Source organism: Oncorhynchus keta, unplaced genomic scaffold (genome assembly GCF_023373465.1).
Source record: "Oncorhynchus keta strain PuntledgeMale-10-30-2019 unplaced genomic scaffold, Oket_V2 Un_contig_16812_pilon_pilon, whole genome shotgun sequence".
Lineage (NCBI taxonomy): Eukaryota > Metazoa > Chordata > Actinopteri > Salmoniformes > Salmonidae > Oncorhynchus > Oncorhynchus keta.
The window spans coordinates 43220-115308 of record NW_026280131.1 but is presented as its reverse complement, the minus strand read 5'-3'; the positions used below and the strand labels follow the sequence as shown (position 1 = coordinate 115308).

Below are 72089 nucleotides of genomic sequence, written 5' to 3'. Positions count from 1 at the left end.
CTATAGTGCCCGGTGGTTGGTTTATATACATGACTTTCTATAGTGCCCGGTGGTTGGTTTATATACATGACTTTCTATAGTGTCTGGTGGTTTATATACATGACTTTCTATAGTGTCTGGTGGTTTATATACATGACTTTCTATAGTGCCCGGTGGTTGGTTTATATACATGACTTTCTATAGTGTCTGGTGGTTTATATACATGACTTTCTATAGTGTCTGGTGGTTTATATACATGACTTTCTATAGTGTCTGGTGGTTTATATACATGACTTTCTATAGTGTCTGGTGGTTTATATACATGACTTTCTATAGTGTCTGGTGGTTTATATACATGACTTTCTATAGTGTCTGGTGGTTTATATTCATGACTTTCTATAGTGTCTGGTGGTTTATATACATGACTTTCTATAGTGTCTGGTGGTTTATATACATGACTTTCTATAGTGCCTGGTGGTTTATATACATGACTTTCTATAGTGTCTGGTGGTTTATATACATGACTTTCTATAGTGCCCAGTGGTTTATATACATGACTTTCTATAGTGTCTGGTGGTTTATATACATGACTTTCTATAGTGCTGGTGGTTTATATACATGACTTTCTATAGTGCCCAGTGGTTTATATACATGACTTTCTATAGTGCCCAGTGGTTTATATATATTACTGTCTATAGTGTCTGGTGGTTTATATACATGACTTTCTATAGTGCCCGGTGGTTTATATACATGACTTTCTATAGTGTCTGGTGGTTTATATACATGACTTTCTATAGTGTCTGGTGGTTTATATACATTACTTTCTATAGTGTCTGGTGGTTTATATACATGACTTTCTATAGTGTCCGGTGGTTTATATACATGACTTTCTATAGTGCCCGGTGGTTTATATACATGACTTTCTATAGTGCCCAGTGGTTTATATACATGACTTTCTATAGTGCCCAGTGGTTTATATACATGACTTTCTATAGTGCCCAGTTTTATATACATGACTTTCTATAGTGTCTGGTGGTTTATATACATGACTTTCTATAGTGCCCAGTGGTTTATATACATGACTTTCTATAGTGCCCAGTGGTTTATATACATGACTTTCTATAGTGCCCAGTGGTTTATATACATGACTTTTTATAGTGTCTGGTGGTTTATATACATGACTTTCTATAGTGTCTGGTGGTTTATATACATGACTTTCTATAGTGCCTAGTGGTTTATATACATGACTTTCTATAGTGCCCAGTGGTTTATATACATGACTTTCTATAGTGCCCTGTGGTTTATATACATTACTTTTTATAGTGTCTGGTGGTTTATATACATGACTTTCTATAGTGCCTAGTGGTTTATATACATGACTTTCTATAGAGCCCAGTGGTTTATATACATGACTTTCTATAGTGCCCAGTGGTTTATATACATGACTTTCTATAGTGTCCGGTGGTTTATATACATGACTTTCTATAGTGCCCGGTGGTTTATATACATGACTTTCTATAGTGCCCGGTGGTTTATATACATGACTTTCTATAGTGCCTGGTGGTTTATATACATGACTTTCTATAGTGCCCAGTGGTTTATATACATGACTTTCTATAGTGTCCGGTGGTTTATATACATGACTTTCTATAGTGCCCAGTGGTTTATATACATGACTTTCTATAGTGTCTGGTGGTTTATATACATGACTTTCTATAGTGCCCAGTGGTTTATATACATGACTTTCTATAGTGTCTGGTGGTTTATATACATGACTTTCTATAGTGTCTATATACATGACTTTCTATAGTGCCCAGTGGTTTATATACATGACTTTCTATAGTGTCTGGTGGTTTATATACATGACTTTCTATAGTGCCTGGTGGTTTATATACATGACTTTCTATAGTGTCTGGTGGTTTATATACATGACTTTCTATAGTGCCCAGTGGTTTATATACATGACTTTCTATAGTGCCCAGTGGTTTATATACATGACTTTCTATAGTGCCCGGTGGTTTATATACATGACTTTCTATAGTGCCCAGTGGTTTATATACATGACTTTCTATAGTGCCCAGTGGTTTATATACATGACTTTCTATAGTGCCCAGTGGTTTATATACATGACTTTCTATAGTGCTGTGGTTTATATACATGACTTTCTATAGTGCCCTGGTGGTTTATATACATGACTTTCTATAGTGTCTGGTGGTTTATATACATGACTTTCTATAGTGTCTGGTGGTTTATATACATGACTTTCTATAGTGCCCAGGTGGTTTATATACATGACTTTCTATAGTGTCTGGTGGTTTATATACATGACTTTCTATAGTGTCTGTGGTTTATATACATGACTTTCTATAGTGCCTGGTGGTTTATATACATGACTTTCTATAGTGTCTGGTGGTTTATATACATGACTTTCTATAGTGTCTGGTTTATATACATGACTTTCTATAGTGCCCAGTGGTTTATATACATGACTTTCTATAGTGCCCAGTGGTTTATATACATGACTTTCTATAGTGCTGGTGGTTTATATACATGACTTTCTATAGTGCCTGGTGGTTTATATACATGACTTTCTATAGTGCCCGGTGGTTTATATACATGACTTTCTATAGTGCCCTGTGGTTTATATACATGACTTTCTATAGTGTCTGGTGGTTTATATACATGACTTTCTATAGTGCCTAGTGGTTTATATACATGACTTTCTATAGTGTCTGGTGGTTTATATACATGACTTTCTATAGTGCCCAGTGGTTTATATACATGACTTTCTATAGTGCCCAGTGGTTTATATACATGACTTTCTATAGTGTCCGGTGGTTTATATACATGACTTTCTATAGTGCCCGGTGGTTTATATACATGACTTTCTATAGTGCCCAGTGGTTTATATACATGACTTTCTATAGTTTTTATATACATGACTTTCTATAGTGCCTGGTGGTTTATATACATGACTTTCTATAGTGCCCATGGTTTACTGACTTCTATAGTGCCCAGTGGTTTATATACATGACTTTCTATAGTGCCCAGTGGTTTATATACATGACTTTCTATAGTGCCCAGTGGTTTATATACATGACTTTCTATAGTGCCCAGTGGTTTATATACATGACTTTCTATAGTGCCCAGTGGTTTATATACATGACTTTCTATAGTGCCCAGTGGTTTATATACATGACTTTCTATAGTGCCCAGTGGTTTATATACATGACTTTCTATAGTGCCCGGTGGTTTATATACATGACTTTCTATAGTGCCCAGTGGTTTATATACATGACTTTCTATAGTGCCCAGTGGTTTATATACATGACTTTCTATAGTGCCCAGTGGTTTATATACATGACTTTCTATAGTGCCCGGTGGTTTATATACATGACTTTCTATAGTGCCCAGTGGTTTATATACATGACTTTCTATAGTGTCTGGTGGTTTATATACATGACTTTCTATAGTGTCTGGTGGTTTATATACATGACTTTCTATAGTGTCCGGTGGTTTATATACATGACTTTCTATAGTGCCCGGTGGTTTATATACATGACTTTCTATAGTGCCCAGTGGTTTATATACATGACTTTCTATAGTGCCCAGTGGTTTATATACATGACTTTCTATAGTGCCCAGTGGTTTATATACATGACTTTCTATAGTGCCCAGTGGTTTATATACATGACTTTCTATAGTGCCCAGTGGTTTATATACATGACTTTCTATAGTGCCCAGTGGTTTATATACATGACTTTCTATAGTGCCCAGTGGTTTATATACATGACTTTCTATAGTGCCCAGTGGTTTATATACATGACTTTTTATAGTGTCTGGTGGTTTATATACATGACTTTCTATAGTGTCTGGTGGTTTATATACATGACTTTCTATAGTGCCTAGTGGTTTATATACATGACTTTCTATAGTGCCCAGTGGTTTATATACATGACTTTCTATAGTGCCCTGTGGTTTATATACATTACTTTTTATAGTGTCTGGTGGTTTATATACATGACTTTCTATAGTGCCTAGTGGTTTATATACATGACTTTCTATAGAGCCCAGTGGTTTATATACATGACTTTCTATAGTGCCCAGTGGTTTATATACATGACTTTCTATAGTGTCCGGTGGTTTATATACATGACTTTCTATAGTGCCCGGTGGTTTATATACATGACTTTCTATAGTGCCCAGTGGTTTATATATATTACTGTCTATAGTGCCTGGTGGTTTATATACATGACTTTCTATAGTGCCCAGTGGTTTATATATATTACTGTCTATAGTGCCCTGTGGTTTATATACATGACTTTCTATAGTGCCCAGTGGTTTATATACATGACTTTCTATAGTGTCTGGTGGTTTATATACATGACTTTCTATAGTGCCCAGTGGTTTATATACATGACTTTCTATAGTGCCCAGTGGTTTATATACATGACTTTCTATAGTGCCCGGTGGTTTATATACATGACTTTCTATAGTGCCCAGTGGTTTATATACATGACTTTCTATAGTGCCCAGTGGTTTATATACATGACTTTCTATAGTGCCCAGTGGTTTATATACATGACTTTCTATAGTGCCCAGTGGTTTATATACATGACTTTCTATAGTGCCCAGTGGTTTATATACATGACTTTCTATAGTGTCCGGTGGTTTATATACATGACTTTCTATAGTGCCCGGTGGTTTATATACATGACTTTCTATAGTGCCCAGTGGTTTATATACATGACTTTCTATAGTGCCCAGTGGTTTATATACATGACTTTCTATAGTGCCCAGTGGTTTATATACATGACTTTCTATAGTGCCCAGTGGTTTATATACATGACTTTCTATAGTGTCTGGTGGTTTATATACATGACTTTCTATAGTGTCTGGTGGTTTATATACATGACTTTCTATAGTGTCTGGTGGTTTATATACATGACTTTCTATAGTGCCCAGTGGTTTATATACATGACTTTCTATAGTGTCTGGTGGTTTATATACATGACTTTCTATAGTGTCTGGTGGTTTATATACATGACTTTCTATAGTGCCCAGTGGTTTATATACATGACTTTCTATAGTGTCTGGTGGTTTATGTACATGACTTTCTATAGTGTCTGGTGGTTTATGTACATGACTTTCTATAGTGCCCAGTGGTTTATATACATGACTTTCTATAGTGCCCAGTGGTTTATATACATGACTTTCTATAGTTCCCAGTGGTTTATATACATGACTTTCTATAGTGCCCAGTGGTTTATATATATTACTGTCTATAGTGCCTGGTGGTTTATATACATGACTTTCTATAGTGCCCAGTGGTTTATATACATGACTTTCTATAGTGCCCGGTGGTTTATATACATGACTTTCTATAGTGCCCAGTGGTTTATATACATGACTTTCTATAGTGTCTGGTGGTTTATATACATGACTTTCTATAGTGCCCGGTGGTTTATATACATGACTTTCTATAGTGCCCAGTGGTTTATATACATGACTTTCTATAGTGCCCGGTGGTTTATATACATGACTTTCTATAGTGCCCAGTGGTTTATATACATGACTTTCTATAGTGCCCAGTGGTTTATATACATGACTTTCTATAGTGCCCAGTGGTTTATATACATGACTTTCTATAGTGCCCGGTGGTTTATATACATGACTTTCTATAGTGCCCAGTGGTTTATATACATGACTTTCTATAGTGCCCAGTGGTTTATATACATGACTTTCTATAGTGCCCAGTGGTTTATATACATGACTTTCTATAGTGCCCAGTGGTTTATATACATGACTTTCTATAGTGCCCAGTGGTTTATATACATGACTTTCTATAGTGCCCAGTGGTTTATATACATGACTTTCTATAGTGCCCAGTGGTTTATATACATGACTTTCTATAGTGCCCAGTGGTTTATATATATTACTGTCTATAGTGCCTGGTGGTTTATATACATGACTTTCTATAGTGCCCTGTGGTTTATATACATGACTTTCTATAGTGTCTGGTGGTTTATATACATGACTTTCTATAGTGCCCAGTGGTTTATATACATGACTTTCTATAGTGCCCGGTGGTTTATATTCATGACTTTCTATAGTGTCCGGTGGTTTATATACATGACTTTCTATAGTGCCCAGTGGTTTATATACATGACTTTCTATAGTGCCCAGTGGTTTATATACATGACTTTCTATAGTGCCCAGTGGTTTATATACATGACTTTCTATAGTGCCCAGTGGTTTATATACATGACTTTCTATAGTGCCCAGTGGTTTATATACATGACTTTCTATAGTGCCTAGTGGTTTATATACATGACTTTCTATAGTGCCCAGTGGTTTATATACATGACTTTTTATAGTGTCTGGTGGTTTATATACATGACTTTCTATAGTGTCTGGTGGTTTATATACATGACTTTCTATAGTGTCTGGTGGTTTATATACATGACTTTCTATAGTGCCTAGTGGTTTATATACATGACTTTCTATAGTGCCCAGTGGTTTATATACATGACTTTCTATAGTGCCCTGTGGTTTATATACATGACTTTCTATAGTGTCTGGTGGTTTATATACATGACTTTCTATAGTGCCCAGTGGTTTATATACATGACTTTCTATAGAGCCCAGTGTTTATATACATGACTTTCTATAGTGCCCAGTGGTTTATATACATGACTTTCTATAGTGTCCGGTGGTTTATATACATGACTTTCTATAGTGCCCAGTGGTTTATATACATGACTTTCTATAGTGTCTGGTGGTTTTCGCCCCCCTTTATTTGAGAGGGCCATGCTGACATGTCTGGTCTGAACGTTGTCCAGTCCAACGTCCTCTTATGCCTAGTTTGAACAGCGAGTGGCAGCCCGGGTGGGAAACAGCTGTCAGTTGTCTCTCACTTCCAGCGGTCCTGTGTCTCCCAGCCTGCCTGTGAAAATATTGACCTTCCCCCGCTGCCTGTTTAACCAGGGAGCCTTTAAGCACTGTTTGAGCAAATATCACATGGCCCTGCCGCTTTTCTAAATGACTCCTTTTACTCAAACATTCACTAATGGATGCTTAAATACCCCCCTCTTATCCACTGTGTACGTTGTGTTTGCCTTGGAACATTGTATTGAATTGGTCACCTTTTCATGTCCTGAGGCTCTGGAGTAGAAAGTCTGAGAGATTAGCTACCTATTTGTGCTGTTTGTTCCTTTTATGCCGGGCCTTTCCTTTATGTGGCCGTGTAGCTCAAATATAGATACAGAACAATTATGAGTAGTACAAGGTACACACACCAGGCAAGTCGCACGGCTACCTGCTAGCTACTACTGTTAATCTGACTGTTCTCGTTCTCATAACCCTACTAGCTACTACTGTTAATCTGACTGTTCTCGTTCTCATAACCCTACTAGCTACTACTGTTAATCTGACTGGTCTCGTTCTCATGACCCTACTAGCTACTACTGTTAATCTGACTGTTCTCGTTCTCATGACCCTACTAGCTACTACTGTTAATCTGACTGGTCTCGTTCTCATGACCCTACTAGCTACTACTGTTAATCTGACTGGTCTCGTTCTCATGACCCTGCTAGCTACTACTGTTAATCTGACTGGTCTCGTTCTCATAACCCTACTAGCTACTACTGTTAATCTGACTGGTCTCGTTCTCATAACCCTACTAGCTACTACTGTTAATCTGACTGGTCTCGTTCTCATGACCCTGCTAGCTACTACTGTTAATCTGACTGGTCTCGTTCTCATGACCCTGCTAGCTACTACTCTTAATCTGACTGGTCTTGTTGGTTCTCATGACCCTGCTAGCTACTACTGTTAATCTGACTGGTCTCGTTCTCATGACCCTGCTAGCTACTACTGTTAATCTGACTGGTCTTGTTGGTTCTCGTGACCCTGCTAGCCACTACTGTTAATCTGACTGGTCTTGTTGGTTCTCATGACCCTGCTAGCTACTACTGTTAATCTGACTGGTCTTGTTGGTTCTCATGACCCTGCTAGCCACTACTGTTAATCTGACTGGTCTTGTTGGTTCTCATGACCCTGCTAGCTACTACTGTTAATCTGACTGGTCTTGTTGGTTCTCATGACCCTGCTAGCTACTACTGTTAATCTGACTGGTCTTGTTGGTTCTCATGACCCTGCTAGCTACTACTGTTAATCTGACTGGTCTCGTTCTCATGACCCTACTAGCTACTACTGTTAATCTGACTGGTCTCGTTCTCATGACCCTACTAGCTACTACTGTTAATCTGACTGGTCTCGTTCTCATGACCCTGACTAGCTACTACTGTTAATCTGACTGGTCTCGTTCTCATGACCCTGCTAGCTACTACTGTTAATCTGACTGGTCTTGTTCTCATGACCCTACTAGCTACTACTGTTAATCTGACCCTACTAGCTACTACTGTTAATCTGACTGGTCTCATTCTCATGACCCTGCTAGCTACTACTGTTAATCTGACTGGTCTCGTTCTCATGACCCTGCTAGCTACTACTGTTAATCTGACTGGTCTCGTTCTCATGACCCTGCTAGCTACTACTGTTAATCTGACTGGTCTCGTTCTCATGACCCTGCTAGCTACTACTCTTAATCTGACTGGTCTCGTTCTCATGACCCTGCTAGCTACTACTGTTAATCTGACTGGTCTCGTTCTCATAACCCTGCTAGCTACTACTGTTAATCTGACTGGTCTCGTTCTCATGACCCTGCTAGCTACTACTCTTAATCTGACTGGTCTCGTTCTCATGACCCTGCTAGCTACTACTGTTAATCTGACTGGTCTCGTTCTCATAACCCTACTAGCTACTACTGTTAATCTGACTGGTCTCGTTCTCATGACCCTGCTAGCCACTACTGTTAATCTGACTGGTCTTGTTGGTTCTCATGACCCTGCTAGCTACTACTGTTAATCTGACTGGTCTTGTTGGTTCTCATGACCCTGCTAGCCACTACTGTTAATCTGACTGGTCTTGTTGGTTCTCATGACCCTGCTAGCCACTACTGTTAATCTGACTGGTCTTGTTGGTTCTCATGACCCTGCTAGCTACTACTGTTAATCTGACTGGTCTTGTTGGTTCTCATGACCCTGCTAGCCACTACTGTTAATCTGACTGGTCTTGTTGGTTCTCATGACCCTGCTAGCTACTACTGTTAATCTGACTGGTCTCGTTCTCATGACCCTGCTAGCCACTACTGTTAATCTGACTGGTCTCGTTCTCATGACCCTGCTAGCCACTACTGTTAATCTGACTGGTCTCGTTCTCATGACCCTGCTAGCCACTACTGTTAATCTGACTGGTCTTGTTGGTTCTCATGACCCTGCTAGCCACTACTGTTAATCTGACTGGTCTTGTTGGTTCTCATGACCCTGCTAGCCACTACTGTTAATCTGACTGGTCTTGTTGGTTCTCATGACCCTGCTAGCTACTACTGTTAATCTGACTGGTCTCGTTCTCATGACCCTGCTAGCCACTACTGTTAATCTGACTGGTCTCGTTCTCATGACCCTGCTAGCCACTACTGTTAATCTGACTGGTCTCGTTCTCATGACCCTGCTAGCCACTACTGTTAATCTGACTGGTCTCGTTCTCATGCCCTGCTAGCCACTAATCTGACTGGTCTTAATCTGACTGGTCTTGTTGGTTCTCATGACCCTGCTAGCCACTACTGTTAATCTGACTAGTCTTGTTGGTTCTCATGACCCTGCTAGCTACTACTGTTAATCTGACTGGTCTCGTTCTCATGACCCTGCTAGCCACTACTGTTAATCTGACTGGTCTCGTTCTCATGACCCTGCTAGCCACTACTGTTAATCTGACTGGTCTCGTTCTCATGACCCTGCTAGCCACTACTGTTAATCTGACTGGTCTTGTTGGTTCTCATGACCCTGCTAGCCACTACTGTTAATCTGACTAGTCTTGTTGGTTCTCATGACCCTGCTAGCTACTACTGTTAATCTGACTGGTCTCGTTCTCATGACCCTGCTAGCCACTACTGTTAATCTGACTGGTCTCGTTCTCATGACCCTGCTAGCCACTACTGTTAATCTGACTGGTCTCGTTCTCATGACCCTGCTAGCCACTACTGTTAATCTGACTGGTCTCGTTTTCAACTCCTATACATTTTCATTCAGTTAGGGATGTGTGTGTGTGTGTGTGTGTGTGTGTGTGTGTGTGTGTGTGTGTGTGTGTGTGTGTGTGGACGGTTTGAAGCAGCCAAAGAATACCTGAGCCTTTCACTAACAGAGCAGCATCATGTCACAAAGTACAAGTAGGTCAACTCTATTTCAATTTTAGTGTAAAATCAATGACCCACACTATACATATATTACTGCTGTCTACACCTGTTTTACAGTCAAATTCCATGAGGTTTGTTTACGTTGTTATTTACTTAATTAATGTCAAACGTTGTTTGACTGATGACCACTCTGGGAGGAGATCATCATTGTTGGAACTGCAGAATTGTGTGTGTGTCACTGTGTGTGTTCTTTTGTGTGACTTGTCCCCTTAGCAACGCTCTTTCTCCTTCCTCTATTGTCTTCGGTAAATAATGGCTTCTCTCTAACAAATTGACTTCTCTCTCTCTGTCTCTCTCTCTGTCCTTCTTTTGTTCCCTAGGTCTCTCCCTCCTTGTCGACGCTGTGTAAACTTCCCTAACAGTGCTCAACTACACACAAAGGCACACACTGAATGCCCTTAACCTGTCTGAAAACCCTTTCTACAATGCTACGCCCATAGATGAATCATACTCCTGCAAAACCAACTGCATCCCTTTGTAGTTCTCACTAGTATTGTTGTGGTAGTGCATTATGAAACCATTAATAAGCATTTTTTGAGTATGTCTCTTACAAAGCACCATGAGTCATTAGTTATTGATACTTGTATTTGACACTGGAATACCCTATACATGTATTACAATACACACAGGTGGATCATAAAGTCTAATCAGTGTTGTTTCACAGCACAGAATTTTACAGACCTTATAAAATATGAGATAATCTATATGGGTAAAAGAGACTCGCTCGGTAGTCGTCGTAAACGGCAGGTAACTAATGGAAGGGCAGCTATATCAAAGGCCGTACTTGCCTTGGGACATATTTCAGTTGCAAAGAGCAAGTGCCATGTCATGTAAACAGAGTCCATCTGGGGAAAACGTTAGGTAATATTGGGCCGTATTCATTTGGGGCGCACCGTCGCAAAATGTTTTGCTGCAATGGAAAATGTAGTGTTTCTTATTGGACAAGTTCAGGTAGTTCCTCCCTGTTTCAGTCTTTTCTTCCGTTTGGTGCCTAATGAATACGACCTTGCTATAGCCGATGGCCCTCAAGGTCAATGTTCACTTGCAGGCCGACAGCATGCCAGGTCCTAATGCGAGGCATCAACAGCCAATCCTGTAGGCACTTCCTTATAATCTCCATGATTCGTGTAAATTGCACATCCCTTGTATAACACAGTTACATTTCACAGGTCACTATTGCACGTTCTGACTAGGTGTGTCGGTTGATAACTACTGCATCATATATTACGGATTCCACATATCAATTAGTGATGGGAAAACATCTGTACAGTTACATGTCACAATATTATTTTGGACTATATTATATTGATACTTTAACTTCAAGTGTCTTGTTTTTTGTTGTTGCTAGGTAGCTTTAACAAGCGCCAGACAGCTGTACCAGCGGCAAAACTCTGGTATTTTTCATCCTATAGCTTGTTCTCCATCTTCTTTTTAAATAGTGAGCCAACATGTGTTCTACACTTATTTCCTTGACTGATCAAAAAATATATATATTTTGTGGAATTTAAAAAATAAACATTTTAGTCATTTAGCTGGTGCTAATTCAGAGCGACTTACAGGACCAATTAGGGTTAAGTGCTTTGCTCAATGGCACATCGACAGATTGTTCACGTAGTCGGCTCGAGGATTCAAAACGGCAACCTTTCGGTTACTGGCCCAATGCTCTTAACCACTATGCTGCCTGCAGGAGACCTATACTGAGCAATATGTTTTGGAATTGCAACACCTATAGAATCATGAGAATCGCAATGCATATCTCATCGGCATCTAAGTAATGTGATATCATATCGTGAGGTCCCTGGGAATGTCTGTTCCTTTATTGCTGCTTTAGTGTTTTGCATGTAGGGGTGGCAGGGTAGCCTAGTGGTTAGAGTGGAGGGGTGGCAGGGTAGCCTAGTGGTTAGAGTGGAGGGGCGGCAGGGTAGCCTAGTGGTTAGAGTGGAGGGGCGGCAGGGTAGCCTAGTGGTTAGAGTGGAGGGGCGGCAGGGTAGCCTAGTGGTTAGAGTGGAGGGGTGGCAGGGTAGCCTAGTGGTTAGAGTGTAGGGGCGGCAGGGTAGCCTAGTGGTTAGAGTGGAGGGGTGGCAGGGTAGCCTAGTGGTTAGAGTGGAGGGGTGGCAGGGTAGCCTAGTGGTTAGAGTGGAGGGGTGGCAGGGTAGCCTAGTGGTTAGAGTGGAGGGGCGGCAGGGTAGCCTAGTGGTTAGAGTGGAGGGGCGGCAGGGTAGCCTAGTGGTTAGAGTGGAGGGACGGCAGGGTAGCCTAGTGGTTAGAGTGGAGGGACGGCAGGGTAGCCTAGTGGTTAGAGGGAGGGGCGGCAGGGTAGCCTAGTGGTTAGAGTGGAGGGGTGGCAGGGTAGCCTAGTGGTTAGAGTGGAGGGGTGGCAGGGTAGCCTAGTGGTTAGAGTGGAGGGACGGCAGGGTAGCCTAGTGGTTAGAGTGGAGGGGCGGCAGGGTAGCCTAGTGGTTAGAGTGGAGGGGCGGCAGGGTAGCCTAGTGGTTAGAGTGGAGGGGCGGCAGGGTAGCCTAGTGGTTAGAGTGGAGGGGCGGCAGGGTAGCCTAGTGGTTAGAGTGGAGGGGCGGCAGGGTAGCCTAGTGGTTAGAGTGGAGGGGTGGCAGGGTAGCCTAGTGGTTAGAGTGGAGGGGTGGCAGGGTAGCCTAGTGGTTAGAGTGGAGGGGTGGCAGGGTAGCCTAGTGGTTAGAGTGGAGGGGCGGCAGGGTAGCCTAGTGGTTAGAGTGGAGGGGCGGCAGGGTAGCCTAGTGGTTAGAGTGGAGGGGCGGCAGGGTAGCCTAGTGGTTAGAGTGGAGGGGCGGCAGGGTAGCCTAGTGGTTAGAGTGGAGGGGCGGCAGGGTAGCCTAGTGGTTAGAGTGGAGGGGCGGCAGGGTAGCCTAGTGGTTAGAGGGAGGGGCGGCAGGGTAGCCTAGTGGTTAGAGTGGAGGGGCGGCAGGGTAGCCTAGTGGTTAGAGGGGAGGGGCGGCAGGGTAGCCTAGTGGTTAGAGTGGAGGGGCGGCAGGGTAGCCTAGTGGTTAGAGTGGAGGGGCGGCAGGGTAGCCTAGTGGTTAGAGTGGAGGGGCGGCAGGGTAGCCTAGTGGTTAGAGGGGCGGCAGGGTAGCCTAGTGGTTAGAGTGGAGGGGCGGCAGGGTAGCCTAGTGGTTAGAGGGAGGGGCGGCAGGGTAGCCTAGTGGTTAGAGTGGAGGGGCGGCAGGGTAGCCTAGTGGTTAGAGTGGAGGGGCGGCAGGGTAGCCTAGTGGTTAGAGTGGAGGGGCGGCAGGGTAGCCTAGTGGTTAGAGTGGAGGGGCGGCAGGGTAGCCTAGTGGTTAGAGTGGAGGGGCGGCAGGGTAGCCTAGTGGTTAGAGTGGAGGGGCGGCAGGGTAGCCTAGTGGTTAGAGTGGAGGGGCGGCAGGGTAGCCTAGTGGTTAGAGTGGAGGGGCGGCAGGGTAGCCTAGTGGTTAGAGTGGAGGGGCGGCAGGGTAGCCTAGTGGTTAGAGTGGAGGGGCGGCAGGGTAGCCTAGTGGTTAGAGTGGAGGGGCGGCAGGGTAGCCTAGTGGTTAGAGTGGAGGGGCGGCAGGGTAGCCTAGTGGTTAGAGTGGAGGGGCGGCAGGGTAGCCTAGTGGTTAGAGTGGAGGGGCGGCAGGGTAGCCTAGTGGTTAGAGTGGAGGGGCGGCAGGGTAGCCTAGTGGTTAGAGTGGAGGGGCGGCAGGGTAGCCTAGTGGTTAGAGGGAGGGGCGGCAGGGTAGCCTAGTGGTTAGAGTTCCATCTGGAGGGGCTGTTTGGGTAGCCTAGTGGTTAGAGTGGAGGGTCACAGGTAGCCTGTTGGTTAGACCCTTTTTTTAACGGCAGGGTAACCTAGTGGTTAGAATGGAGGGGCCTACAGGGTAGCCTAGTGGTTAGAGTGGAGGGGCGGCAGGGTAGCCTAGTGGTTAGAGGGAGGGGCGGCAGGGTAGCCTAGTGGTTAGAGTGGAGGGGCGGCAGGGTAGCCTAGTGGTTAGAACTGGAGGGGCGGCAGGGTAGCCCAAGTGGTTAGAGTGGAGGGGCGGCAGGGTAGCCTAGTGGTTAGAGTGGAGGGGCGGCAGGGTAGCCTAGTGGTTAGAACTGGAGGGGGCCAAGGCAGGGTAGCCTAGTGGTTAGTGTTCTGGTTGCATTAAACTGTCAGCCTAGTGGTTCATCTTCTGGTTGCAGTGGAGGTGATGCGGTCAGGGTAGCCTAGTGGTTAAACTGTCAGGGGCCAGGGTTCCTAGTGGTTAGAGTGTAGGGGCGGCAGGGTAGCTTCTAGTGGTTAAACTGGAGGGGCCAGGGTTCCTAGTGGTTAGTGGAGGGGCGGCAGGGTAGCCTCTGTGGTTAACTGTGCGGCAGGGTTCCTTCCAGTGGTTAGAGTGGAGGGGCGGCAGGGTCCTAGTGGTTAGAGTGTTGGACTAGCAACAGAACCCAGGTTGCAAGTTCAAATCCCCCAAGAGCTGACAAGGTACAAATCTTCTGTTCTGCCCCTGAACAAGGCAGTTAACCCACTGTTCCTAGGGCCAAGTGATGACGTCATCTGAAAATAAGAATTTGTTCTCAACTGACTTGCCTGGTTAAATAAAGATCAAATAAAAAAATGTAGATTCCTGTGTGGTGCCAAGTGATGACGTGTGTGTCTTCTGGTGTGTGTGTCAGAACCCAGGTGTGTGTGTGTGTGTGTGTGTGTGAGACATCTGTCTGTGTGTTTACACCTGAGTGTTAAACGTTTCAAACCCAGGGTCTGTTTGTTGTTAGCCACGGGACAGACAACTGACGGTCACAACTAACTCTGTTTACTTTCTTAACCCTTTTTCTAACACACTGAGAAACCACTGTCCTGTAAAATACAACCCATGGCCTCCTTCCAGGGCCAAGTGATCCCGGTCCCCATCTTCTGGTTGCATGATTCAAACAGTGTGTTTGTACAGGGCCAGTGATGACGGTCCGGTTGCATCAGTGTTAAACTGTCAGAACCCAGGCCACTGCATTAAACAATGGGGTTCCTTTGACGCCTCATCTTCTGTTGCATTAAACTGTCAGAACGGGTTCCTTCCAGGGCCAAGTGATGACGGTCCTCATCTTCTGGTTGCATTAAACTGTCAGAACCCAGGGTTCCTTCCAGGGCCAAGTGATGACGGTCCTCATCTTCTGGTTGCATTAAACTGTCAGAACCCAGGGTTCCTTCCAGGGCCATTAAACTGTCAGAACCCTGGGTTCCTTCTTCAGGGCCAAGTTCAGGGCCAAGTGATGACGGTCCTCATCTTCTGGTTGCATTAAACTGTCAGAACCCAGGGTTCCTTCCAGGGCCAAGTGATGACGGTCCTCATCTTCTGGTTGCATTAAACTGTCAGAACCCAGGGTTCCTTCCAGGGCCAAGTGATGACGGTCCTCATCTTCTGGTTGCATTAAACTGTCAGAACCCAGGGTTCCTTCCAGGGCCAAGTGATGACGGTCCTCATCTTCTGGTTGCATTAAACTGTCAGAACCCAGGGTTCCTTCCAGGGCCAAGTGATGACGGTCCTCATCTTCTGGTTGCATTAAACTGTCAGAACCCAGGGTTCCTTCCAGGGCCAAGTGATGACGGTCCTCATCTTCTGGTTGCATTAAACTGTCAGAACCCAGGGTTCCTTCCAGGGCCAAGTGATGACGGTCCTCATCTTCTGGTTGCATTAAACTGTCAGAACCCAGGGTTCCTTCCAGGGCCAAGTGATGACGGTCCTCATCTTCTGGTTGCATTAAACTGTCAGAACCCAGGGTTCCTTCCAGGGCCAAGTGATGACGGTCCTCATCTTCTGGTTGCATTAAACTGTCAGAACCCAGGGTTCCTTCCAGGGCCAAGTGATGACGGTCCTCATCTTCTGGTTGCATTAAACTGTCAGAACCCAGGGTTCCTTCCAGGGCCAAGTGATGACGGTCCTCATCTTCTGGTTGCATTAAACTGTCAGAACCCAGGGTTCCTTCCAGGGCCAAGTGATGACGGTCCTCATCTTCTGGTTGCATTAAACTGTTAGAACCCAGGGTTCCTTCCAGGGCCAAGTGATGACGGTCCTCATCTTCTGGTTGCATTAAACTGTCAGAACCCAGGGTTCCTTCCAGGGCCAAGTGATGACGGTCCTCATCTTCTGGTTGCATTAAACTGTCAGAACCCAGGGTTCCTTCCAGGGCCAAGTGATAACGGTCCTCATCTTCTGGTTGCATTAAACTGTCAGAACCCAGGGTTCCTTCCAGGGCCAAGTGATGCGGTCCCTCATTAAACTGTCCCCAGTTCCTTCAGGACGGTCCTCATCTTCTGGTTGCATTAAACTGTCAGAACCCAGGGTTCCTTCCAGGGCCAAGTGATGACGGTCCTCATCTTCTGGTTGCATTAAACTGTCAGAACCCAGGGTTCCTTCCAGGGCCAAGTGATGACGGTCCTCATCTTCTGGTTGCATTAAACTGTCAGAACCCAGGGTTCCTTCCAGGGCCAAGTGATGACGGTCCTCATCTTCTGGTTCCTTCCAGGGCCAAGTGATGACGGCATTAAACTGTCAGAACCCAGGGTTCCTTCCAGGGCCAAGTGATGACGGTCCTCATCTTCTGGTTGCATTAAACTGTTAGAACCCAGGGTTCCTTCCATGGCCAAGTGATGACGGTCCTCATCTTCTGGTTGCATTAAACTGTCAGAACCCAGGGTTCCTTCCAGGGCCAAGTGATGACAGTCCTCATCTCTCTTTAGGCCTGTTCCCTCGCTGCTTGACTTGTTGCAGTTTCAACGTTATTCAACGTATTTTAGTAGTGATGACGCTGCATCAATGTAACTGGCTGGTTTGAAAATTGCGAAACATTATGAATAAATTGACATTGGTTGACGACTCGATTAGATATCAACCAGAATGAGATGCTGATGTGTCTTGTTTTCCTGGTGGGTTCAACAGAGAAGCGCAGTAGACTTCCAGAAAGATCTTCATTAACTTCTAGATTTGGGTGTTCAGAAACATTCACATATCTGGTGTTCTGAATCCCTTGTGGTCCTCTGTAGCTCAGTTATTAGAGCATAGTGCTTGCAACGCCAGTGTAGTGGGTTCAATTCCTGGGACCAACCGTACCTAAAATGTATTCACTCATGACTCTTAAGTCACTTTGGATAAAAGTGTCTGATAATTGCAAATATTGTTATTTTCCAAAAAAGCTGTCACATAAAAAACCACAATGTGAGGTTGGAGTGGGGGAATCTGTCAGGATTTTCTTATTTAATGCAGTAGGTAAAGAACACACTAAATCCAGCTTAGCATCACTCCAATGCGGTTGGAGCTTTTGGCTCTTCCTACATTCAGAACTGACTGCTGTGTGTTGGATAGGAGCGTTTTGAGTGACTGCATGCATGATTAAGAATGTGTGTGTGTGTGTCTCTCACAGGCTGTTATCATGGTAAAACACATGGGCCTAAACATCCATGAGTCCAGTGTGGTCGTTGGCTACACTTACTGCCACTGTCTCTACCAGATCAATCCAGAGCTGGAATAGGTGAGACGACCCCAGAGGGAAAACAGGAAGACACACACAATTTAGTGGAACACGTTTCTGTGTGAACTGAACATGGTCACATCTCTCTCACTCACTCTCTCACACTCACAAACTCTCTCTCACACACACACACAGAGGCTTGTTGTCATAGTGACCCTGCTGTGTGTCTCTGTCTGTGTATATATTTGTCTGTGTGTGTGCATGGGTGTGAGACGAGGCTCTGTGTGACCTGTGAAAGGCCACCACTATTTGACCCCTGCAATCATCCTTTTCAATGCTGGAGGGTTAAGGAGGGAGATAAATGCTGTGGCTTGTGTGCCAAAGCTGTAACGTCCTACACATGAGACTTGCTCTGTTTTACTAGTGCCGTCTACTGTTGATCTAGCTGAAGGTGTTGGCTAACTTCCCTCTGATACACACACACACACACACACACACACACACACACAACGTCTCTGTGTGTGTTGACCCTATTTAAACCTACATTAATAAAGGCTTTTACATCTCACCGAATAATCTGGCCTTGGGTCACTAGTCAAACAAATCTTTAGTCACACCCCTTCACAACACCTGTCCTCTAGCTCTGAGGGACAAACTCCCACAAGGACAAAGCTGGGACTGTTCCACCTCACATGGAAGTAGCTCAACCATTATAATGCATAACATTACTCTGTCTTTCCATTGCATCTCTGAAATTGTAAAGCCATCAAACTTCAAAAATGTTCTCAAGTCATTTGAAAAAGCGCGTATCCTTTGTACATGGTTGTTTCTCCCCAAGTTAACAGCAAGATTGGATATTTTAGTTCGTTCGACTGGGTGGCTTTGGGGAAAGCTCTTTTTCTTTCTTTTCATATGTGGCAGGCCAGCTTGGAGGCGGTATGTGGACGCTGTACGCAGCACGCAGGGTCTGGCTGTACGCAGGTTCTCGCTGTACGCAGCGTCTGGCTGTACGCAGGGTCTGGCTGTACGCAGGGTCTGGCTGTACGCAGGGTCTGGCTGTACGCAGGGTCTGGCTGTACGCAGGGTCTGGCTGTACGCAGGGTCTGGCTGTACGCAGGGTCTGGCTGTACGCAGGGTCTGGCTGTACGCAGGGTCTGGCTGTACGCAGGGTCTGGCTGTACGCAGGGTCTGGCTGTACGCAGGGTCTGGCTGTACGCAGGGGCTCTGGCTGGCTGTACGCTGGCTGTAGGGTCTGGCTGTACGCAGGGTCTGGCTGTACGCAGGGTCTGGCTGTACGCAGGGTCTGGCTGTACGCAGGGTCTGGCTGTACGCAGGGTCTGGCTGTACGCAGGGTCTGGCTGTACGCAGCGTCTGGCTGTACGCAGGGTCTCGCTGTATGCTCTCTGTGCCTGAGGGGGAAAGAGGGTGAGGAAGGCAGATTTGCATCAGAAGTCTTCAATGGTCCAAAAAGTTGGACCCGTTCTGAAATGGACCTGGGACTTTCTCATTTGGACCCGATATGCATAAATATATATAATTTTAAGATCGAGGCCTGTTCTGAACGGACCCGAGGACAACTAGATCCGTCCCATATAGACCTGGTTGAAATCACACCCAGCTTGATCCTGGTGAGGGAAGCAGCAGAAAAGTCTCTTTTTTAAGCTACTTTATTAACTGTAGCTGATAAAACAATAGAGGCTGTAGCAGGCGGGGGAGGGACTGTACTGTGAGTGACACAGGGGTGCAGCGCTCCCTGTACCTAATTCTCTCTCGCTCTCATTTCTACTTCTGTCGTCATTGTGTATGTTTTTTTTTTTCAGAGTCTTACACACAAACTGAGAAAATAATTTTAAAAACACAAGTCAATCTGTATAATTCACAAAACTATTTTTGTACAAAGGGAACAAGTAAAATAGTATGTCTTTCTGAGGCTGTTCTTATTCTCCTGATCCCTACAGGCCTCCTTGGGGCAACTTGAACCCGATCAAACATCTCTGCACCTGGAAATAGCTGTGCAGGGTGCACCTGGAAATAGCTGTGCAGGGTGCACCTGGAAATAGCTGTGCAGGGTGCACCTGGAAATAGCTGTGCAGGGTGCACCTGGAAATAGCTGTGCAGGATGCACCTGGAAATAGCTGTGCAGGGTGCACCTGGAAATAGCTGTGCAGGATGCACCTGGAAATAGCTAAGCAGGGTGCACCTGGAAATAGCTGTGCAGGATGCACCTGGAAATAGCTGTGCAGGATGAACCTGGAAATAGCAGTGCGGGGTGCACCTGGAAATAGCTGTGCGGGATGCACCTGGAAATAGCTAAGCAGGATGAACCTGGAAATAGCTGTGCAGGATGAACCTGGAAATAGCTGTGCGGGATGAACCTGGAAATAGCTGTGCGGGATGAACCTGGAAATAGCAGTGCGGGGTGCACCTGGAAATAGCAGTGCGGGGTGCACCTGGAAATAGCAGTGCGGGGTGCACCTGGAAATAGCAGTGCGGGGTGCACCTGGAAATAGCAGTGCGGGGTGCACCTGGAAATAGCAGTGCGGGGTGCACCTGGAAATAGCAGTGCGGGGTGCACCTGGAAATAGCAGTGCGGGGTGCACCTGGAAATAGCAGTGCGGGGTGCACCTGGAAATAGCAGTGCGGGGTGCACCTGGAAATAGCAGTGCGGGGTGCACCTGGAAATAGCAGTGCGGGGTGCACCTGGAAATAGCTGTGCGGGGTGCACCTGGAAATAGCTGTGCAGGATGCACCTGAGCTCAACAGCCAAGACAACGCAGAAGTGGCTTTGGGACAACTTGAACCCGATCAAACAGCTGTGCAGCGACACTCTCCTTCCAACCTAACAGAGCTTGAGAGGATCTGCAGAGAAGAATGGGAGAAACTCCCCAATACAAGTGTGCCTAGCTTGTAGCGTCATACCCAAGAAGACTTGAGGCTGTAGTCGCTGCTAAGGATGCTTTTAACAAAGTACTGAGTAAAGGTTCTGAATAATTATGTAAATGTGCTATTTCAGTTTTTTTCTTGTTACATTTGCATAAATGTATAAAAAACGTTTTTGTTTTGTCATTATGGGGTATTGTGTGTAAATTGATGAGGGGGGGAAAAAACTACCATTTTAATCCATTTTAGAATAAGGCTGTAATGTAACAAAATGTAGAAAAAGTCAAGGGGTCTGAATACTTTCTGAATGCAGTGTGTGTGTGTGTGTGTGTGTGTGTGTGTGTGTGTGTATAGAGAAAGAAAGAGTAGACATTTTAATAAATAGAAAAATAATCAAACAAGGAATAAATACACAAAGTAAAGATTGCTTGGCTATATACATGTGTTGCCGAGTCGATGTGCTGGGGTACGAGGTAATTGACTAGGCAGCAGGATAGATAATAAACAGTAACAGCATCATGTGTTGAGTCAAACGATATTTAAATATAGGTAAAGGTATAGTGACTTGGCAGCAGGATAGATAATACACAGTAACAGCATCATGTGTTGATTAAAAAGAGGTAGTGCAAAAAGTGTCAATGCAGATATTCTGGGTAGCTATTGGTTAACTATTTAACTAAACAGATATTCTGGGTAGCTATTGGTTAACTATTTAACTAAACAGATATTCTGGGTAGCTATTGGTTAACTATTTAAATAAACATATATTCTGGGTAGCTATTGGTTAACTATTTAAATAAACAGATATTCTGGGTAGCTATTGGTTAACTATTTAACTAAACAGATATTCTGGGTAGCTATTGGTTAACTATTTAACTAAACAGATATTCTGGGTAGCTATTGGTTAACTATTTAAATAAACAGATATTCTGGGTAGCTATTGGTTAACTATTTAACTAAACAGATATTCTGGGTAGCTATTGGTTAACTATTTAACTAAACAGATATTCTGGGTAGCTATTGGTTAACTATTTAACTAAACAGATATTCTGGGTAGCTATTGGTTAACTATTTAACTAAACAGATATTCTGGGTAGCTATTGGTTAACTATTTAACTAAACAGATATTCTGGGTAGCTATTGGTTAACTATTTAACTAAACAGATATTCTGGGTAGCTATTGGTTAACTATTTAACTAAACAAATATTCTGGGTAGCTATTGGTTAACTATTTAACTAAACAGATATTCTGGGTAGCTATTGGTTAACTATTTAACTAAACAGATATTCTGCGTAGCTATTGGTTAACTATTTAACTAAATAGATATTCTGGGTAGCTATTGGTTAACTATTTAACTAAACCGATATTCTGGGTAGCTATTGGTTAACTATTTAACTAAACAGATATTCTGGGTAGCTATTGGTTAACGATTTAACTAAATCAAATCACATTTTATTGGTCACATACACATTTAGCAGATGTTATTGCAGGTGTAGCGAATTTCTTGTGTTGCCAACTCCAACAGTGCAGTAGTATCTAACAGTGCAGTAGTATCTAGCAATTCACAACAATACACACAAATCTAAAAGTAAAAGAATGGAATTAAGAAATACAGTGCCTTGTGAAAGTATTCGGCCCCCTTGAACTTTGCGACCTTTTGCCACATTTCAGGCTTCAAACATAAAGATATTAAACTGTTTTTTTTTGTGAAGAATCAACAACAAGTGGGACACAATCATGAAGTGGAACGACATTTATTGGATATTTCAAACTTTTTTAACAAATCATAAACTGAAAAATTGTCCGTGCAAAATTATTCAGCCCCTTTACTTTCAGTGCAGCAAACTCTCTCCAGAAGTTCAGTGAGGATCTCTGAATGATCCAATGTTGACCTAAATGACTACTAGTCTTATGGCTTGGGGGTAAAAACTGTTGAGAAGCCTTTTTGTCCTAGACTCGGCACTCCGGTACCGCTTGCCATGCGGTAGTAGAGAGAACAGTCTCTGGCTGGGGTCTTTGACAATTTTTAGGGCCTGGTGTAGAGGTCCTGGATGGCAGGCAGCTTAGCCCCAGTGATGTACTGGGCCATACACACTACCCTCTGTAGTGCCTTGCGGTCAGAGGCCGAGTAATTGACGTACCAGGCATGCTCTCGATGTTGCAGTTGTAGAACCTTTTGAGGATCTCAGGACACATGCCAAATCTTTTTAGTTTCCTGAGGGGGAATAGGCTTTATCGTGTCCTCTTGACCACAGGCATGGTGTGTTTGGACCATTCTAGTTTGTTGTTGATGTGGACACCAAGGAACTTGAAGCTCTCGACCTGGTTGAATGCTCTCTGTCACTCCCTCACTCTCTCTCACACTCTCGGTCTGTCTCTCTCTCTCACACACACACTCTTAGTGCCTGCATGCCTGTGATCTCAGCTGCAGCCATGAGATGTCAGTATGGTCTGCTGATTCCCTGCCTCTCCCCTGCACTTCTAAACTGTTGACTCTCTCTCCAACAGAAAACAGATGGGATATTTGCTGCGGGAAACCACCAAATGGAGCAAATTCTCATTACACTGTCTACAGTTGACCCTGCTTATTTTCATAAAGCCCCCCCTCTAAGGGCAGCCTCTCTGTTCGGTTACCACCACCACCCACTCCGAATAGAATTTATTTGATGTCAGCTTGTCACATGTAATGCCTTGTTTGCTGATTGCAGGACATTTTAGTATTTTTAAGGCTAATGACAACCAGATGTCTCTTTTTAGTTTTTCTTCCAACAGTCAATTATCTTGCCATACAAACCACACCGCTTGTTATTTGAGCTGCTATTGTGTGACTGGTGGTGGTGGGAGCAGTGGGTTGGTAGTGAACCAGAATGTTTGAGGTTTCGGGGGGTGTCGGCCAAAATGGAGCGAGCTACTTAGGAGTGGGAAACAGTCAGTCACGACACCCCTATTATGGTGAGCAGGGAAGTGTATACAAATTATACACAGAAATGGCAAAGTGCTGCAGTATCTATATGCTTGTTAGACTAATGTCAGTCTAATCTTGGTTAACCCAGAACTAAAGTCTCACGTAATTGGTCAGCTGCTTGATTAAGTTCTGGGTCCGTACGTGTTAAGAGAAGGGGATTAAGAGACGCTAGAACGAGGAGCGGAACCGGACTGACAAGCTCCACCCTCTCTCTTATTGCAAGTTACTGTCCTAATGCCCCCTGCCCTTCCGAAAGTCAAAAGACGCTATCACCTGCCAAATCATGTTTTGTCCAAATAACCAGTAACAAAAAACCCAAACATGAAGAACTACTGCTGCTCAGTATCCCACCCACCCCATTCCCGACAGATTCCAGGGTAACAGTTATGTTTACGTAGATCTGTCCAAGAGAGATGAATTTCAGTCAGACAACACCAGGGATTCAAACACCTACTACTGATTTGGACAAATCACGATTTCAGCATCCTTAGCCTTCCTCATCCAGACAAAAACATGGATCAAGTCCAATCAGACGTGTTCACACTGATTTTAGCTGACTGTTTTAATGCTACAGAAGGCACAATAAAACACACTCTGGGCTCTGTGCAATATTTCGTTTTTACTATGTATGTGATGTGTTTACTACTCAAATATTATCTGGTCCAACAGCAGTAGGTGCAATAACTTCTATGTGTAATGTCCTGACCTCTTTTTTTAATGTATGTACATTGTCTGTTTTGTATCTAATGTTTTCATGTTTCTGTGTTCACCTTCCTGGGGACCGTAGATGGAATTGAGCTGAAACACCTCACTTCTTACTTCTGAGACGTATGCTTTGTTATACATGGTCCCTGTTCAAATAAACATAATAAATAAAAATATTAAAATAAATTAGAGTTGTAAATATGTATTTCGAATGTCAATTTCTGTTTCTATTTTTCAGGATTATAGGATCGAGGCACGAAACACACTTTTATTTCCCCACAGAGTCAGCTGAAAGTATTTTTCTAGCCTTGTTGGTGAATGGAATATAAATGACATCATTACGTAATTTTCAATCTGGAGCCGCAGCAATATTCTATTCTGTGGGAGGCTCGGCTCGAGCTCCCCATATGCTGCGGACTCTCCCAGTCCCCCTTTTCACAGAGAATATTAAGGAGTTATTAAATTAATCTGTGCTTGCTGGTGCGTGTTATTGCAGTGCAGAGATTTACAGCGAATGAAGCCGTTAGGCCGCCTTTAAGCCGATTTATTAAGGGGTGCCGGGAATCACCAAATAAACCTGATAACCTGTTTTATTTTGCACAAGTGAACACTTACCGGCCGTCAAATCCGCTTATATTAACGCCCCCCTTTTATATAAGTTTCCTATTTACGGGAAATGAATTGTATACAGAGGAAATAGCAGAAACGAGGGAAGTTTTCTCACCAGACTTCTTTGTTAATGCTACACTGTGTTCAGAATGTATTGTCTACTGTGTTCAGAATGTATTGTCTACTGTGTTCAGAATGTATTGTCTACGGTGTTCAGAATGTATTGTATACTGTGTTCAGAATGTATTGTCTACTGTGTTCAGAATGTATTGTCTACTGTGTTCAGAATGTATTGTCTACTGTGTTCAGAATGTATTGTCTACTGTGTTCAGAATGTATTGTCTACTGTGTTCAGAATGTATTGTATACTGTGTTCAGAATGTATTGTCTACTGTGTTCAGAATGTATTGTATACTGTGTTCAGAATGTATTGTCTACTGTGTTCAGAATGTATTGTCTACTGTGTTCAGAATGTATTGTATACTGTGTTCAGAATGTATTGCCTACAGTGTTCAGAATGTATTGTCTACTGTGTTCAGAATGTATTGTCTAGAAGGAGTGAGTGGCGTAGGTTGATGTGAAAAAGCATTATTTCATCATTGCATGAGGATGTCATCTCCATGTCATTCTGACAAGTCATTGTTATTCACTGTATATTTATTCCTTGTGTCATTATTACTATTTTTTTAAATTTAGTATCTTTTATCTTTAACTCTGCATTGTTGGAAAAGGACCAGACAAGCATTTCACTGATAGTCTACACCTGTTGTTTACCAAGCATGTGACAAATAACATTTGATTTGATTTTGATTTGTATGCTAGCTAAATAGGTTTATGTTCATCTTCTGCGCATCTTATTTTTATGGTCAGTGCTGTCCGGAATCCTTGGGACGTCCCTACCCTAAACCCTTACCTTGCCTTAACCTTAACCCTTACCTTACCATAACCTTAACCATTCCCTTACCCTAACCCTTACCTATCTCTTAACTAACCTTAACCCTTATTTAACCCTAACCTCCCAAGGAACCCAGATAGCACAGACCATGTTTCTATGAAATAGTTTCCTTCTATTTAGATGAATATCACTGGATGTCATAAGTGTATGCACCAATTTGTGTCGCTCTGGATAAGAGCCATTGACTTAAATGTAAATGTAAATGTAAATATCACTTTAAGTTGAGTGGCAGCCATGTGTGTGTGTGTGTGTGTGTGTGTGTGTGTGTGTGTGTGTGTGTGTGTGTGTGTGTGTGTGTGTGTGTGTGTGTGTGTGTGTGTGTGTGTGTGTGTGTGTGTGTGTGACAGTATGCCTACATGGCACATAAAAATAATTAGCTGAGAAAGTAATAGTGTGTATATATCGTGTGTTAAATAAAAACAGTAGGCCGTCTGTAGCTCATCTGTAAATAGCCCATCCAATCTACCTCATCCCCATACTGTATTTATTTATTTATCTTGCTCCTTTGCACCCCAGTATCTCTACTTGCACATTAATCTTCTGCACATTACACCATTCCAGTGTTTAATTGCTATATTGTAATGACTTCGCCACTATGGCCTATTTATTGCCTTACCTCCCTTATCCTTCCTCATTTGCACATGCTGTATATAGACTTTTTCTACTGTATTATTGATTGTATGTTTGTTTATTCCATGTGTAACTCTTTGTTGTTGTTTGTGTCGAACCGCTTTGCTTTATCTTGACCAGGTCGCAGTTGCAAATGAGAAATTGTTCTCAACTAGCCTACCTGGTTAAATAAAGGTTAAATAAAAAAATACAAATATATTCAACCTCATCTCTCCCTATCAGTAGGGATAGAGGGTTCACTGAGTTTCAACACTCATTCCATCTCAGAATCTGTGTCAATACATGGTGTTTATGAGGGAGTGTTGAATGGAGAAATAGCTTAACTAGGGAGTAGGGGACATTGAGGAGTGTTGTGTGTGTTTGTATCACAGGAGGTTGGTGGCACCTTAATTGGGGAGGATAGGCTTGTGGTAATGGCTGGAGAGGAATCGGTGTAATTTGCTCCGTTCCAGCCATTATTATGAGCCGTCCTCCCCTCAAGTGTCTGTCTGTCTGTCTGTCTGTCTGTCTGTCTGTCTGTCTGTCTGTCTGTCTGTCTGTCTGTCTGTCTGTCTGTCTGTCTGTCTGTCTGTCTGTCTGTCTGTCTGTCTGTCTGTCTGTCTGTCTGTCTGTGTCATCCGTATGGTGTCCGTGTGTCCGTGTGTGTGTGTGTGTGTGTGTGTGTGTGTGTGTGTGTGTGTGTGTGTGTGTGTGTGTGTGTGTGTGTGTGTCTGTGTCTGTGTCTGTGTCTGTGTCTGTGTCTGTGTCTGTGTCTGTTTCTTTCTTTCTTTCTGACCAGATCAGCAGGGTTAGCACTCACTGATTCAGGTCCAGAATTGTAACCTCATTTACCAGAGTGTATGCCAGCAGTGTAAACATTTAATCCAGCCTCAGATTTCCGGGCTCCTTTGGGACAACAGTTTATCTGGTGTTTTTTTGGCTTCCAAACAATGTCTGCTTTAAATTACTCTGGCAAAATTGCTTTACAGGGTCCATGCATGATTAAATATTAATTATGTTAAACTAGGCACTTTCTTTGTATATAAATCCATATTAGATTTGGCTGGCAGGCTGCCTGAAGCCACATGAGATGGATTCCTGCTGTAAAAGCCGTTGACTCCTTAGCAGGTTCTTTCTTCTGGCTTTGTTTGTTTTTGTTCTGAGCTAAATGACAACTTGTTGATATTTCACTACCTTTTTTTGTCCAGTCGGCCCCGGCACACACGGGTCCTTTCAGAGAGGGGAAATGTCTGGATTTACGGCATGGGAGAATAAACAAGTCCAGCTGCAGGGGAGAGACACTGATCCCACTCAAAAACGGCCAAAGTGTGTGTGATGCAAGAGAAGAGGGGTGTGTGTGTGTGTGTGTGTGTGTGTGTGTGTGTGTGTGTGTGTGTGTGTGTGTGTGTGTGTGTGTGTGTGTGTGTGTGTGTGTGTGTGTGTGTGTGTGTGTGTGTGTGTGTGTGTGTGTGTGTGTGTGTGTATCTACATGCGTGTGTTAAGGGAGGGGAAGAAGGCAACCATTCCTTTTCAAATAGGGCCAGCTTCCCCAAAAATATTTACCCAATATTTAATTTTTCCCAGCTAAATATACATCTTGATTGAAAAGATGACTTAAAAGACCTCATGGAAAATAAATTCTGAAGTATTTGGAATTCCTGTGTGGATTCACCGGAGCCGCTTAGCGTGAGCCAGTGTCTATTTGTTTTCCGACTGCAGGAGGGATTGGGGTTGTGTTAACACAGTAGGTATGTGGTGTGTTGGGGTTGTGTTAACACAGTAGGTATGTGGTGTGTTGGGGTTGTGTTAACACAGTAGGTATGTGGTGTGTTGGGGTTGTGTTAACACAGTAGGTATGTGGTGTGTTGGGGTTGTGTTAACACAGTAGGTAGGTGGTGTGTTGGGGTTGTGTTAACACAGTAGGTAGGTGGTGTGTTGGGGTTGTGTTAACACAGTAGGTAGGTGGTGTGTTGGGGTTGTGTTAACACAGTAGGGGTGGTGTGTTGGGGTTGTGTTAACACAGTAGGTAGGTGGTGTGTTGGGGTTGTGTTAACACAGTAGGTACAGTAGGTAGGTGGTGTGTTGGGGTTGTGTTAACACAGTAGGTAGGTGGTGTGTTGGGGTTGTGTTAACACAGTAGGTATGTGGTGTGTTGGGGTTGTGTTAACACAGTAGGTATGTGGTGTGTTGGGGTTGTTGTGTTAACACAGTAGGTATGTGGTGTGTTGGGGGTTGTGTTAACACAGTAGGTAGGTGGTGTGTTGGGGTTGTGTTAACACAGTAGGTATGGTGGTGTGTTGGGGTTGTGTTAACACAGTAGGTAGGTGGTGTGTTGGGGTTGTGTTAACACAGTAGGTATGTGGTGTGTTGGGGTTGTGTTAACACAGTAGGTATGTGGTGTGTTGGGGTTGTGTTAACACAGTAGGTAGGTGGTGTGTTGGGGTTGTGTTAACACAGTAGGTAGGTGGTGTGTTGGGGTTGTGTTAACACAGTAGGTATGTGGTGTGTTGGGGTTGTGTTAACACAGTAGGTTGTGTTAACACAGTAGGTGGTGGTGTGTTGGGGTTGTGTTAACACAGTAGGTAGGTGGTGTGTTGGGGTTGTGTTAACACAGTAGGTATGTGGTGTGTTGGGGTTGTGTTAACACAGTAGGTATGTGGTGTGTTGGGGTTGTGTTAACACAGTAGGTAGGTGGTGTGTTGGGGTTGTGTTAACACAGTAGGTATGTGGTGTGTTGGGGTTGTGTTAACACAGTAGGTATGTGGTGTGTTGGGGTTGTGTTAACACAGTAGGTAGGTGGTGTGTTGGGGTTGTGTTAACACAGTAGGTAGGTGGTGTGTTGGGGTTGTGTTAACACAGTAGGTATGTGGTGTGTTGGGGTTGTGTTAACACAGTAGGTAGGTGGTGTGTTGGGGTTGTGTTAACACAGTAGGTAGGTGGTGTGTTGGGGTTGTGTTAACACAGTAGGTATGTGGTGTGTTGGTGTGTTGGGGTTGTTAACACAGTAGGTATGTGGTGTGTTGGGGTTGTGTTAACACAGTAGGTAGGTGGTGTGTTGGGGTTGTGTTAACACAGTAGGTATGTGGTGTGTTGGGGTTGTGTTAACACAGTAGGTAGGTGGTGTGTTGGGGTTGTGTTAACACAGTAGGTATGTGGTGTGTTGGGGTTGTGTTAACACAGTAGGTAGGTGGTGTGTTGGGGTTGTGTTAACACAGTAGGTAGGTGGTGTGTTGGGGTTGTGTTAACACAGTAGGTATGTGGTGTGTTGGGGTTGTGTTAACACAGTAGGTAGGTGGTGTGTTGGGGTTGTGTTAACACAGTAGGTAGGTGGTGTGTTGGGGTTGTGTTAACACAGTAGGTATGTGGTGTGTTGGGGTTGTGTTAACACAGTAGGTAGGTGGTGTGTTGGGGTTGTGTTAACACAGTAGGTATGTGGTGTGTTGGGGTTGTGTTAACACAGTAGGTATGTGGTGTGTTGGGGTTGTGTTAACACAGTAGGTAGGTGGTGTGTTGGGGTTGTGTTAACACAGTAGGTAGGTGGTGTGTTGGGGTTGTGTTAACACAGTAGGTATGTGGTGTGTTGGGGTTGTGTTAACACAGTAGGTAGGTGGTGTGTTGGGGTTGTGTTAACACAGTAGGTAGGTGGTGTGTTGGGGTTGTGTTAACACAGTAGGTAGGTGGTGTGTTGGGGTTGTGTTAACACAGTAGGTATGTGGTGTGTTGGGGTTGTGTTAACACAGTAGGTAGGTGGTGTGTTGGGGTTGTGTTAACACAGTAGGTATGTGGTGTGTTGGGGTTGTGTTAACACAGTAGGTATGTGGTGTGTTGGGGTTGTGTTAACACAGTAGGTATGGTGGTGTGTTGGGGTTGTGTTAACACAGTAGGTATGTGGTGTGTTGGGGTTGTGTTAACACAGTAGGTAGGTGGTGTGTTGGGGTTGTGTTAACACAGTAGGTATGTGGTGTGTTGGGGTTGTGTTAACACAGTAGGTATGTGGTGTGTTGGGGTTGTGTTAACACAGTAGGTATGTGGTGTGTTGGGGTTGTGTTAACACAGTAGGTATGTGGTGTGTTGGGGTTGTGTTAACACAGTAGGTAGGTGGTGTGTTGGGGTTGTGTTAACACAGTAGGTAGGTGGTGTGTTGGGGTTGTGTTAACACAGTAGGTATGTGGTGTGTTGGGGTTGTGTTAACACAGTAGGTATGTGGTGTGTTGGGGTTGTGTTGTGTTAACACAGTAGGTATGTGGTGTGTTGGGGTTGTGTTAACACAGTAGGTATGTGGTGTGTTGGGGTTGTGTTAACACAGTAGGTATGTGGTGTGTTGGGGTTGTGTTGTGTTAACACAGTAGGTATGTGGTGTGTTGGGGTTGTGTTAACACAGTAGGTATGTGGTGTGTTGGGGTTGTGTTAACACAGTAGGTAGGTGGTGTGTTGGGGTTGTGTTAACACAGTAGGTATGTGGTGTGTTGGGGTTGTGTTAACACAGTAGGTATGTGGTGTGTTGGGGTTGTGTTAACACAGTAGGTATGTGGTGTGTTGGGGTTGTGTTAACACAGTAGGTAGGTGGTGTGTTGGGGTTGTGTTGACACAGTAGGTGTGTTGGGGTTGTGTTGACACAGTAGGTGTGTTGGGGTTGTGTTAACACAGTAGATATGTGGTGTGTTGGGGTTGTGTTAACACAGTAGGTAGGTGGTGTGTTGGGGTTGTGTTAACACAGTAGGTATGTGGTGTGTTGGGGTTGTGTTAACACAGTAGGTATGTGGTGTGTTGGGGTTGTGTTGACACAGTAGGTGTGTTGGGGTTGTGTTGACACAGTAGATATGTGGTGTGTTGGGGTTGTGTTAACACAGTAGGTAGGTGGTGTGTTGGGGTTGTGTTGACACAGTAGATATGTGGTGTGTTGGGGTTGTGTTGACACAGTAGGTGTGTTGGGGTTGTGTTAACACAGTAGATATGTGGTGTGTTGGGGTTGTGTTGACACAGTAGATATGTGGTGTGTTGGGGTTGTGTTAACACAGTAGGTATGGTGGTGTGTTGGGGTTGTGTTGACACAGTAGATATGTGGTGTGTTGGGGTTGTGTTGACACAGTAGATATGTGGTGTGTTGGGGTTGTGTTGACACAGTAGATATGTGGTGTGTTGGGGTTGTGTTGACACAGTAGATATGTGGTGTGTTGGGGTTGTATTGACACAGTAGGTGTGTTGGGGTTGTGTTAACACAGTAGATATGTGGTGTGTTGGGGTTGTGTTGACACAGTAGATATGGGGTTGTATTGACACAGTAGATATGTGGTGTGTTGGGGTTGTATTGACACAGTAGATATGTGGTGTGTTGGGGTTGTGTTGTATGGTGTGTTGGGGTTGTGTTGACACAGTAGATATGTGGTGTGTTGGGGTTGTGGTAGTATGTGTGTTGGGGTTGACACAGTAGGTAGTGTGGTAGGTGTGTTGGGGTTGTGTTGACACAGTAGGTATGTGGTGTGTTGGGGTTGTGTTGACACAGTAGGTATGTGGTGTGTTGGGGTTGTGTTGACACAGTAGATATGTGGTGTGTTGGGGTTGTGTTGACACAGTAGATACACAGTGGTGTGTTGGGGTTGTGTTGACACAGTAGATATGTGGTGTGTTGTTGTGTTAACACAGGGTTGTGTGTTGGGGTTGTTTGACACAGTAGGTATGTGGTGTGTTGGGGTTGTGTTGACACAGTAGATATGTGGTGTGTTGTGTTGACACAGGGTTGTGTTAACACAGTAGATATGTGGTGTGATGGGGTTGTGTTGACACAGTAGGTAGGTGGTGTGTTGGGGTTGTGTTGACACAGTAGATATGTGGTGTGTTGGGGTTGTGTTGACACAGTAGATATGTGGTGTGTTGGGGTTGTGTTGACACAGTAGGTATGTGGTGTGTTGGGGTTGTATTGACACAGTAGGTGTGTTGGGGTTGTGTTAACACAGTAGATATGTGGTGTGTTGGGGTTGTGTTAACACAGTAGGTAGGTGGTGTGTTGGGGTTGTGTTGACACAGTAGGTGTGTTGGGGTTGTGTTGACACAGTAGGTGTGTGTTGGGGTTGTGTTGACACAGTAGGTGTGTTGGGGTTGTGTTGACACAGTAGGTGTGTTGGGGTTGTGTTAACACAGTAGATATGTGGTGTGTTGGGGTTGTGTTAACACAGTAGGTAGGTGGTGTGTTGGGGTTGTGTTAACACAGTAGGTATGTGGTGTGTTGGGGTTGTGTTAACACAGTAGGTGTGTTGGGGTTGTGTTGACACAGTAGGTGTGTTGGGGTTGTGTTGACACAGTAGATATGTGGTGTGTTGGGGTTGTGTTAACACAGTAGGTAGGTGGTGTGTTGGGGTTGTGTTGACACAGTAGATATGTGGTGTGTTGGGGTTGTATTGACACAGTAGATATGTGGTGTGTTGGGGTTGTGTTAACACAGTAGATATGTGGTGTGTTGGGGTTGTATTGACACAGTAGATATGTGGTGTGTTGGGGTTGTGTTAACACAGTAGGTAGGTGGTGTGTTGGGGTTGTGTTGACACAGTAGATATGTGGTGTGTTGGGGTTGTATTGACACAGTAGATATGTGGTGTGTTGGGGTTGTGTTGACACAGTAGATATGTGGTGTGTTGGGGTTGTGTTGACACAGTAGATATGTGGTGTGTTGGGGTTGTGTTGACACAGTAGATATGTGGTGTGTTGGGGTTGTGTTGACACAGTAGATATGTGGTGTGTTGGGGTTGTGTTGACACAGTAGATATGTGGTGTGTTGGGGTTGTATTGACACAGTAGATATGTGGTGTGTTGGGGTTGTGTTGACACAGTAGGTAGGTGGTGTGTTGGGGTTGTGTTGACACAGTAGATATGTGGTGTGTTGGGGTTGTGTTGGGGTTGTGTTAACACAGTAGATATGTGGTGTGTTGGGGTTGTGTTGACACAGTAGGTAGGTGGTGTGTTGGGGTTGTGTTGACACAGTAGATATGTGGTGTGTTGGGGTTGTATTGACACAGTAGATATGTGGTGTGTTGGGGTTGTGTTGACACAGTAGGTGTGTTGGGGTTGTGTTGACACAGTAGATATGTGGTGTGTTGGGGTTGTATTGACACAGTAGATATGTGGTGTGTTGGGGTTGTATTGACACAGTAGATATGTGGTGTGTTGGGGTTGTATTGACACAGTAGATATGTGGTGTGTTGGGGTTGTGTTAACACAGTAGATATGTGGTGTGTTGGGGTTGTGTTGACACAGTAGATATGGTGGTGTGTTGGGGTTGTATTGACACAGTAGATATGTGGTGTGTTGGGGTTGTATTGACACAGTAGATATGTGGTGTGTTGGGGTTGTATTGACACAGTAGATATGTGGTGTGTTGGGGTTGTATTAACACAGTAGATGTGTTGGGGTTGTATTAACACAGTAGATATGTGGTGTGTTGGGGTTGTATTGACACAGTAGATATGTGGTGTGTTGGGGTTGTGTTGACACAGTAGGTGTGTTGGGGTTGTGTTGACACAGTAGGTATGTGGTGTTGGGGTTGTGTTGACACAGTACGTGTGTTGGGGTTGTATTGACACAGTAGGTATGTGGTGTTGGGGTTGTGTTGACACAGTACGTGTGTTGGGGTTGTATTGACACAGTAGGTATGTGGTGTTTGGGGTTGTGTTGACACAGTACGTGTGTTGGGGTTGTATTGACACAGTAGATATGTGGTGTGTTGGGGTTGTGTTGACACAGTAGGTGTGTGGGGTTGTGTTGACACAGTAGGTTGGTGTGTTGGGGTTGTGTTGACACAGTAGATATGTGGTGTGTTGGGGTTGTATTGACACAGTAGATATGTGGTGTGTTGGGGTTGTATTGACACAGTAGGTATGTGGTGTGTTGGGGTTGTATTGACACAGTACGTGTGTTGGGGTTGTATTGACACAGTACGTGTGTTGGGGTTGTATTAACACAGTAGATATGTGGTGTGTTGGGGTTGTGGTGACACAGTAGGTGTGTTGGGGTTGTGTTGACACAGTAGGTATGTGGTGTTGGGGTTGTATTGACACAGTATGTGTGTTGGGGTTGTGTTGACACAGTAGGTGTGTTGGGGTTGTATTGACACAGTAGATATGTGGTGTGTTGGGGTTGTATTGACACAGTAGATATGTGGTGTGTTGGGGTTGTGTTGACACAGTAGGTAGGTGGTGTGTTGGGGTTGTATTGACACAGTAGATATGTGGTGTGTTGGGGTTGTGTTGACACAGTAGATATGTGGTGTGTTGGGGTTGTATTGACACAGTAGATATGTGGTGTGTTGGGGTTGTGTTGACACAGTAGATATGTGGTGTGTTGGGGTTGTGTTGGGGTTGTGTTACACAGTAGGTATGTGGTGTGTTGGGTTGTATTAACACAGTAGGTAGGTGGTGTGTTGGGGTTGTGTTGACACAGTAGATAGGTAGGTGGTGTGTTGGGGTTGTATTGACACAGTAGATATGTGGTGTGTTGGGGTGGTGTGTTGGGTTGTGTTGACACAGTAGATATGTGGTGTGTTGGGGTTGTATTGACACAGTAGGTAGGTGGTGTGTTGGGGTTGTATTGACACAGTAGATATGTGGTGTGTTGGGGTTGTGTTAACACAGTAGATATGTGGTGTGTTGGGGTTGTGTTGACACAGTAGATATGTGGTGTGTTGGGGTTGTATTGACACAGTAGGTATGGTGGTGTGTTGGGTTGTATTGACACAGTAGATATGTGGTGTTGGGGTTGTTTGACACAGTATGTGTGTTGGGGTTGTATTGACACAGTAGATATGTAGGGTGTGTTGGGGTGTGGGTTGTATTGACACAGTAGATATGTGGTGTGTTGGGGTTGTATTGACACAGTAGGTAGGTGGTGTGTTGGGGTTGTATTGACACAGTAGGGGGTTGTATTGTGTGGTGTGTTGGGGTTGTATTGACACAGTAGATATGTGGTGTGTTGGGGTTGTATTGACACAGTAGATATGTGGTGTGTTGGGGTTGTGTTGACACAGTAGGTAGGTGGTGTGTTGGGGTTGTATTAACACAGTAGATACGTGGTGTGTTGGGGTTGTGTTAACACAGTAGATATGTGGTGTGTTGGGGTTGTGTTGACACAGTAGGTAGGTGGTGTGTTGGGGTTGTGTTGACACAGTAGATATGTGGTGTGTTGGGGTTGTGTTAACACAGTAGGTGTGTTGGGGTTGTGTTAACACAGTAGGTAGGTGGTGTGTTGGGGTTGTGTTAACACAGTAGGTAGGTGGTGTGTTGGGGTTGTATTGACACAGTAGATATGTGGTGTGTTGGGGTTGTGTTGACACAGTAGATATGTGGTGTGTTGGGGTTGTATTGACACAGTAGGTAGGTGGGGTCCTTTGTTATGGACGTCATGAACCTCTTCTCTGTCTGTACAGATGGTATCTTGACCAACTCAAAGCTGCACCGACATTCTTGATTTGTTGTTGTTGTTGAAACAAAAATAAACTCCATATTTGTGCCTTGGCCAAGCAATATGTTGAATAATTTGCTACTGTGGTTTTGCAAGTCGTTTCTCCAGTGTTTTATTAAACCCCGGGCCAACGGGTGCACTCGTCCTTCTCATACATTCCTACCTTCGGCGCTGCAACCTGCAGCTTGGCCCAGAGCTCTGAGGGCACTCTGATCTGGAGGGCTGCGGCTGGCGGTGAGCGAGAGAGGAATGCATATCGTTCATGATTGGATTGGACATGCCAGACCACGGAAAGAGAGAGCCCAATATTCCATGTAACAACATCTTGAGAAAGGGAAAAGGTAATAGCCAAAAGCCTCAGTGCCACCCTGAAGCTGGACAGAGGCAGGGAGGACAGGAGACTTCTGCCAGGCGTTGAGAAGACTGCTTTACTCTTGACTGTATGGACTGATCTATATGGTTGGACATATGTTGATGTAGAAAGTCCCAGGACCACAGTGAATGTGGGTTGGCTGGCGCTGGTGCAGCACAGAGAGAATGCTGCTTTTGCAGTAACATAACACGTCCCCTGTTTCAGAGTCAGGATTGAAGAGGAAGCCACTTGGCCACACACACACACACACACACGCACACACACACACAGAGCCCAGACCAGAGTCCACTGACTAAGCCACACTGCTGACTTCCATAAGGTCAGTCACCCTCCCTTCCTCCCACTCAGGATATGACTGCTGTGTGCCAACTACCTGTCTAGCTGTCACCAGTGGAACTCTATGGCTGCCACACAGGGCTCATTGACAAGAGGAAGGAAACTCCAGCACATTGGCACTCTTTTTATGCTCCCCAATGCTCCGTGTTAGTAACATATTACAGGGCTACTCATGAATGGGTGAATGGGTTCAGAATTTGTTGCGGTAATAATTGTAATAATTTCATAAACTCTTTAGACTCACGTGTCAGCGAAAATGTGGATTTACCCTGTAGTCTAAGCATTCTGTTTGACCTATACTGTTCCTGTACCAAAACTACAGTTTTCTGGATGAAGACATCACTGTAATATGACATGTAAAGAACCCCCCCACCCACCCCTCACTTCCTCTTCCTCTTCCTCATCCACCTAGTTTCTCTAGAACGACATGTAAAGACCCCCCCACCCCTCACTTCCTCTTCCTCTTCCTCATCCACCTAGTTTCTCTAGAATGACATGTAAAGACCCCCCACCCCTCACTTCCTCTTCCTCATCCACCTAGTTTCTCTAGAACGACATGTAAAGACCCCCCCACCCCTCACTTCCTCTTCCTCATCCACCTAGTTTCTCTAGAACGACATGTAAAGACCCTCCCCCACCCCTCACTTCCTCTTCCTCATCCACCTAGTTTCTCTAGAACGACATGTAAAGACCCCCACCCACCCCTCACTTCCTCATCCACCTAGTTTCTCTAGAACGACATGTAAAGACCCCCCCACCCCTCACTTCCTCTTCCTCATCCACCTAGTTTCTCTAGAACGACATGTAAAGACCCCCCCCACCCCTCACTTCCTCATCCACCTAGTTTCTCTAGAACGACATGTAAAGACCCCCCACCCACCCCTCACTTCCTCTTCCTCATCCACCTAGTTTCTCTAGAACGACATGTAAAGACCCCCCACCCACCCCTCACTTCCTCTTCCTCATCCACCTAGTTTCTCTAGAACGACATGTAAAGACCCCCCACCCACCCCTCACTTCCTCTTCCTCATCCACCTAGTTTCTCTAGAACGACATGTAAAGACCCCCACCCACCCCTCACTTCCTCTTCCTCATCCACCTAGTTTCTCTAGAACGACATGTAAAGACCCCCCACCCACCCCTCACTTCCTCTTCCTCATCCACCTAGTTTCTCTAGAACGACATGTAAAGACCCCCCTCACTTCCTCTTCCTCATCCACCTAGTTTCTCTAGAACAACATGTAAAGACCCCCCACCCCTCACTTCCTCTTCCTCATCCACCTAGTTTCTCTAGAACGACATGTAAAGACCCCCACCCACCCCTCACTTCCTCTTCCTCATCCACCTAGTTTCTCTAGAACGACATGGAAAGACCCCCCCACCCACCCCTCACTTCCTCTTCCTCATCCACCTAGTTTCTCTAGAATGACATGTAAAGACCCCCACCCACCCCTCACTTCCTCTTCCTCATCCACCTAGTTTCTCTAGAACGACATGTAAAGACCCCCACCCACCCCTCACTTCCTCATCCACCTAGTTTCTCTAGAACGACATGTAAAGACCCCCCACCCCTCACTTCCTCTTCCTCATCCACCTAGTTTCTCTAGAACGACATGTAAAGACCCCCCCCACCCCTCACTTCCTCTTCCTCATCCACCTAGTTTCTCTAGAACGACATGTAAAGACCCCCCACCCACCCCTCACTTCCTCTTCCTCATCCACCTAGTTTCTTTAGAACGACATGTAAAGACCCCCCACCCCTCACTTCCTCTTCCTCATCCACCTAGTTTCTCTAGAACGACATGTAAAGACCCCCCCACCCCTCACTTCCTCTTCCTCATCCACCTAGTTTCTCTAGAACGACATGTAAAGACCCCCCACCCCTCACTTCCTCTTCCTCATCCACCTAGTTTCTCTAGAACGACATGTAAAGACCCCCCCACCCACCCCTCACTTCCTCTTCCTCATCCACCTAGTTTCTCTAGACCGACGGGTTCCCAGCTGTCCCAGGTCTGGGTTGTTCTGAGACTACCATCTAACCATCTCCCCAGTCAGTCACCTTGGCTGTCACACGGCTGTCCTTCACCCTGCCTGTCCTATAATACCACCATCCTGTCCACGTCACAGACAGGACAAGGAACCGGCGCCTGAAGCAGCGAGGGGTCCAGCCGTGAAAATGGGTTATAGAGAACAATGGAGGCACAACAGCTTTTCCATTATAGGAATGAATCTAATCGCACCGCACCGCCGGAGAGGAATATGTTAATGAGGCTTGTACAGTCAATTATCTTAATTGCTCCATTTATAGAGAACCTGACGAATGTTTCAGATGCAGGCGCTTGGAATTTAAGGGATGAGTTAAATCAATCCCCATAATTATAATTGTTGATAGATTCGCTAACGAGCGAAGGGGCGGGCGGCTGCGATGGGCGGACGGAGGGGTAACTGCGTATCAGTGGCGGAGAAGTGATGAGGTCGTCGGGGATGTCGAGGTACGGATGAAGAAGGTTCAGGTACAGACATATCAGATAGAAACGGGCAGACACTCCACATTGGCAGGGAAAGGAGTTTGTTCACTGCATTCAGTGATGATAATATGTCATGTGACAAAACAAGGTGATTGCTTGCTATGTGTGTGCTTTCTACAGGCTAGTATTCACGTGGCTACATGGTCTGGTTCATCGTCAGCTCAGCTCCTCCTGTCAACTGACTTGCCGCTAACCACAAAAGCTACATTGTATATTTTTCCATGTGTCTGGGCCTCCTACACTATCTACTACCCTCACTCCTATGACGATTCCTCCACGGCCGTTGTCGCGCCAGAGGAATAGCCTCGATAAATCACAGTAGCGGGTGATGGATTATTCTCACCTGCCGTGCGATGGGACGGTCTGGTGCACTGTCACCGTGTGAGCATCGAAGCCCAATCTACAGCGACACCCGTGTCCCCTGATGTGGAAAAGCCTCATTGCTGGGCTCTCCATGCATGAGGGAGCCTTCAGCCAAGCCCCCGGCAGGGAGGCTGTGTCCCCTGCACCCACAAACACATCTGCCCCAACCAAGTGCACCGTGAACCACTCCCAGAGACAACTCTCTTCTCTCCTATCTCCATGTGGTCTACTGGGCTCCACCAATCCACAGTCAATACGGGGAAGAGGCGAGGGGAGAGAGAGCCAGCCAGCGAAGGGGAGTTAAGAAAGGTAGGTAGATCGTTAGGTAGGGACGGTAGGTAAGTAGGGACGGTAGGTAAGTAGGTAGGGACGGTAGGTAAGTAGGGACGATAGGGACGGTAAGTAGGTACGATAGGGACGGTAAGTAGGTAGGGACGGTCGGTAAGTAGGGACGGTCGGTAAGTAGGGACGGTAGGTAAGTAGGGACGGTAGGTAAGTAGGTAGGGACAGTCGGGGAACAGAACCCCCCCTCCTTCTCTTGCTACTGCGGCTCTGTTTCAATTGTAAATTGCTGGAGAGTGACTAACATGCAGCCCCATGGAGAAGGTCAAGGACTGGCAGCCATTAAACTCACTTGTCTGAGATATCGAGTGCTCTGCTTTTTGACCGTGTAGTGTTTGATGAGCCGCACTACAATATAATCACTTGCTCTCGGCACCAGTGGGGCTCGGCGGATGGGGCCCAGAACATTAGAGGTGTTATAAAACTCCAGATTTAAAAAAGCCTGTCAAAGAGAGATGGATAGGGCTCCATTAGAGAGGGAGAGGGGGAGAGTGTGAGAATGAAAGGGAGTGATGGAGAGGATGAGAGAAAGGCAGACAGGGAGATTGAAATCTAATTTTAGGCTTGCTGTCACATAAAAGCACTCTGTGCATTGGCAATTCAGCCTCCTATGGATCCGAGCAGAATTGACTATTATGTGAAGTTAAAAAAAGTTTGTATTATGGTTGCTTGGTAGTAGAATGACTGATTGTTTAGTTAGAATCCATACGAGGAGGCTGGTGGGAGGAGCTATAGTAGGACAGGCTCATTGTAATGGCTGTATGGAAGAAATGGAACGGAATCAGACATATCAAACATATGGAAACCACGTTTGACTCCGTTCCATGTGTTCCATTCCAGCCATTTAAAAGCAGCCCATCCTCCTATAGCTCCGCCCACAAAATCCACAGACTGCACTTGTACAGTACACATGCTGTTAGGGCTTGGTGTCATGTACAAACTATGGATCTTCTCTGGGAAATGTTGAATGTCTTCCAAACCTATGACATCATTGACATTGCCTTGGATGTATTGATACTGTGGTGAAATAGTGTTGAGGTCGTGTGACCTGATAGTGAACATAACACTTTACAGTCAGGCATCAGTCATATAGTTTATGTTTGTGTCCTTTAGACATTGGTCGGAAGACACTTGGTCTCAATGACCCTTGAACTCAACAGCGTTTCCGTATCACTCAGCACGGTTCGTTCGGCTCCTAGTCAGTCCAGCCAATAATCACATTACCTTTCAGCTGAACAGAAGACATTTCTATAAATAAGCAATCAGCACGGGAGAGAGAATTTAATTTGCTGCTTCATAATTAACCTTGGGGGGTAAACTCATTTAAGTCTATTAAATCATTAAATGAGCTCAGGTAAAACCCAACTTGATTACGCTCAGAGAGAAAAAAGATCTGTTCTGGGTCTGCAAGGGGTGATGGAAATACACCGTCATTTATGGGAGCTGAAGCAGGTCTCTATTTGAGCTGCTAAATTGGGATGTGCACATCAATGCAATTAAACTTGTCTGAGGAATACTGACTTTCTGCTTGATTTCACAATGTTAATTAGCCTGTCGGGATTTTTTGAAATAAATTATTGCTCTGCTTTATCTGCGCTTTGGGTGAGCAACTCGTAGTCCTTCTATCTCTGGCGACGGGGTGGGATGGACTCGCAAAATCATTCCAAGTAAGAGTCTGGCTAATGAGTTCCACAGAGCAGCATTCCACAGAGCACATAATATCTTGCTGTTTAAAATGCAAATTGCTGCATGTTTATACACATTGAAATTCCAACTTGCACGAGCCACCATATTGTTCCTCAACCTATGCTCGGTTGCATAAAATCATTTAGAATAGTCTCACTTTGTCTAGTGTTAAGGGGTGAGAAAACAGGTTCATAACCTTTTGTTGTGTCTATCAAGGATGATGTTATGACTGACTCTTTATGGTGTATGTAGGTTTGCCAACCATCGCAGTTCGGCCTGTAGTATCCCGAAATCACCCTTTAAACTGAGATGTTATTTGAATGAAATTACAGTGCCTTGCGAAAGTATTCTGCCCCCTTGAACTTTGCGACCTTTTGCCACATTTCAGGCTTCAAACATAAAGATATAAAACTGTATTTTTTTGTGAAGAATCAACAACAAGTGGGACACAAACATGAAGTGGAACAACATTTATTGGATATTTCAAACTTTTTTAACGAAAAAATCTCTATCAGTTTCTCTATCAGTTTTGCACATCGAGCGACTGAAATTTTTTCCCATTCCTCCTTGCAAAACAGCACAAGCTCAGTGAGGTTGGATGGAGAGCATTTGTGAACAGCAGTTTTCAGTTCTTTCCACAGATTCTCGATTGGATTCAGGTCTGGACTTTGACTTGGCCATTCTAACACCTGGATATGTTTATTTTTGAACCACTCCATTGTAGATTTTGCTTTATGTTTTGGATCATTGTCTTGTTGGACAAATCTCCGTCCCAGTCTCAGGTCTTTTGCAGACTCTATCAGGTTTTCTTCCAGAATGGTCCTGTATTTGGCTCCATCCATCTTCCCATCAATTTTAACCATCTTCCCTGTCCCTGCTGAAGAAAAGCAGGCCCAAATCATGATAATGCGACCACCATGTTTGACAGTGGGGATGGTGTGTTCAGGGTGATGAGCTGTGTTGCTTTTACGCCAAACATAACGTTTTGCATTGTTGCCAAAAAGTTCAATTTTGGTTTCATCTGACCAGAGCACCTTCTTCCACATGTTTGGTGTGTCTCCCAGGTGGCTTGTGGCAAACTTTAAACGACACTTTTTATTGATATCTTTAAGAAATGGCTTTCTTCTTGCCTCTCTTCCATAAAGGCCAGATTTGTGCAATATACGACTGATTGTTGTCCTATGGACAGAGTCTCCCACCTCAACTGTAGATCTCTGCAGTTCATCCAGAGTGATCATGGGCCTCTTGGCTGCATCTCTGATCAGTCTTCTCCTTGTATGAGCTGAAAGTTTAGAGGGACGGCCAGGTCTTGGTAGATTTGCAGTGGTCTGATACTCCTTCCATTTCAATATTATCGCTTGCACAGTGCTCCCTGGGATGTTTAAAGCTTGGGAAATCTTTTTGTATCCAAATCCGGCTTTAAACTTATTCACAACAGTATTTCGGACCTGCCTGGTGTGTTCCTTGTTCTTCATGATGCTCTCTGCGCTTTTAACGGACCTCTGAGACTATCACAGTGCAGGTGCATTTATACGGAGACTTGATTACACACAGGTGGATTGTATTTATTATCATTAGTCATTTAGGTCAACATTGGATCATTCAGAGATCCTCACTGAACTTCTGGAGAGAGTTTGCTGCACTGAAAGTAAAGGGGCTGAATAATTTTGCACGCCCAAATGTTCAGTTTTTGATTTGTTAAAAAAGTTTGAAATATCCAATAAATGTCGTTCCACTTCATGATTGTGTCCCACTTGTTGTTGATTCTTCACAAAAAAGACAGTTTTATATCTTTATGTTTGAAGCCTGAAATGTGGCAAAAGGTCGCAAAGTTCAAGGGGGCCGAATACTTTCGCAAGGCACTGTAATTACTGAAACACTATCAAGGTAATTTTTATTATTGTGTTTAAAATGTTAATCTAGTTAATCGTTTTCCCATGGCGAACAACTCCAACAATACTGTAGCTCTCAGTATCTCCTGCAGGGGGAGTGCTGTATGTGAAGGAGTAGCATGTCCAGAGGTCTCTTGGCATTGACAATATTCATAAATACTGAGTTCTCTCCAATCCGGTGGACCTCTGGTCACCCATCCCACCGTGTATGATGTCACAGACTCTGAATAACACAGGGGATAGGGGTGGGGAAAAGCAGCCGTGCCTCCTTTAAGAGTAGCCGAGGTCACAGCAGTTCACTCAACGACGCTCTGAAAAACACAGGGGACAGGGGTGGGGGAAAGCAGCCGTGCCTCCTTTAAGAGTAGCCGAGGTCACAGCAGTTCACCTGCCGAAGCTGTGACCTTTGGAGCAGCCACAAGCAGCCGGTGATCATCTATCAGCATCTAGACTTTCCCCTGCTCGGTCAAACGTATGTGAGAGAGCAGTCGCTGACATTAAAACTCAATTAGCGGGGCCACTTTCTAAATAATACATTAGCAAAGTGCATTAGCCACAGCGCCTGGTGCCCAGAGAACAGCTCTTGCACTACATCTCAATATGTCAGGGCTGTGACCGCCTCGGAGCTAATGTGTCGGAACAGAAAGACATTGAAATGCAGATGAGCTTTGGCAATTAGACCATTGTCATTCACGGAGGGGATGTCTCCCGTCAGCGCAATACTCGGCTGGTGTGGTGATGAGCTGCCTCTCTCTGTGCCCTCTCTCACCTCTCACACTCTTATTCCTCCATGCGTATTAATGCGATGAGAAAACAGGAGCGTGACAGCAAATATGAATCCAACAATCTGCTGCCTCTACTGTCCTGTTTAGAGGGTTGATTCTGTGTGATCAACCCTGATTGATTCTGATGATCAGGCCCTACACCCAAACAAGGGCACTGCGTTCATCCACCTCTGGCCTGCTCGCCTCCCTACCACTGAGGAAGTACAGTTCCCGCTCAGCCCAGGCAAAACTGTTCGCTGCTCTGGCCCCCCAATGGTGGAACAAACTCCCTCACGACGCCAGGACAGCGGAGTCAATCACCACCTTCCGGAAACTCCTGAAACCCCACCTCTTTAAGGAATACCTAGGATAGGATAAGTAATCCTTCTCACCCCTCCCCCCTTTAAGATTTAGATGCACTATTGTAAAGTGACTATTCTACTGGATGTCATAAGGTGAATGCACCAATTTGTAAGTCGCTCTGGATAAGAGCGTCTGCTAAATGACTTAAATGTAAATGTAAATGTGTGTGTGTGTAACAGTATAACTTTAGTCCGTTCCATACCCGGGCTCGAACCAGGGACTCTCTGCACACATCGACAACAGTCACTCACGAAGCATCGTTACCCATCGCTCCACAAAAGCCGAGGCCCTTGCAGAGCAAGGGGAACCACTACTTCAAGGTCTCAGAGCAAGTGACATCACCGATTGAAATGCTATTAGCGCGCACCACCGCTAACTAGCTAGCCATTTCACCTCCTTTACATGTGTGCCCTCTGCACCTCTGTCTGTCCTCTGTGTTGGAAGTCTGTTACCTCAAAGGAAGGCCCATTGTGACAACAAACAAGCTCATTAGCCATTTTCCACAAGCATGAATCAGAACCCCTTCAGCTCTAGCCATAATCCTTCCATTACCCTATGTAGAGTAGACTGCACACTACCGGCTTGGTTACAATGCCAAACAGAGCCTGCTCTGGAATGGTGTTGGCCCCTGTGTGGCACGGAGCCTAAGGTATCCATATCCACCATAGAACTCCACAGTGAACAATGCCACTCTACCCCACTATACCGCCGAGTGGGTTAACACGGTCTGTCACAGCACAAACATTGTAAATACTGTAACTAGATTACAGTAGAGGCCTCAGCCTGATCCTCACAAAGACTAGCTCTGTGTGCACACAGTGAGGAAACGTTGTTAATCTGGGCTTTTGTTTTTCGCCAGCGGTCCCCTTGTCATCGCAGCGCCGTGCCGAGCACGAGCGCTCCGCTGGGCCCGTGAAACGCCTCATTGTAACGGGGCAGGTTGCCTGGCTCGCCGCCTGCCTCCCCCATATTAGTGAGTAAACAGCGCAGGAAAGATGGGAGTCATTGTCCTAGTAGTTATCATGGCAGAGTCGCTCCTAATGGCTTCATGGTCCCCGGGTATGACAAAAGGCACCCAGGCGAAAAGCGCAGGGCGATCATGAGCTATAAAAGATAAATACATTTGCAAGCGATTGTCGTTAAGCCGGTTCCTCGTCAACACCAGCGGGGCTGTTTTCTGAAAAGCGCCCGTCCCTGCCAAGAACAATGAATGCTCTGAGTTTTGGTTCCACAGAAAATATTGGAAGGCATTGTGGAGGGATAACAGTTACAGCCAAAGTGGGTTGGATGTTTTCCTCGTGTTCCTGGCAAGCGCCCGGACTATCTGCAGCTGTCAGTGGTGTGGTTTTGCTAGGCCTCGTGAATCCCGCTTCTCATTTTTTAACTGGCCGTGGTGTCTTTGTGTTGACAGAGTACTGGGATTGATCTCAGCCCACAACAGGCTCATTAGGAGCCAGGCATGGTCCTCTAAAGTCTTAAAGCCCAGTCTCCCTCTTCTCCTCTAGTCTGGCTATAACTAACCTTAAAGCCCAGTCTCCCTCTTCTCCTCTGGCTGTAACTTTGCAATGCAACAGGCTGTTTAAAGCTCTCATATACCACAATAATAACTACTCCAGGGTATTATGGATGGATGAATATCCACTATGGATGGATGAATATCCACTATGGATGGATGAATATCCACTATGGATGGATGAATATCCACTATGGATGGATGAATATCCACTATGGATGGATGAATATCCACTATGGATGGATGAATATCCACTATGGATGGATGAATATCCACTATGGATGAATGAATATCCACTATGGATGGATGAATATCCACTATGGATGGATGAATATCCACTATGGATGGATGAATATCCACTATGGATGGAATGAATATCCACTATGGATGGATGAATATCCACTATGGATGGATGAATATCCACTATGGATGGATGAATATCCACTATGGATGAATGAATATCCACTATGGATGGATGAATATCCACTATGGATGGATGAATATCCACTATGGATGGATGAATATCCACTATGGATGGATGAATATCCACTATGGATGGATGAATATCCACTATGGATGAATGAATATCCACTACGGATGGATGAATATCCACTATGGATACAGATACATCTTCAATGGTGTATCTCCTACCATTATCACTACATATATCACCCATACCCACTACTATTCCTACCACTACTGCTGCAGCCAATTCTGCAGCAAAACTACAACTGTCACTACCACAACAATGACTACTACAGCTGGTACTGCTGATTGTCACTACCACAACAACGACTACTACAGCTGGTACTGCTGACTGTCACTACCACAACAACGACTACTACAGCTGGTACTGACTGTCACTACCACAACAACGACTACTACAGCTGGTACTACCACAACAATGACTACTACAGCTCACTACCACAACAATGACTACTACAGCTGGTACGGCTGACTGTCACTACCACAACAATGACTACTACAGCTGGTACTGCTGACTGTCACTACCACAACAACGACTACTACAGCTGGTACTGCTGACTGTCACTACCACAACAATGACTACTACAGCTGGTACTGCTGACTGTCACTACCACAACAATGACTACTACAGCTGGTACTGCTGACTGTCACTACCACAACAATGACTACTACAGCTGGTACTGCTGACTGTCACTACCACAACAATGACTACTACAGCTGGTACTGCTGACTGTCACTACCACAACAATGACTACTACAGCTGGTACTGCTGACTGTCACTACCACAACAATGACTACTACAGCTGGTACTGCTGACTGTCACTACCACAACAATGACTACTACAGCTGGTACTGCTGACTGTCACTACCACAACAATGACTACTACAGCTGGTACTGCTGACTGTCACTACCACAACAATGACTACTACAGCTGGTACTGCTGACTGTCACTACCACAACAATGACTACTACAGCTGGTACTGCTGACTGTCACTACCACAACAATGACTACTACAGCTGGTACTGCTGACTGTCACTACCACAACAATGACTACTACAGCTGGTACTGCTGACTGTCACTACCACAACAATGACTACTACAGCTGGTACTGCTGACTGTCACTACCACAACAATGACTACTACAGCTGGTACTGCTGACTGTCACTACCACAACAATGACTACTACAGCTGGTACTGCTGACTGTCACTACCACAACAATGACTACTACAGCTGGTACTGCTGACTGTCACTACCACAACAATGACTACTACAGCTGGTACTGCTGACTGTCACTACCACAACAATGACTACTACAGCTGGTACTGCTGACTGTCACTACCACAACAATGACTACTACAGCTGGTACTGCTGACTGTCACTACCACAACGACTACTACAGCTGGTACTGCTGACTGTCACTACCACAACAATGACTACTACAGCTGGTACTGCTGACTGTCACTACCACAACAATGACTACTACAGCTGGTACTGCTGACTGTCACTACCACAACAATGACTACTACAGCTGGTACTGCTGACTGTCACTACCACAACAACGACTACTACAGCTGGTACTGCTGACTGTCACTACCACAACGACTACTACAGCTGGTACTGCTGACTGTCACTACCACAACAATGACTACTACAGCTGGTACTGCTGACTGTCACTACCACAACAACGACTACTACAGCTGGTACTGCTGACTGTCACTACCACAACAACGACTACTACAGCTGGTACTGCTGACTGTCACTACCACAACAATGACTACTACAGCTGGTACTGCTGACTGTCACTACCACAACAATGACTACTACAGCTGGTACTGCTGACTGTCACTACCACAACAACGACTACTACAGCTGGTACTGCTGACTGTCACTACCACAACAACGACTACTACAGCTGGTACTGCTGACTGTCACTACCACAACAACGACTACTACAGCTGGTACTGCTGACTGTCACTACCACAACAATGACTACTACAGCTGGTACTGCTGACTGTCACTACCACAACAACGACTACTACTACAGCTGGTACTGCTGATTGTCACTACCACAACAACGACTACTACAGCTGGTACTGCTGATTGTCACTACCACAACAATGACTACTACAGCTGGTACTGCTGACTGTCACTACCACAACAACTACTACTACAGCTGGTACTGTTGACTGTCACTACCACAACAATGACTACTACAGCTGGTACTGTTGACTGTCACTACCACAACAACGACTACTACAGCTGGTACTGCTGACTGTCACTACCACAACAACGACTACTACAGCTGGTACTGTTGACTGTCACTACCACAACAATGACTACTACAGCTGGTACTGTTGACTGTCACTACCACAACAACGACTACTACAGCTGGTACTGTTGACTGTCACTACCACAACAACGACTACTACAGCTGGTACTGCTGACTGTCACTACCACAACAACGACTACTACAGCTGGTACTGCTGACTGTCACTACCACAACAATGACTACTACAGCTGGTACTGCTGACTGTCACTACCACAACAACGACTACTACAGCTGGTACTGCTGACTGTCACTACCACAACGACTACTACAGCTGGTACTGTTTGTCACTACCACAACAACGACTACTACAGCTGGTACTGCTGACTGTCACTACCACAACAATGACTACTACAGCTGGTACTGCTGACTGTCACTACCACAACAACTACTACAGCTGGTACTGCTGACTGTCACTACCACAACAATGACTACTACAGCTGGTACTGCTGACTGTCACTACCACAACAATGACTACTACAGCTGGTACTGCTGACTGTCACTACCACAACAATGACTACTACAGCTGGTACTGCTGACTGTCACTACCACAACAATGACTACTACAGCTGGTACTGCTGACTGTCACTACCACAACAATGACTACTACAGCTGGTACTGCTGACTGTCACTACCACAACAATGACTACTACAGCTGGTACTGCTGACTGTCACTACCACAACAATGACTACTACAGCTGGTACTGCTGACTGTCACTACCACAACAATGACTACTACAGCTGGTACTGCTGACTGTCACTACCACAACAATGACTACTACAGCTGGTACTGCTGACTGTCACTACCACAACAATGACTACTACAGCTGGTACTGCTGACTGTCACTACCACAACAATGACTACTACAGCTGGTACTGCTGACTGTCACTACCACAACAATGACTACTACAGCTGGTACTGCTGACTGTCACTACCACAACGACTACTACAGCTGGTACTGCTGACTGTCACTACCACAACAACGACTACTACAGCTGGTACTGCTGACTGTCACTACCACAACAATGACTACTACAGCTGGTACTGCTGACTGTCACTACCACAACGACTACTACAGCTGGTACTGCTGACTGTCACTACCACAACGACTACTACAGCTGGTACTGCTGACTGTCACTACCACAACAATGACTACTACAGCTGGTACTGCTGACTGTCACTACCACAACAATGACTACTACAGCTGGTACTGGTACACTACCACAACAATGACTACTACAGCTGGTACTGCTGACTGTCACTACCACAACAACGACTACTACAGCTGGTACTGCTGACTGTCACTACCACAACGACTACTACAGCTGGTACTGTTGACTGTCACTACCACAACAACGACTACTACTACAGCTGGTACTGCTGATTGTCACTACCACAACAACGACTACTACAGCTGGTACTGCTGACTGTCACTACCACAACAATGACTACTACAGCTGGTACTGCTGACTGTCACTACCACAACGACTACTACAGCTGGTACTGTTGACTGTCACTACCACAACAACGACTACTACAGCTGGTACTGTTGACTGTCACTACCACAACAACGACTACTACAGCTGGTACTGTTGACTGTCACTACCACAACAACGACTACTACAGCTGGTACTGTTGACTGTCACTACCACAACAACGACTACTACAGCTGGTACTGTTGACTGTCACTACCACAACAACGACTACTACAGCCGGTACTGCTGACTGTCACTACCACAACAACGACTACTACAGCTGGTACTGCTGACTGTCACTACCACAACAACGACTACTACAGCTGGTACTGCTGTTTGTCACTACCACAACAACGACTACTACAGCTGGTACTGCTGACTGTCACTACCACAACAACGACTACTACAGCTGGTACTGCTGACTGTCACTACCACAACAACGACTACTACAGCTGGTACTGTTGACTGTCACTACCACAACAATGACTACTACAGCTGGTACTGCTGACTGTCACTGCCAAAAGTTCTGCATGATTCTTCCCACAATTTCCAGGTCTAACAGTCACAGTAAAAGCAGTGATTTCAATGCAAAGAAAGGATGGGAAACCCTCCCACCCTCCCACCCAGGGGATTCTGTCACACCCTCCCACCCTCCCACCCAGGGGATTCTGTCACACCCTCCCACCCTCCCACCCAGGGGATTCTGTCACACCCTCCCACCCAGGGGATTCTGTCACACCCTCCCACCCAGGGGATTCTGTCACACCCTCCCCCAGGGGATTCCCTCCCACCCAGGGGATTCTGTCACACCCTCCCACCCTCCCACCCAGGGGATTCTGTCACACCCTCCCACCCTCCCACCCAGGGGATTCTGTCACACCCTCCCACCCAGGGGATTCTGTCCCACCCTCCCACCCAGGGGATTCTGTCATTTTAAAATGGGATTGAGAGGCCCGGGCCAAAGTAGCACTCTAGAACCGAGCTGCAGTTGAGAAACTCAACAAGCTTACAGCGTTGCACTGGCCCGTTTTGATGTCCAGAAAAACACTTAATGCGATTCCAAAGCCCTGGGCGCTTTGAAGCCCCCTCTAGCTTCCTCCATTCTAATTGGTCCGACAGGGGGAGAATCTGGTTAGCCTAGCCAAGCCACTGAAGCCTAGCTTAGCCAAGCCACTGAAGCCTAGCCTAGCCTAGCCACTGAAGCCTAGCCTAGCCAAGCCACTGAAGCCTAGCCTAGCCAAGCCACTGAAGCCTAGCCTAGCCTAGCCACTGAAGCCTAGCCTAGCCAAGCCACTGAAGCCTAGCCTAGCCAAGCCACTGAAGCCTAGCTTAGCCAATCCTTACAAAAATTATTGCAGTTTTGAAACTGCAGTCGACTGGGTTTTTTTTGACGCAGTATTTTCAGAATAACTGCACTGTACTGCAATCTTTTTTCTTAATGGAAGCCACTGAAGCCTAGCCAAGCCACTGAAGCCTAGCCTAGCCTAGCCACTGAAGCCTAGCCTAGCCTAGCCACTGAAGCCTAGCCTAGCCACTGATGCCTAGCCTAGCCACTGAAGCCTAGCCTAGCCAAGCCACTGAAGCCTAACTTAGCCAACTAAGCCACATTGACCTTCTCTACAGGTTTAACCATTTTCATATCCGCTCCTCTTTATCTTAGCTTAGATGGCTAATATGATACAAACCAAATGTTTTCGCCTCTGACAAGGTGTGAAGCTAGCCTAGCCACACTGACCCTTACAGCCTTTTCTTATCTGCCTCTGTAGCATAACCTAGTTTAGCTGGCTTATATAACAAAAACAGAAAATGAAGCCTGCTATACAATAAAGTCTTCCAGGGCTCACCTCATGCTCCTTTGATGTGAATGCTTGACCATTCAAAATTCTCCTCATTAGAAAATGCCAGAGTGCCAACGTCTCTTTAATCTTGGAATAAGTCATCTATTTATCTCTTCAAAAAGGGAAAATCATCACAGTTGGCAATAAAAGCCTCACTGATATGCATTGGTTCATAGGCAGACTGCTTTGTGGTTGATTTACAGCTTCATTGGGCTTGAGAGAGAGGGCGGGAATCAAAGAAAGAGAGAGCTAGAGGGAGTGAGGGAGGAAAGTGGAGTGAGAACTGCTAGATAATCCTACATTAAGAGAAAGAAACACGATTTATCTAAGCAAGCTTTGGCCCCACATATTGACAGTGGAAGTGAGAATGTCAATGCTGTTTGGTTGCTCTGTTGTGCTGTTGTCAACAGTGCCTTGGGTTTTATGGCTGACTGAGTCAGGGATTCTGAGAAGGAGGATATGGGGGCAAGGGCATGGCATTGATTACCTTATTTAATTGATTAACTATCTAGTTCTCATTTGTCTGTAGGAGGTATGAAGAAAGTGGCTTTGTTCTGCAGTAATTTAGATGTAATAGTTAACCGTTCTATAAGATAAAACATTGTAGCTTAGTAAGAAGGTTCACACACACACACACACACACACACACACACACACACACACACACACACACACACACACACACACACACACACACACACACACACACACACACACACACACACACACACACACACACGTTTGTTAGTGTTATCACAGCAGTCGTCTGATACTTCTCTGATCTGGGATTTCATGTACTGTGGTTATTATGTCGTCTGAATATTGGTCAATGACGTCTCTGTTAAATCCCTCCATGTCTCCCCCCCCCTCCCTATCTGTCTCTTACTAGAGGTCTCAGCTCATCCTCTCAGCATGAGGTGGAATCTTAAGTCAGTGGCCAAGGTCTTAACACTCGCACTGCCAACAGGACCGGGCCCGGGGACAACCACGCTTACATTACTGATATCCATCTTTAACTGGCTTCTGGGGAACTACCACTCTGAGACGCACTCTGCGTCTCGTCACCTATAAGCTGTTCATAACATTACTGAATGAGTAGGGTGGGTGTGTGTGTGGGTGGGTGTGTGTGTGGGTGGGTGTGTGTGTGTGTGGGTGGGTGTGTGTGTGGTGGGTGTGTGTGGGTGGGTGTGTGTGTGTGTGGGTGTGTGTGTGGGGTGTGTGTGTGGGTGGGTGTGTGTGTGTGTGGGTGGGTGTGTGTGTGGGTGGGTGTGTGTGTGGGTGGGTGTGTGTGTGTGTGTGGGGGGTGTGTGTGTGTGTGGGTGTGTGTGTGGGTGGGTGTGTGTGTGGTGGGTGTGTGTGTGGGTGGGTGGGTGTGTGGGTGGGTGTGTGTGTGGGTGTGTGTGTGTGGGTGGGTGTGTGTGGGGTGGGGGTGTGTGTGTGGGTGTGTGTGTGTGGGGTGGGTGTGTGGGTGGGTGTGTGTGTGGGTGGGTGTGTGTGTGTGGGTGTGTGTGTGGGTGGGTGTGTGTGTGGGTGGGTGTGTGTGTGGGTGTGTGTGTGTGGGTGGGTGTGTGTGTGTGGTGTGGGTGTGGGTGGGTGTGTGTGTGGGTGTGTGTGTGGGTGTGTGTGTGTGTGGGTGTGTGTGTGTGTGGGTGTGTGTGGGTGGGTGTGTGTGTGGGTGGGTGTGTGTGTGGTGTGTGGGTGGGTGGGTGGGTGGGTGTGTGTGGGTGTGTGTGTGGGTGGGTGTGTGTGTGGGTGGGTGTGTGTGTGGGTGTGTGTGTGGGTGGGTGGGTGTGTGTGTGTGTGTGTGTGTGGTGGGTGTGTGTGTGGGTGGGTGTGTGTCCTTGCTTGAGGAATGTATGTGTCGATCCATATGTTGCTGTTTACTCGTCTGAGCTGTGCAAATAAATTGGTCAAGCTATACAATCTGCAATCCTCCATCCATGTCACAGTTCCATAGCCAACGCTCCTATCCATGTTGTGCTCATTTTACTGAATATGTCAATGGGTTGTAATATTGATTACACTATGAAGTTCCTTGCCAATTGTCATATAGTGTATTTTTTTAAGCATCTCTTTTTCCTTCTCTGGGAGGTTGAGTTTTGTTATTATCGGAGCCAGGTCACGTGATGTGTTCTCCGTGAGGTGGATATCTAATATAAAATACCTTCCCAGTCATGGCTTCTTCTCACAAATCACTTCACCCAGCTCCCTATGCATGTCATCTATTCCATTCTGGGCCCATTTTCAACCAGAACCAACGGACAATGTCAGGTCCCCAGCTGTTATCACATAAGGTTATTAAGAGCTGATCTGTGTTCAGATTTAGAAGGTAAGAGTGACTAGAGGAGCGGGCGGGAGACATCATTGACACTGCAAGCAGGAATTAGAGAGAGAGAGAGAGAGAGAGAGAGAGAGAGAGAGAGAGAGAGAGAGAGAGAGAGAGAGAGAGAGAGAGAGAGAGAGAGAGAGAGAGAGAGAGAGAGAGAGAGAGAGAGAGAGAGAGAGAGAGAGAGAGAGAGAGAGAGAGAGAGAGAGAGAGAGAGAGAGAGAGAGAGAGAGAGAGAGAGAGAGAGAGAGAGAGAGAGAGAGAGAGAGAGAGAGAGAGAGAGAGAGAGATCACAGTGTTACTCAGAGGCTATCATATGACTAGTGCCTTTCAAAAGACTGTGTGATTGGTTTCCTTCAAGCAACCTTACACTTCTGTTATGACGACAACGGCATTGTCACGACTTCTGCCGAAGTGGGTTCCTCTCCTTGTTCGGGCGGTGTTCGGCGGTCGATGTCGCCGGTCTTCTAGTCATCATCCATCTATTTTTCATGTTCCATTTGTTTTGTCTGGTTGTCGCACTCACCTGGTTTCAATTCCCTAATTACATGTTGTATATGTTCTGTTTCCCCCATGTCCTTGTCGGGAATTGTTTATTGTAAGTACGTGTGCTTTATGTGACTGGTGCCATACTGGTTCTTGTGTCCATGTGTTTTGTTATTTTTGTATACCGGTAGTTATGTACATTAAACGTCTCCGGCTATTTACCAAGTTCTGCTCTCCTGCGTTTGACTTCATGCCACCAGTTACACTCTCCTTGACAGGCATTACATGTCACTATCTTGTCTTATGTATGTCTTCTTAGCTTTGAATCCTATAACTTCAAACCCAACTGGCATAACTTGTGATTTTTGAGTACACTACCATTGATGCCTATGAAATATGCAGATGTCACGTTGGAAGTATGGCAGTCGTGTGAGATAAGTGTTGCCGAGAGAGATGAGGGGAAAAACTACAAAGGGGGTAAAGAAGAAGAGAAATGATTAGATACTTGGGTTAGCCAGGTTTCAAATATACTCCCCATGCCATTTCTGTGTTATTTATGCCCCCTAATAACACCATGCTTTGATGTAATACATGAACGTTGTTTGCCAGGCCTGAGGTCTGTCTTTAGGCGTCCAGAAAGCTTGGAGAGCTCTTAGTGCATGGGCCTTTCTTCTCCTCTAATACTGAATCCATTGAGATAGAGAGGGCCTTTGTCTCTGAGCTCTGATTATTCTCAAATGAAAGTAGAAACTTACCTCTGTCGTGCCAGCTTTCTAAGAGAGTTGAAGCAGAGGAGGTCTTTGTATGTGTGTGTGTGTGTGTGTGTGTGTGTGTGTGTGTGTGTGTGTGTGTGTGTGTGTGTGTGTGTGTGTGTGTGTGTGTGTGTGTGTGTGTGTGTGTGTGTGTGTGTGTGTGTGTGTGTGTGTGTGTGTGTGTTCATGCCTACGACATTTGCATTTTCGATATCAAAGAAAGGCTCTTTTTGTCTTGGACAACCACATCACAGAATGATTTTAGGAACTCCTATAGGTAGATTCCCTCGGAAGAGGCCTCCAATTTTCTCAGTCTGTGTTCAATGTGTAAACAAAGACATTGAGTAAACATTGATATGGTGGGTTCGATTTAATACCAGGCTACGTCTGGTTATTATGCTTTGGGAATATAATGTAGTGTATAATTATAAACATTTATGATAATGTTCATATTTAAATGTATCATGTTTCATGTTGCTTAAATTGCGTTCTGTAATTATAATATTGTGTTTCTAAAAGATGTCGTTCCTCAAACACACGATCAGTTGTGCTACACCACACTTTGGCAAAATGACAGCATGCCAACATTAGAGTGTGTGTGCAACATATGTGGTATGTGTGTATACACGTGTGTTTATGTTTATGTGTGCATGACATGTAGGGTGGGCAGGGGACAGTCTGACTTTGATCACAAGCCGAGCCAGTTGCCAAGGGAGGTTGTGACACACACACTGGTTCCCCAGCAGGCTACATCCTCGTCTCGACCCACCTCCTGTGCCCCTGTGAATCCCTCTGGAGCCCCCACTACCCCCCCACCACCCCACCCCACTGTGTCTCGCCACTCTCAGCCTCAATCGATACCCACATCAAAGGTTATGTGGAGGTAGCTAGTGAGTCAAATTCTTTGAAGCTGTTTGCGCAGAACCCACGTTTGCTAAGCTAACACTGCCGAGGAACCTCCTCCAATCGCCATGTTTGCCAAGCATTACCTCTGTTTGCTGAAACACCTAGTGGATTCTAATAGAGAACAGACTTTGCTCCCTTCCCTTCTGTGCCCTCCTCTTCCTTTTTTCCACACAGCAGTTGAATCCATAAACCAATCAATGCGGCCAATGACTTTCACTGATCTGATAGGCCGAGGCGTGTCCTGCCAAAGCTAATATTTATCTAACACTTTATTGGCTGGGGCTTGTTGGAAACCGTAAGGAGGAAGGTGGAGGCAACGTCGGGGAAAAAAACTATGTGGAAGAGGACAATAATAAAGGCTGCCTGTTGCACGGTGCCAAGTTCAAGAGAATGGGATAATTAAATGGGATAATTGCAGCAGGAGATGTAGGGGAGCGATAGCAAATAATGTCATTATTGTTGCTGGCTGGCGTTTATATGGCGCTATCATTCACACAGGTCCACTCGGTGGATTTGAATATGGCCCAGGGCCAACGTTTGATGTAGAAGGTCCGTTGATCAGACTTTGTCCCACAGAGATGACATTGGGCCGGGGGACATTTAGCTTCGCTACATCCAAGGCTATGCGATGCGGTGGAGGGGGGGGTTTGGGGGTGGTCATGGAGGAAGTGGATGACCATGCAAAATGGACAGGAAGTTCCTACATTTTTTTATGACGTGGCCACTGAAAGGACATGTGAACACAAATCTAATCCCCAAAAGCAGAAACATTCCTACTTCACCGTTTTAGATTTACATTTCAAAAAGTAATTCATTCGGTTTCTCTGAATAGAAGCAGGGAAAAGTCTCTGCACACCTCCAGTCAGATGCAAAAGGATTTTAATAGTAGCTGAGCTTTCCATCATTCGACCTTCATCTGAGCAATAACATAAATACGCTGGATATTCACGCAAACGTCAATTACAGGTCGTCTCTTTCCAAGTATCCATGTAGTCAAAACTCAGAGCCACTATGGGAGCAACACGGCACCAGACACTAGGTCCTTTTGTTATTCATATTCAGCCAAGAGTCATATACAAACAACAGGCACATAATACTCCCTGTGTCTCGTGTGCAGATGCATAGATTTATGTCAATATTAGTCTTTTTTGTATTTGTGTCTATTATGGATCCCCGTTCTTCCTGGGGTCCAGCTAAATGAAGGCAGTTCTAAACCATTAAAAACACGACATTACATTTCACAACACATTAAGTGTGTGTCCTCAGGCCACTACTCTACTACCACATATCTACAACACAAAATCCATATGTTAGTGTGTGTATAGTGCGTATGCTGTCGTGTGTGTGTCTTCAATATGACAAGGAGGGGTCATGGTGTGTTCCACAGCAGATGTTAGACCCCTAGTCGACCCTGCAATGTTGTCATTAAGGTGCTCTAAACCCTGGGATTTACATTCAGTCTGACCACTCAAGCTGAAACAACAGTCAACATGCTTTACATACTGTAAACCAATCAGGATAAAGAGGGCAAGCACACATGACCAGGAGATGGCAGTACTGCCTATCACAGACGGTTTCTCTCGTAGTGAAAAAATAGGTTCTAATCCCTACCCAGAGCCACCTATCTCTCTCCCTCTCTCACACCCTTTCTCTCTCTGTCTTGTCCTTATCACTGTCTCATTCTCACACACACACACACACACACACCCACACTACTGGGAACAAGCTGTCTTAGTCAGCACTCCCTAGTACCACACCAGGTACTGATGAACCTGTTGGTCCTCTGTGATGACAGACCTACGGACAACAGCCCCCACCTTGTGCCTATCGCTGATCGCAAACACTTATCTGAGCAAACACAAATTCAGGCTAATGTTTTACAGCCACACAGCTATTCCTCTTACAGCAAGGCTTTTCACGATAAAAACCAGGAGTAAACACGATAAAGCCAAAATGGTGATAAGAGAGAGAAAAGTACATTGCTTATTAGCTTTATCGACTTGCTGTGTAATAGGTAGCAATAACATGAAAGGTGGACGTTAGCCACTTTGCTATTGTATACCACTTGAAATGCTAACACAGAGAAACTGGAGAACGCAGTGCCCCAACCTGACACCTGCTCAGTGTGACACAGTGTGAGAGGATGCCATCATCACTTCCTTTAACCCTATAACACACACACACACACACCCCTATTGGGTCATAACCTGAGGGGAACTAGCCCTATAGGCCGAGGCTGTGTTATTTCACTGTTGTTGTAATGCTGGTCAAACATCATTTAGAATGGCCAAACTCAATAGTGGCAGTGTTAGGCTGCAGTGTCAATATTATCATAGCACACAGAGTGGGGAGGGGGGGTTGCTATGTGTGTAGCCGTGTGCTAAGTGTACTCTGTCAACTCTGGCCACACAGAGGGGGGGGGGGGGGGGAGCAGTAACAACAATAAAGTTGGTGGAAAGAAAAAAAGAACAAAGGAGGAGGAATTCAGTCTCGCTGCGGCTTCAGGCGCTTCCTTGTTTGACAAAGAAATACATTCCTCTCTTCATTACCAGCCCTTTTTATGTTGTGCAGCAAATTCTTACCATTATCTCTCTGTTATGTCTACACTGGCTGACTTGTTGAGGCAAACTGAGCCAGCTGTGGAGGATTTTGTCCCTACGAATGCCAGCTAATATTTTTCTTCTATGTTGTTATGGTAGACATAAACCTGGTTCAGAGCCCATGCTAAAGAATTATAGATTCATGTAATGGCAAAGTGCAAATATCATTCTGACTGTGGCAAAGTTTGACCTGTTCTGCTGAACAATTATTCCTGGAAATTGTCTAACCAAGGTTGTGTCTCCAATAGCACCCTATTCCCTAAACAGTGCACTACCCTATGTGGCTCTGGCTAAAAGTAGTGCTATATTGGAATATGATGCAATTCGGCCCAAGTGTATTTGACCCCTGACGTTTGTTGTTCTGACCACGTATAACCTCACGGCATGAATGTGGACTGTTATCCACTGAGCTTCCATGCATCTGTCGAGGTTTTGTGGAAAGGTTCAGTGACCATGAAGTGGACGGCCAAGTCAAGGACACCCTTTGTCAATACAGATAGCGCAGATCAATGATTACTGGCTATGCCACCACAAAAGGGGAAGTGCCTCTGTTTACATGTCTTTGTGGGGAGAACGTGGGTTAGTGGAAAGAGTCAAATAACAGCTATTCAAACAAACAACTGAGTTGGGAGGCGTTGGTTGGTTGGTTGGTTGGTTGGTTGGTTGGTTGGTTGGTTGGTTGGTTGGTTGGTTGGTTGGTTGGTTGGTTGTTTGGTTGGTTGGTTGGTTGGTTGGTTGGTTGGTTGGTTGGTTGGTTGGTTGGTTGGTTGGTTGGTTGGTTGGTTGGTTGGTTGGTTGGTTGGTTGGTTGGTTGGTTGGTTGTTTGGTTGGTTGGTTGGTTGGTTGGTTGTTTGGTTGTTTGGTTGGTTGGTTGGTTGGTTGGTTGGTTGGTTGTTTGGTTGGTTGGTTGGTTGGTTGGTTGTTTGGTTGGTTGGTTGGTTGGTTGGTTGGTTGGTTGTTTGGTTGGTTGGTTGGTTGGTTGGTTGGTTGGTTGGTTGGTTGGTTGGTTGGTTGGTTGGTTGGTTGGTTGGTTGGTTGGTTGGTTGGTTGGTTGGTTGGTTGGTTGGTTGGTTGGTTGGTTGGTTGTTTGGTTGGTTGGTTGGTTGGTTGTTTGGTTGGTTGGTTGGTTGGTTGGTTGGTTGGTTGGTTGGTTGTTTGTTTGGTTGGTTGGTTGGTTGGTTGGTTGGTTGGTTGTTTGGTTGGTTGGTTGGTTGGTTGTTTGGTTGGTTGGTTGGTTGGTTGGTTGGTTGTTTGGTTGGTTGGTTGGTAGTCATTTCCATGTAAAAGGACCCATGATGGGAACATGTCAAATTGGGTGTCAAATGAAAGCAAAGAGCATTTTTATGATTATTATTTAGGCATATACAGGGAGCTCCGGAGGTATTGGGACAGTGACACATGTTTTGTTGTTTTGGCTCTGTACTCCACCACTTTGTAAGTTAGCAGTGACTACGGCTAACTTCCAGTCACGTCAAACACTGTAGACAGAATAACAACACTGGCTGCATTGGTTTCAGCTGTTTTCTAGTGACATTCCATCCATAACAATGAGCTAATGAGGCACGTTATCGCCTGGCATAGAAAATGTGTTCTCTAGTCAGGACACTGCGGTTCAGAGGAGCTAGCCAACAACACAGCAAAACACTTCTGACTGAAGCTGGAACGACTGCAAACTAACTGCACTTTGTTTCGTTTGACCTTTTTTCAATCGACATTTGAATATTGAAACAATGTTGCAAATCTCCGCTGTTGAAAACAAAATATACGTGAGATAATGTCTAGATGCTTTTTATAGTGGTGATCAAGTTTTTAACTTCCCTGCCTGGGCAGATGAGACAGTGGATTGGGCAGATGAGACAGTGGATTGGACAGATGAGACAGTGGATTGGACAGATGAGACAGTGGATTGGACAGATGAGACAGTGGATTGGACAGATGAGACAGTGGATTGGACAGATGAGACAGTGGATTGGGCAGATGAGACAGTGGATTGGACAGATGAGACAGTGGATTGGACAGATGAGACAGTGGATTGGGCAGATGAGACAGTGGATTGGACAGATGAGACAGTGGATTGGACAGATGAGACAGTGGATTGGACAGATGAGACAGTGGATTGGACAGATGAGACAGTGGATTGGACAGATGAGACAGTGGATTGGACAGATGAGACAGTGGATTGGGCAGATGAGACAGTGGATTGGACAGATGAGACAGTGGATTGGACAGATGAGACAGTGGATTGGACAGATGAGACAGTGGATTGGGCAGATGAGACAGTGGATTGGACAGATGAGACAGTGGATTGGACAGATGAGACAGTGGATTGGGCAGATGAGACAGTGGATTGGGCAGATGAGACAGTGGATTGGACAGATGAGACAGTGGATTGGACAGATGAGACAGTGGATTGGACAGATGAGACAGTGGATTGGGCAGATGAGACAGTGGATTGGACAGATGAGACAGTGGATTGGGCAGATGAGACAGTGGATTGGACAGATGAGACAGTGGATTGGACAGATGAGACAGTGGATTGGGCAGATGAGACAGTGGATTGGGCAGATGAGACAGTGGATTGGGCAGATGAGACAGTGGATTGGACAGATGAGACAGTGGATTGGACAGATGAGACAGTGGATTGGACAGATGAGACAGTGGATTGGACAGATGAGACAGTGGATTGTCCAGTCAGATGGAACAGAGTAAATGGGCATTTTAACGTCATAGATTTAGCCGGTGGTAGTTACTGGAATAGACACCGGCTGGAATGCACATTCAGGATTAGACCCACCCATTGTATAATCAACTGTACTGAACCCTATTCTAATGTACTGAACTCTACTGTGTTGTGTTGTACTGTACTGTAGTGTCCGGTTCTGTACTATACTGTACTGTTCTGTAGTGTTCGGTTCTGTACTCTAATGTACTGTACTGAGCTCTACTGTTCTGTTCTGTGCTGTAGTCTTCTTTACTCTACTGTACTCTGCTCTACTGTACTGAACTCTATTCTAATGTACTGAACTCTACTTTGTTGTACTGTACTGTTCTGTACTCTGCTGTTCTGTATTCTACTCTACTGTTCTGTTATGTACTGTAGTGTCCGGTTCTGTACTCTAATGTACTGTACTCTACTGTGCTCTACTGTACTCTACTCTACTGTATTCTAGTGTACTCTGCTCTACTGTACTCTACTGTACTCTGCTCTACTGTACTCTACTGAGCTCTACTGTTCTGTAGTGTTCTGTACTGTACTGTACTCTGCTCTACTGTTCTGTAGTGTTCTGTACTCTACTGTGCTCTACTGTACTCTACTCTACTGTATTCTAGTGTACTCTGCTCTACTGTACTCTACTGTACTCTGCTCTACTGTACTCTACTGAGCTCTACTGTTCTGTAGTGTTCTGTACTGTACTGTACTCTGCTCTACTGTTCTGTAGTGTTCTGTACTCTACTGTACTCTGCTCTACTGTACTCTACTGTACTCTACTGTACTCTACTGTATTCTAGTGTACTCTGCTCCACTGTACTCTACTGTACTCTGCTCTACTGTACTCTACTGAGCTCTACTGTTCTGTAGTGTTCTGTACTCTACTGTACTCTGCTCTACTGTTCTGTAGTGTTCTGTACTCTACTGTACTCTGCTCTACTGTACTCTACTGTATTCTAGTGTACTCTGCTCTACTGTACTCTACTGAGCTCTACTGTTCTGTAGTGTTCTGTACTCTACTGTACTCTGCTCTACTGTACTCTACTGTGCTCTACTGTACTCTACTGTGCTCTACTGTACTCTACTCTACTGTGTTCTAGTGTACTCTGCTCTACTGTACTCTATTGTACTCTGCTCTACTGTACTCTACTGAGCTATACTGTTCTGTAGTGTTCTGTACTCTACTGTACTCTGCTCTACTGTTCTGTACTCTACTGTACTCTGCTCTACTGTACTCTACTGTGCTCTACTGTACTCTACTCTACTGTATTCTAGTGTACTCTGCTCTACTGTACTCTACTGTACTCTGCTCTACTGTTCTGTAGTGTTCTGTACTCTACTGTACTCTGCTCTACTGTACTCTACTGTGCTCTACTGTACTCTACTCTACTGTACTCTACTGTACTCTGCTCTACTGTACTCTGCTCTACTGTACTCTGCTCTACTGTACTCTACTGTACTCTGCTCTACTGTACTCTACTCTACTGTACTCTACTGAGCTTTTCTGTACTGTACTCTGCTCTACTGTACTCTACTCTACTGTACTCTACTGTACTCTACTGAGCTGTTCTGTACTGTACTTTGATGTCCAAGCTTGTGAAACAGACTTCTATGATTGGTTCAGAGCTCATTAAAATAATAGATTATGTGTAGAAAAATACCCCAAAATTGTTTGCATAATTCTACCTTTGTGTACCGATTCAGGATACATCACCATGAAGAACATGATATTCATAACTCTGCTTTTCTGTCTAGTACAGATCAGAGACCCCAACATGAATTTCCCTTAATGCAGTTCTGTTACCGGGTGTAAATCCACTTCACTTCCTGTAGTTCAATAACCAAAAGAGATTTGTGTCCGTGTGTCATGTCATAGCTGACACTCCCTTCTTTCTGCCGACATCGTTGAACATTCATTCTGAGCAGATATTTATTAAGAGAGTTTTTGAACTTTGCATCTGCACAGTTCTTCCAGTAAATGTGTTTTTGTAAAAAAATGTCAGTGTAAATTATTAAATGTAGTCCTTGTGCATAGAGTTGTATGGTTTGTTACAATTTGAAATCAATGGGTTTTGTTTGGCCTACATTTTAAGTGAAAGATTTGAGTCTCAATGCAATTCTGTAAAGTGTAGAAATGGGCAGAAGTCAAGTGAGCAGCTGGGAAAATGTTTACGGAGACTTTTTACCTCACCAGTGGAGAGGAAAGACAAGCAAACACTTAACTGTTCCAGTGACACCCCTCTGTCTCACTGTTTGTTCTGGGCCTGGTCAGAGAGAGACAATGCAACTGATAGGCTAGACAAGCAAACAAACTGATGCATCAGGGGACCTGTTGTTTTTAGGGTTCCAAGCCTAAGAAATGTGAGGAATCCCTTATATACTGTTTATAAACTCCCCTTCCTACTGCTGTATATTCTAATGGCTATAAACTCCCCTTCCTACTGCTGTATATTCTAATGGCTATAAACTCCCCTTCCTACTGCTGTATATACTAATGGCTATAAACTCCCCTACCTACTGCTGTATATTCTAATGGCTATAAACTCCCCTTCCTATTGCTGTATATTCTAATGGCTATAAACTCCCCTACCTACTGCTGTATATTCTAATGGCTATAAACTCCCCTTCCTATTGCTGTATATTCTAATGGCTATAAACTCCCCTTCCTACTGCTGTATATTCTAATGGCTATAAACTCCCCTTCCTACTGCTGTATATTCTAATGGCTATAAACTCCCCTTCCTACTGCTGTATATTCTAATGGCTATAAACTCCCCTTCCTATTGCTGTATATTCTAATGGCTATAAACTCCCCTACCTACTGCTGTATATTCTAATGGCTATAAACTCCCTACTGCTGTATATTCTAATGGCTATAAGCTCCCCTTCCTACTGCTGTATATTCTAATGACTATAAACTCCCCTTTCTACTGCTGTATATTCTAATGGCTATAAACTCCCTAATGCTGTATATTCTAATGGCTATAAACTCCCCTTCCTACTGCTGTATATTCTAATGGCTATAAACTCCCCTTCCTACTGCTGTATATTCTAATGGCTATAAACTCCCCTTCCTACTGCTGTATATTCTAATGGCTATAAACTCCCCTACCTACTGCTGTATATTCTAATGGCTATAAACTCCCCTTCCTACTGCTGTATATTCTAATGGCTATAAACTCCCCTTCCTACTGCTGTATATTCTAATGGCTATAAACTCCCCTACCTACTGCTGTATATTCTAATGGCTATAAACTCCCCTTCCTACTGCTGTATATTCTAATGGCTATAAACTCCCCTTCCTACTGCTGTATATTCTAATGGCTATGAACTCCCCTTCCTACCTGTATATTCTAATGGCTATAAACTCCCCTACCTACTGCTGTATATTCTAATGACTATAAACTCCCCTTCCTACCTGTATATTCTAATGGCTATAAACTCCCCTTCCTACTGCTGTATATTCTAATGGCTATAAACTCCCTACTGCTCTATATTCTAATGACTATAAACTCCCCTTCCTACCTGTATATTCTAATGGCTATGAACTCCCCTTCCTAATGCTGTATATTCTAATGACTATAAACTCCCCTTCCTATTGCTGTATATTCTAATGGCTATAAACTCCATAATGCTGTATATTCTAATGGCTATAAACTCCCTACTGCTGTATATTCTAATGGCTATAAACTCCCCTTCCTACTGCTGTATATTCTAATGACTATAAACTCCCCTTTCTACTGCTGTATATTCTAATGGCTATAAACTCCATAATGCTGTATATTCTAATGGCTATAAACTCCCTACTGCTGTATATTCTAATGGCTATTAACTCCCCTTCCTACCTGTATATTCTAATGGCTATGAACTCCCCTTCCTAATGCTGTATATTAAAAACAAAAAACAGTGTTTTTATCTGTTTGGGATAGGGGGCAGTATTTTCATGTTCAGATGAAAAGCATGCCCAGAATAAACTGCCTGCTATTCAGGCCCAGAAGCTAATATATGCACATTAAAACACGCTGAAGTTTCTAAAACTGTTTGAATGATGTCAGTATAACAGAACTCATATGGCAGGCGAAAACCTGAGAAAAATCAAACCAGGAAGTGGGAAATCTGAGGTTTGTAGTTTTTCAAGTGATTGCCTATCCAATATACAGTGTCTATGGTGTCATATTGCACTTCCTAAGGCTTCCACTAGATGTCAACAGTCGTTAGAACCTTGTTTCAGGCTCCTACTATGAAGGGGGAGCAAATAAGAGCTGTTTGAACCAGGGGTCTAGCAAAAAGCCATTAGTGTAGTCACGCGTGTGGCCGTTCCTTTTAATTTCTAAAGGCAAAGGAATTGTCAGGTTGGAATATTATTGGAGATTTATGATAAAAACATACTAAAGATTGATTATATACATCGTTTGACATGTTTCTACGAACTGTAATGGAACTTCTTGACTTTTCGTCTGGACCTAGTGCCTACGCTTTGCATTTTGGTTTACTGGACTAAACGCGCAAACAAAAAGGAGGTATTTGGACATAAATTATGGACTTTATTGAACATTTATTGTGGAACTGGGATTCCTGGGAGTGCATTCTGATGAAGATCATCACAGTTAAGTGAATATTTATAACGCTATTCCTGACTTTTACTGACTCCACAACATGGCGGGTATCTGTATGGCTTGTTTTTGTGGCTGAGCGCTGTCTCAGATTATTGCATGGTGTGCTATTTCCGTAAAGCTTTTTTGAAATCTGACAGAGCGGTTGCATTAAGGAGAAGTATATCTTTAATTCTATGCATAACACTTGTATCTTTTATCAAGGTTTATGATGAGTATTTCTGTAAATTGATGTGGCTCTCTGCAAATTCGCCGGATGTTTTCGAGGCACTACATTACTGAGCATAACGCGCCAATGTAAACTGAGATTTTTGGATATAAATATGAACTTTATTGAACAAAACATACATGTATGTATTGTGTAACATGAAGTCCTATGAGTGCCATCTGATGAAGATCATCAAAGGTTAGTGATTAATTTTATTTCTATTTCTGCTTTTTATGACTCCTCTCTTTGGCTGGAAAATGGCTGTATGTGTTTTTGTGACTTGGCTCTGACCCAACATAATCATATGGTGTGCTTTCGCTGTAAAGCCTTTTTGAAATAGGACACGATGGGTAGATTAACAAGAAGTTAAGCTTTAATTTGGTGTATTGCACTTGTGAATGTATGAAAGTTAAATATTTCGAAAAAATATTTTTGAATTTCGTGCTCTGCCATTTCAGTGGATGTTGTCGAGGTGGGACCCCTAGCCTTAAGAAGTTTAAGTGAAATGTAGGCATTGGTCTGAAGCTGAAAAATAAAATAAATTCACATGAGCACAACAATGCCTATTTCACCAATGCTTTTCTGGTTTTCCAGCACACAGCTTTGACCTACTACAGAAGCTATTTTGGTATTGTACTTCAAACTATGTGTCGGCAGGTTGCTTTGGATTCAAACCTTCTCAAACAGAATAATTCATACTCTTCAGAGGGTTAATGGACTTTACGGGTATCCTGATAATAAAATTATACATACACACATATATACAGTGCATTCGGTAAGTATTCAGACCCCTGAATTTTTCAACATTTTGTTATGTTACAGCCTTGGATGGATCAACCTAAAAGAGAAACCTCATCAATCTATACACAATACTCCATAATGACAAAGCGAAAACAAGGTTTTTAGAAAATTTTGCTCATTTTTTTAAACTAAGAAAGTATTCAGACCCTTTGCTATGAGACTTGCAATTGTGCTCAGGTGCATCCTGTTTCCATTGACCATCCTTGAGATTTTTCTACAACTTGATTGTAGTCCACCTGTGGTAAATTCAATTGATTGGACATGATTTGGAAAGGCACACACCTGCCTATATAAGGCCCCACAGTTGACAGTGCATTTCAGAGCAAAAACCAAGCCATGAGGTTGGAGGAATTGTCCGTAGAGCACCGAGACAGGATTGTGTCGAGGCACAGATCTGGGGAAGGGTACCAAAAAAATGTATGCAGCATTGAAGGTCCCCAAGAACACAGTGGCCGCCATCATTCTTAAATGGAAGAAAACTCTTCCTAGAGCTGGCAGCCCGGCCAAACTGAGCAATAGGGGGAGAAGGACCTTGATCAGGGAGGTGAACAAGTACCTGATGGTCACTCTGACAGAGCTCTAGAGTTCTACTGTGGTGGTAGAAGAACCTTCCAGAAGGACTACCATCTCTGCAGCATTCTACCAATCAGGCCAGATGGAAGCCACTCCTCCGTAAAATGCATAAAGACTCACAGACCATGAGAAACAAGATTCTCTGGTCTGATGAAACCAAGATTGAACTCTTTGACCTGAATGCCAAGCGTCACGTCTGGAGGAAACATGGCACAATCCCTACGGTGAAGCATGGTGGTGGCAGTATCATGCTGTGGGGATGTTTTTCAGAGGCAGGGACTGGGAGACTCGTCAGGATCCTCCCTAAATACAGGTGTGCCAAGCTTGTAGCGTCATACCCAAGAAGACTCAAGGCTGAAATCGCTGCTAAAGGTGCTTCAACAAAGTACTGAGTACAGGATCTGAATACTTAAGTAGATGTAATATTTAAGTTTGACATTTTTTATAAATGAGCAAAAAATGTAAAACCACTGTTTTTACTTTGTCATTATGGGGTATTGTGTGTAGATTGATGAGCGGGGAAAAAATGATTTAATACATTTTTGAATAAGGCTGTAATATAACAAAATGGGGGAAAGGTTGAGGGGTCTGAATACTTTCTGAAGGTTCTGTAGAAGGATCATCTTTTACATGATGGCCTTTCTGGGGGTCAGGAGAAATAACCAGGAGGCAACTTGATTTAATGCTGATTTGCTCTTATTAGAATGACTATAGTGCGAACAGTGAACAGTGAAATCATGCCACGAGAATTACCGGATCAGGGCCGGAATAAACAAAGTCAAATCTGAGAGGTTCCGTCAGGATCCGGCTCAAATTAAGCACTGTTCCTAGCATAGGTTCAGAAACTTTGCTTTCTACAGTATCTAAAAAATTGGACGCACATTTATCAGATTATGAGATAAATATTTCCAGAACTGATGAAGAGTATTTAATTTAAGTATGAAAATCATAGTAGGTTAAATATTTGTGAGAAAGAAGGAACCAGGCAGGAATATTACTATTCTACTTAAAAGGCCATCAGTTTCAGTTTCATTTTCCTGAAACACATTCACCTGATAAAGAGGTGTGGTTGAGTGTTTCAATAGTCTGTGGACACTTCCTCAAGCAAGCTAGTGCCGATATCACGATGACAAAATGTAAGTAATCTTAGCTATCATTTACATTAATAATGCTCATTAGAAGATCATACTCTTCACGTTAGACTATCATAGTCTAAATAGCCGTCAGAGTTTAATTTACTTCAACACAGTCACCTAATCAGCTGGTTGTTTTTCAGCTTCAGTCGACACTTCCTCAAGCAAGCTGGTGCCAATATCACGATAAGGAAATGTAAGTAACCTTTCTTATCTATCATTTACATTTCTAATGCTGAATATGACATCATATTCCTCTTCTTGTTAGATGATTCTGTCATTTCATTAGAAGGTAAGTATATTGCTCATCACAGTATAGATTCTGTCATTTCATTAGAAGGTAAGTATATTGCTCATCACAGTATAGATTCTGTCATTTCATTAGAAGGTAAGTATATTGCTCATCACAGTATAGATTCTGTCATTTCATTAGAAGGTAAGTATATTGCTCATCACAGTATAGATTCTGTCATTTCATTAGAAGGTAAGTATATTGCTCATAACAGTATAGATTCTGTCATTTCATTAGAAGCTAAGCATATTGCTCATCACAGTATAGATTCTGTCATTTAATTAGAAGGTAAGTATATTGCTCATCACAGTATAGATTCTGTCATTTCATTAGAAGCTAAGTATATTGCTCATCACAGTATAGATTCTGTCATTTCATTAGAAGCTAAGTATATTGCTCATCACAGTATAGATTCTGTCATTTCATTAGAAGCTAAGTATATTGCTCATCACAGTATAGATTCTGTCATTTCATTAGAAGGTAAGTATATTGCTCATCACAGTATAGAGAGCGTAATTGCCATAAAACACATTATTATCAAACGATATTGCAACCTAGAACAAATCAAATATTTTAGGACGTTGTGTATTGTACGTTATGTCAAAAACCTCTCCTGATATTGTGTCAGGCAGGAGTGTCTAGAATTTATTTTAAGAATCAGATTGAACAATTTCACCCTTATATTGAGAGGCTACATCAAACAGTAATCTCAGATTACTTATACGGACATCCACAATTTATATTTGAAAGTTAATGTCACCACATTTAGTTGTATGTAATGTGCTTTTATTTTAATGTCCTGTTTAAATGAGCAATGGTATTTCGGTCATAAGGAGTGGCCTACTTCAGCACCTAGAAGGACTGGCAAAACAAGCCACAACACGTAGACATTGGAAAGTAGTGCCTTTTAAATAGTTTAACAGGGAAAAAATTAAAGTCTCCCCTCACTTTTAAAATTGTAATAGTAGCTAAGTGTAACAGTATAACTTTAGTCCGTCCCCTCGCCCATACCCGGGCTCGAACCAGGGACCCTCTGCACACATCAACAACTGACACCCACGAAGCATCGATACCCATCGCTCCACAAAAGCCGTGGCCCTTGCAGAGCAAGGGGAACCACTACTTCAAGGTCTCAGCAAGTGACCTCACCATGTTGAAACGCTATTAGCGCGCACCACCGCTAACTAGCTAGCCATTTCACATCCGTTACATAAGCAATACATTTTGATCTGACTGGTGGTGTGCAGAGATTTTTTCCTGATTTTCAAGTTTAACATTTTGCCTCCAGCATCTTCACTAATAGGTTTTGGGTGTGTGGTAGAGTCTGCCTTTAAAATAGTTTATAACAAACATTCAGCTTTTTTTTAAACTAAAACAATAAACAAAATACTGTTAATTTGCTGCTCATTAGTTTGTTCTCAGTCATACTTGATTTTCATTCCTGCTGCAACTTCACACCTGATTAACAAGTGTATTAAGTAAGCATGTAATTAAATAAATAGTTTTCCATGCGATTTTACCAGACATAATGTATACAGTCTATATTTGTCAACTTACTAAATTATTTACAAAATCACAGCCTCTTGTGCCTTATTGCTTAATTCTATGACTGTACCTGACTTAACCTTTTAACAGAGGTAATAATAGAGATGTCATCCCACAGATCTACTGTACCTGTAGAAGCAGATGTTTGAAGAATGAATATCGTCCCAGGTCAAATCCAGATCCAATTTGTACAGAAGGTGCATGGGGTGCAAAGGCAAACAGATCCCATTATAAAGTGCATTATTGACAGGAAGTTGAAGAAGCTGAAGAAATTGATCAGAGGCGGCAAGGACTTGAATGGACTGTACCCTTGTGCTGAGTGGAAGGATGATGTTACCCCTTTAATTGCTGCTGTTGCATTTACAAATGACAATATTTGTACATTTCTTCTGAAAGAAGGTGCTGACCCCAACATCCAATCAACAAATGGTTGGGTTCCTTTGCATTATGCCGCAATGTCAAAAGCTCCTGTCAGTTTAGTGAGTAGATTAATCGCAGCAAAAGCAGATCCAGAAGGGGCAACAATCCAGATGTTTACTCCACTTCAATTGGCGGCGAACAATGACAGAGAAGACATTGTGAAAGAGTTGATGATGTCTGGAGCATTTGCTGAAAGAAATCTCAAAGCATATCCCGCTACTGATCAAAAGATAGCAAGCATGATTCAGAAATTATCTTCGGAGAGTGAGAATTTTGTCAAATTGAAGATTTTTTATGATTTTTCTTGTGCAGTAGGACTCAAATCAGTGGAGGATGTTTTCAATGAATATGGCAAACACATGCTGGTGGTGAACCCTGTGAATCATCTCACACTATATGACATGTCTTTTAACGCCATTGGACAAAATGCGGATCAGTATCGTCAAGCATCCATAAAGTGGCTGAGAGAATCTCAGAAAATTGATCTCTACATTGAGGAGGCAACCAATCGTTTGACTAAAATTCCCAAACATTTA

At 44.4% G+C, this 72089-nt stretch overlaps 2 protein-coding genes across 2 annotated transcripts in view; one reads left to right on the top strand and one right to left on the bottom strand.

Moving 5' to 3' along the window:
- Nucleotides 1–18995: 18995 nt before the first annotated feature.
- LOC127919507 (uncharacterized) lies at nt 18996–24420 on the bottom strand. Its single transcript, XM_052503156.1, has 3 exons — nt 24394–24420; nt 20079–20567; nt 18996–20028 (listed from the first exon to the last, which is right to left on the bottom strand). Exons 1-3 carry the CDS (start codon nt 24418–24420, stop codon nt 19681–19683), a joined length of 864 nt encoding a protein of 287 aa, XP_052359116.1. The 3' UTR covers nt 18996–19680.
- A 44753-nt stretch (nt 24421–69173) lies between these two features.
- LOC118379648 (uncharacterized) overlaps nt 69174–72089 on the top strand; it is a 6739-nt gene continuing 3823 nt past the window's right edge. The window contains exons 1-3 of the mRNA XM_035766675.2: nt 69174–69299; nt 69440–69492; nt 71252–72089. The exon at nt 71252–72089 is cut by the window's right edge and continues 1192 nt beyond it. Coding sequence (XP_035622568.2) covers nt 71286–72089 — 804 coding nt within the window. The 5' untranslated portion in view covers nt 69174–69299; nt 69440–69492; nt 71252–71285. The remainder of the gene's footprint in view (nt 69300–69439; nt 69493–71251) is intronic.

Coding starts and splice junctions, on each gene's coding strand:
- LOC127919507 (XM_052503156.1), bottom strand. CDS start 24,420: ATGTATAACAAAGCATACGTCTCAGAA. Junction 20,568..24,393: donor ACAAAGCATACGTCTCAGAA/GTAAGAAGTGAG, acceptor AAGCTCTGTTAG/GTTGGAAGGAGAGTGTCGCT. Junction 20,029..20,078: donor TCCCGCACAGCTATTTCCAG/GTTCATCCTGCA, acceptor AGCTATTTCCAG/GTGCATCCCGCACAGCTATT.